Below are 72,089 nucleotides of genomic sequence, written 5' to 3'. Positions count from 1 at the left end.
TCAGAGCCTGGGGTTCTGCCCTTACCATTCAAAGAGAGTCTGGAAGAAAAAGAAACATTAATAGCCTTCCATGGTCTTTCTAGAAACCCCAACAGGGTTGGGAGACTTTCAAAGAACAGCTCCACTACTGACTTGGCATGAACTGCTGTAAACTTCCCTGAGCTCACATGAGAATTCTAAGATCCAGGAGTAAGTTCAGAGTCAGAAATTCAATGCAATTCTACAGATTTGGAACTGAAAATGATTAGAGGTAGGACAGAGTCCATAGGCAACAACATCGTATGTGGTACTGCTAGTGATCCCTAACTCATCTGTTTTTCTTTTAAGGGCAAAGAAGGCTTTAAGCATTCTGAAATACAGGGAGGTTGGTGTAAAGATGAGAGAAACTGCTTACCTTTCCTGCAGGTGTACCTGGTGCACACAGTGCCTTGGTGCCTCACTCATGGCTCTGAACTTTACCACAGCCCTTCTCAAACTGCATACTCAACTGAAATTCCTCCTGCAATTCCTAGGACTTGAACTAAGAAAGGTAGAATATCTGGGCATCCTTCTACAGGGTGTGACTAGGAAAATATGAGAAGATCTCTGGTCCCCAAAATGACCTTGCACCAGCCTGTTTATTTTATTGTATTTTTTTATTGTATTTGTATTATTTTATTGTATATAAAATACTTGCAACAGTTACTTCTACCAAAATCAGTTCACTTGGTGCTCAATTAATGTTTATTTGGGGATCCTATTTTGCCTAGAAAATAGATTTTAGGTGTGATATGGAAATTAACATTGGTTTGACTGGTATTCTTGAGGATCTTTCAGTCCTACAGTAGAGAAGGCCCATGTACAAATATTCTATAATTATAATTATCATTTGTGGACTGTTTATTATGCTCTTAATTCTTAGAAATATTTTTAATGTTTTAAAACTGTCCTGCAAATTAGACCTTTGCATTTCACTTTTATAATTAGAAAACCGAGATTAAGGAAACTTTCCAATTCCCTATACCTAACAGGTGATGGAAGGATTTGAATCTTGTCAGTAGAAAGGCCTTGAACCTCCATCAATGTGACCTTTTCCACTGGTTCCACACTCATTCCTTCAAGTGATTCCTAAAAAAAAGAAATCATAAGTCATCTGAATGCTAAAAAGGGCCAGAGGAGCAGAAGTGAGGAAGGTGGTCCTCTTCATCTGGCATCAGGGAGGTTTCATCATGGAAAGCATTAGAGCTGGGTCCTTAAAGATGGTGATGGGAGGTCGGTACAGGAGGAAAATATTCTGCATTGTGTATTCTAGACAGAAGGAATAGTCTCAGCAAAAAGACAGAAATCAGACTGTTTTCAAGCATGGAGAACAGAATAATTTAGATACAAGGAGGTAAGGACAGAAAAGTAAGTTGAGGAAGATTGTAGAAGTCTGATGACAGGAAAGGTTAAATGATTCTCTCTGTGAAGCAATGGGGCGTCATTAAATCTTATTCACTTATTTGGGACCACATACAGAATAGACTAAGAGAAGGAGGCTATGACACACTTTCATAGTGATAAGCTCTAAAAGCAGCAGAGATTGGGAAGTGGGAATGGAGGGTCCTGAGAAGAGGGGAGACTCCCAGACCAATGGTTCCAGTGACCCATGAGTTGTGGAGCTCAGAGGAAATGGAGGAGTCAAAAAGTCTATTGTGGCAAGATCTTCAGTGATAGAACTATGAGGCCATTCACAGAAATATGAGCAATAGGAAGAGGTGTTGGTCTAGGGAAAAGAACCACCTGGAGTGCCACTCACCAGGCTCAAGTTCTGGTGGCCATTGTGGTGGATGCCCTGAGGCCAACTAAACCCAGGGAAGTGTCATAGAAGGAAGAGCCTCCTGAGCACCTAGGAAACCAGCAAAGATCAGCTCATGAGTAGGGACTGGGAAAAAGAAGGAGGATTAAGAATAGGAAAATTAGTGGAAGGAAGAAGGTAATGAATTTGGGGGCCAAAAGAGTAGGCCATGATCCCGTTCACTTTTGCTAAAGTAAGGATCTGTTTTCACAAGTGAATAAATGACTGCAAAGAATGAAAGAATGCGAAGTTTGTTAGTACTTCTGCCTGACAAAGGGTGAGTGAAATAGCCAATCAGTTGCACTCACTATCCAATAGAGAAGATAACCCACCATACATAAACATTTTTAATTATATAAGTTACTCCACAATGGAGCTTATATAAATATGGCTCCCAACCTTGGGTCCAATCAATTCTTCTTATAAAATAAAATCAAGATAGTGTTATTTCCCTATCAATAATGGGTTCTTAAATAGATTTGAACTTTGTGAGCACTGCCACTATCAACATTAAAGGCACTCACAGCAAAGGAGAATCTGATAAAGTTCAGGAGAGGAGGGAATATGAAAGCAAAAGGGGGTGAAGTAAGAGGAGACAGGCATTCCCACTGAAGCAAGATAGCTAAACTCACCCTCCTAAGTTAAAAGGATTGGGACCAGTGGCCTACAACTCCTAAAGCTAAAGCCAATTAGATGATTGTCTTAAAATTAGTGACACAATTAAAAGAAAATAACATGGTGAGGCATTTTGTGGTTTCCTTCTGCTCTGTGAAAGCATTTTTAAACCCATCATCTTATGAAATCTTCTTCATAAGGTATACAGGAGAGGCACCAACACCCCAACTCACACATCATTTAACCGTGGGAGTGATGAGCCATACGATTTGCCCCATGTAATATAGGGAGTTCATGGCAGAAATCCAAACCAGAAGCCAGGACTCTCTGGACTCCTAGTGGACAGCTCATTTTCCTCTGGGAATTGTGAAGGGGGGAACACAGTTACAAATGCTAAGTAGGTTTATATTCTCATTCTTTCTGTGTCTCAGTTTCCAAATGAATAAAAAGGGAAAAGAGTAATCCTTACTTTATAGGGTGAGGATTATGAGTATATGTAAGTAAATTTCTCAGAAAATGCCTAGTACCTAAGTGCAAAGTAAGCATTAGTCATTGCTATTAGCATGTACAGGAGTCTAGAACATATCTAAATGAGGGGTCACCATCTTTACAACTTAGAGCTAAAGGTGATAATTTCTAAAAGGTGATGATTCTAAGTTCTTTACTTCTCTCTTAGAGGAACAGAGATATCTCTAAGAGAGATCTTCATGCCTGAAGTATCTCCTAAGAATGAATTTATTGTAATATACAAAGTTCTCATGTTCATCTTTACCTTAGACTTAGACAGGAAAGTTGTTAGGAAATGTATGGTTTCTTAAGAAACCCATGAACTCCAGGGAGGTTTGGGGTGATAGCTGCTCACCATTTTCTGGACAGTAGGCTCTGCCTACCAGCTGATATGCTCCATCACCAACTGGGCCCAGTACTGGCCAGGCCTGGGGGCTTCAGACCTGATGATGACCCCTGCCCACAGGCTCACCTGACCTATGCCTTGGCTGGGATGTGGAACTATGAGATCATCACTATCAGAGGGAATGATGTGACTCTCTACCAAGCTTTCAGGGATCTGACACACAAGTAAATAATGAAAGAAGTGAGGTACAAAATATTTTAACCTTCAAGAACAGTTTTACACAAAACACCACTGCCTTCAATGGACCAACAAGCATCACATGGGTATCTGCAGGTTCTTGTTATTCCTGGAACAGGATGAAGATCACAGAGGGGAAGTGCTAGCTCACAGGAGGTGGCTGCCAATTGGAGTCCAGCTTGGTGGTCAAAGGAAAGCTAGAGAAATCTGTCTACTGGTAAACTCAGATAAAGATATTCTTCTACTGGAAACAACCCATAGCTGCTATAGATGAAGTACTCAGCCTCCTGTCAGGAGCTTCACTCCTAGGGGAGTAACTACAACATTAAAACATATCAACTTTAGGTCACCTGCTCCAACCATGCATAGTGCAGGAAATAAGAAGAACAAAGATAAATCAGAATGAGAAGCTGCATGTGTGGGGGGGAAAGAGGTGCAAAGATGTGGGATGGCCACAAATGGCAAGTGCTAATGATAGCAATAGAAGGACTGGAGCTACTAGATGTGTTGCAAGTGAAAGCCCACTTTTGTACTCCAGAAGAATTCAAGAAAACTCTCAGCTGAGATACTCTAACTCACATGAGTAGTGAGGAACACCAGGACGACACAGATCTGGCCAGATAGACACACAAAGTTTTACACAAGAGAGCACACCACCTGAAACAAATCAGATTTAAACATGATGGGCTCTTTTCCAATTTTCCCTTGATTACCACCAAAAGCACATCTCTAATAATCAAGAATAGTGCAACTGGTCTGAATAGCTTCATCTTAGGGTTTTGAAGACAAGAAAAGATGTATTGAAGTCTATGTCAATTTAATCATGTTACTTCCCCCCTCTTCTTGGTAACCTTTCACCATTTTTCTTCATACTCAATGTTCTGAAGTTTCATTATTTTAGTTTATGTTTAGGCTGACTCCTCCTCCTCCTCCTCCTCCTCTTCCTCCTTCTCCTTTCTTTTCCTCCTGCTTCTTCTTTTGCTTCCGCTTAGTACTTGGAACTAACATTTTTTTTCAACTATCAGTCTTTATCTCTTTTTAAATTTAAGTTTTTGATGGAAATAATACATGTACTTGAGTAAACATCAAACAAGACTACATTTTTACAAATAAAAACAGCAGTTCTCTAGAGGGTTCATTCCATCAGCTGTATTTCTTAAGTGTTTCTTTGTTTTGCAGGGCTGGGAATTTAACTGAGGGCCTATGCATGCTAGGCAAGTGCTCTATCACTGAACTATGTCCCCAGTAGTCAGTATTTATTAATATATAGAAACACTAGCTATTATAAGTACAAGTGAAAGAATAGATAGCCAGGCAAACAATTTGGTAAAATCGTAGTAAATATTGTTCTTTTTAACAAAACATATATTTAATTTTTAAATTTTAAAATAAGAATATAAAAATAGAGTGCTGAATTTCATATATTATTCAAAAATCAACAATACATATTAAGCATCTACTATCTTCCAGTCACTATCCTTAATATTTGGACCAGTGGCATGAAGGACATGAGAGGAAAGATCCCTGCCCACATGGAACTCATATTTAGCCACCTTGCTTTTTCCATCCTCAGAAGGAATATGGTATAAACCACCTGTCAGGCTGGATGCTGAAAAGTGCTATAAAAAGTGTAGAGGAGAGTAAGGGAGCCTGGGGAAGCCAGTGAAGGAGTGGCAATTTTTAAGGGGTGGTCACACAGGCTGCTGACACAAGAGGACATGTGAAACAGGGCCAGTTTCCTGGGCATGTGGCCTGAGCACTTGGTTTAATGCCATGTCGTGGTGCCTTAGAATTCTTAATGATTTTTGAACAAGAAGTCCTACTTATGCGCTGGGCCTCACAAGGTACATGAAAAATGTAGGAAGGAAGTAAAGATGTTAGCCCCGTGGCTACCTAGGGATGGGTGTCACTGACAGGGAGAGCTGTGCAAGACCCAAGGGAAGGATTCCTGACACTTGAAAGGAATAATAGTAAGAGACAGGATGGTTAGAGAAAAGAGAGCAGAGGAGAGGAGTGGAGGGGAACGTATGGAAGACGTGCTCAGCAGAAGGCTGGCTGGGGCAGAGCTGGGCAAATGTTTTCTGGAAAGGGCCAGATATTAAACATTTTAGGTTTGTGGACCATATAGTTTCTGTTGAACTAATTAAACTTCGAATAATTTTTGTATGTGACAAATTGGTTTGATTTTTTTTTTTTCACCCATTTAACAACATGAGGCTATCAATTCAGTGTTAGAGTCCCTGCCTAACAGGTATGAATTCCTGGGTTGGATTCCCAGACCAAAAAAAACTACTCAAGTGACTGAGGTTGGAGGATCTCTCTTGAGCTCAGGAATTTGAGCCCAGACTGGGTAACAGAGTGAGACCCTATCTCAAAAATAGAAAAATAAAAATAAAAATGTGTTTTAGTCAGCTTTTTTTGCTGCTGTGATTAAATGATCTGACTAGCACAATTATAGAGGAGGAAAGGTTTATTTGAGGGCTCATGGTTTCAAAGATCTTAGCCCACAGAAGGTTGGCTCCATTCCTCGGGGCTCAAGGTGAGGCAGAACATCATGGCAGAAGAGCGTGGCAAAGGGAAGCAACTGGCATCATCAGGAAGCAGAGAGAGAGTCTCCACTCGACAAATACAAAATATATACCCCAGAGCCATGCCCCAGTTCCCACCTCCTCCAGTCACACCCTACCACTAATTGGGTTAAGACTCTTACATCCCAATGATTTCTTAAATCCCAATGATTTCTCTTCTGAACCTTCCTGCATTGTCTCACATGTGAGCTTTTGGGGGACACCGCACCTCCAAATCATAACAAAATGTTAAAAAAACACTCTAAGTTCACAGCCTATTGTACAAAAACAAACAACAAGTTGACTTTGGCTCAGGGACCATAATTTACTGACTCCCGGTTTCAGGCCATGTAAGGCACTGTAAGAATTTTTTGTTTTTCTTGGATTAATAAGGAACCTTGAAAGTTTTTAAGTGAACAAGTGATTTGATCTGATTTTTTTTTTCTTTTTTTTAATTGTAAACAAATGGGTTACATGTTGTTTCTCTGTTTGTACATGGAGTAAAGGCATACATTTGTGTAATCATAAATTTACATAGGGTAATGTTATTTGATTCATTCTGTTATTTTTTCCCTTCCCCCCCACCCCTCCCACCCCTCTTTTCCCTCTAAATAATCCTTCCTTCCTCCATTCTTGCCACCCTCCCTAACCTTAACCCTAACCCTAACACTAACCCTAACACTAACCCCTCCCACCCCCCATTATGTGTCATCATCCGCTTTTAATTTTCAATCAATCATTGTGGCCAATCTGCTGAGAATGTACAAGCAGGAGGCAGAGATGGAGTTCAGACCAGAGGGGAAGTGACCAGAAGTGATGGATTGCAGGCAACGTTTTTAAGATTAAGTTAGCAAGATTTTCTTTTGGATTATATGTAGAGTGTGGGTAGGGATGGAGGTGGGATAAAGTATAATTCCAAGATTTTGGCTTAAGAAACTGCAAATGTAGAATTGTCATCAATGGAAATGAGAAGAGTGAGTTTTGGGAGAAGACAAGGCGTTCCATTTGGGACATGTTGAGTTTAAGATTGTCATTGGCTTTCTAAGTGGAGATGTTGAATAGAGAGCTGGACACAATGTTTTTGGAGGTGGTTGGTATTCAAAGTCAATGGCTGGGATAAGATCATTAAGGAAGCGAATTTAGATGGGGAGAGGAAAGTGTGCAAAGACTAAGCCCTGGGCATTTGCTATTCAGAAGCTTGGGAAAAGATGAGGAACCAAGAGAGACATGGGAGGAAATGTGTCAGGGAGGAGAAAGTGAGCGGTCCACTGCCTGGAATAGCTAAGTCAAGTCAGAAAAGGTCTGAAAATTAACCAAACCTTAAAAAAAGGGGGAACAGTAAAACACCATGTCCCTGAAGGCCCCCCCTTTCTGCTCCCCAAAACCTAGCCAAGCTAAGGGAACAATGAGAGCCAGAGTAAGCCAGAATATCCAGATCCATGATATACTGGAGGACACCAACCTTTTCTTAGGCTCACCAGGAACTATGGCAAGTCAGTGGTCTCTGCAGAAAGCTCCATTCCCGCATGTACTAAGGAAGCTAATGCTTCTGCAATCTAACACATACAACTCTGAGTGGTAAGTGCAAGGAACTGAGCGCACTGTGGATAGGATTTGTGTCACTCCTCCAGCAGCTGCCCCTGGACAAAGCACCACGTGGGGCAGAGCAGTGTCACAGGGACGGAAGTTCTACTTGGTGAGGCACCGTGAGGGGGAAGTGCTACTGGTTTAGCCTGTTGCCACTGATCATTTCTTGGAGCAGTCACTGATCTCTTGCAAGCTTTCCCCATTAAATCATATGTCTCACATGCCATCTTCAGGTCTTTTCTTTGGCCTTTCCACAACCCACCCCTGACCTGACACAACTGGGAGGTGGACGTGACCATGAGATTTAACATGTAGGTCATCAATGACTTGACAAGAGTAGGTTCAGTACACAGCTTGTGGCAAAAACCAAGTGGAACAGGTTTAAGAAAAAGCAGAAAGAAAAAGATTGAAGACAGTAAAAAATACACATACCTGTCTGATGTGCCTAAGAGGGAAGCAAAGAAAGGAGGATAAAAATAAAGATTATGGTCCACTGCAGTGGTGCACACTGGAGGCTGAGTCAGGAGGATCGCAAGTTCAAGGCCAGCCTGGGCAATTTAGCAAGACTCCTGGTTTTTTACATTATTATTTTCACTTGATAAAAATCTTTAATATTACTTGTAAACATTTTCTTTTATATTCTGGCATTGAACTTTGAACTAGTTCTTATGGCCTTTTTAAAAAACACTTTTGGGGGGTGATGGCTGATTTTGTAATCAGACTTTCAAGTCATTCTGTGGCTGCTTCAGTGCTTGAGTCCCTTCACATTTGAATGTATACCTATTTCTATACTTTATGAAAAGTATACTTCAAATGCATTATACTTGGCAGGGTACAATAGGATGGACTCATACTTCCTTTTCCCCAGAACTCTGTACGTATAGACAAAACTTCCCAGCACCATTTCAAATCCTTTCTGCCTTACTCTTAATTCCAGTTACAGCCACAGAGAAGAGTTCTGACCATGCCTCAGTCACCTTCATGGAGTTCTAGTACCTTCCTCAGACTGGTGCATGCATCTCTTGCTAGACTCCCTGGTTCTTCTCAGACAAGGCTCCACCCAAGCAGGGCCACCCAGTATGCAGAAGAGTTAATATCCCCCTTGGGGATCTGGGAACCCATGTTTTTTCTTGTGCTTTTCCATGCAGGGTCAAAAAAAATCATGAAACTTTGCAGACAGACACAAAGGATTGAGCGTCCAGTTGTTTCTAGCAGTGGCCACTGTGACAATACATTTTTGTATTGATCCCCTCTTTCTTATTTCACTCCCCTGTGTCTTAGTCCTGCTCTCTGGATTCCACTCCCAAACAAATACTCTTACCTGAGCTACTTCCAGATGAACTTAGCCTTAGAGAGTATGCTTTCGTTTGTGTGTGTGTGTGTGTGTGTGTGTGTGTGTGTGTATGTGCATGTGCCCAGGGATAACCCAGGGGCACTCAACCACTGAGCCACATCCCCAGGTCTTTTATATTTTATTTAGAGACGGTGTCTTACTAAATTGAATAGGGTCTTGCTAAATTGCTGAGGCTGGCTCTGAACTTGTCATCCTCCTACCTCAGCTTCCCAAGCATCTGGGATTACAAGCATGCACCACTGCACCCAGTGGTAGTAGACATTTCTTTATGTGTTCTGGCCTTTACCTGTTAAGTTATTTTGATAGTCTTTCCTTTCAGTGGTTGAAGAATTAATCACTTTTTTTTTTTTTTTTTTTTTTGGTTGGTGCTGGGGATTGAACCCAGGGCCTTGTGTATGCTAGGCAAGCACTCTACCAACTGAGCTATATCCCCAGCCCCATTAATCATTTATTCTTGAAGTTGAACAACTTAGCCAGGATGTGCCTTGGTTATGATGCTTCTTTGTTAATCTCTTCTAGAAGACTGTTGAAAGGCAGGTTAACATGACCTACAGACTGGCTTCCTGGAGAGGAAGTTGTCCTGCTGCCTCTGGAAACCAACTATATTCTGTAGCCTCGGACTTAATGCAACCCCTCCTGGCAAAGAGCTGACATGGCGGATCAGGTCCGCAATCAAGATTTTGCCAAGTAGGGAGGAATCACATAACCAGAGCTATAGTAACAAAAATGGCATAGTATTGGCACCAAAACAAACAAAAAGACCAATGGTACAGAATAGAAGACACCAAGACAAACCCACATAAATACAATTATCTCATACTAGACAAAGGTGCCAAAAACTTACATTGGAGAAAAGATAACCTTTTCAACAAATGATGCCAGGAAAACTGGAAAACCATATGTAATGAAATGAAATTAGGTCTGGGATTGTGGTTCAGTGGTAGAGCATTCGCCTAACATGTGCGAGGCAACTGAGTTTGATTCCCAGCACTGCATGTACATAATAAATAAATATAAAGGTCCATCAAAAACTAAAAAAAAAATTCTAAAAAAAAAAATGAAATTATACCTCTGTCTCTCACGCTGCACAAACTCAACTCAAGGTCCTAGGCATTAGACCAGAGACCCTGTGCCTACTAAAAGAAAAAGTAGGCCCAACTCTCCATCATGTTGGCTTAAGAACCAAATTCCTCCACAAGACTACTAAAGCACAAAAAATAAAATCAAGGATCAATAAATGAGATGGTATCAAACTAAAAAGCTTCTTCACAGTAAAGGAAACAATCAATAACATGAAGAGTGAACTTAGAAAATCTTTGCCACCTGCACCTCAGAGCATTAATCTCCAGGCTACATAAGGAACTCAAAACTTAACACCAAAAAATTCACAAATAACCCAATCGATAATTGGGCTAAGGAACTAAAAAGACACATTACAGAAAAAGAAATATGATTGGTCAATGAATATATGAAAAAATGTTCAGTATCACTAGCAATTAGAGAAATGCAAATTAACATTGAGATTTCATCTCACTCCAGTCAGAATGGCAATTATCAAGAATATAAGCAACAATAAATGTTGGTGAGAATGTGAGGAAAAAGGTAGACTCAAACATCACTGATGGGACTGCAAATTGGTGCAACCACCTTGGAAACTTAGAATGGAACCACCACTTGACCCAGTTATCACTCCTCAGCATATACCCAAAGTACTTAAAATCAGCATACAATAATGAGATGGCCACATAAATGATTATAGCAACTCTGTTCACAATAGCTAAGCTATGGAACCAGTCTAGGTGTCCTTCAACAGATGAATGGAGAAAATGTGGTACATATACACAATGGAATATTACTCAGCCATAAAGAAGAATGAAATTATGGCATTTGCCAGTAAATGATTGGAACTGGAGACTATCATGCTAAGTGAAATAAGCCAATACCCAAAATCCAAATGTTATTGCCTCTTTTCCTCTGACTGGCAGGGTCAGTTCAAGATGGCAGAGGTCATCAAGTTATTAGGGTACAGGCCCCAGTTAAAGTGGGGCAAAGGAGAGGAAAGACAAAGTTCCTCTGATAGTCCATGAAGTAGATCACCTAAAATAGGGCCAATTGTACAAATAGAACTTTAGGAAGGACTCCCATGGAAGCTGCATCTTCGAAAGTCTGTGTGAGAATGGATTCTAAATAGTTATGCCACTGTTCTCCTAGAATATTCCATTGAGTTATACCACTTAGTGTCTGTCAATGTTAACTGATTGTCAGTGAAGGATCCTATGTCCCAAAGCCTGGCAGGCCATGCAGGAACATTTTTTCCTTCTAGTTGGCACAGGCTCCCTGGCTATTGCAGCAGACATGGGACCAACGTTGCAGTCATTTGCCCGTTGTTCCCTACGCTTCGTACTGAAGCTTCCAATGATGGCCTTGTTGAAGTCTGTATGATACTTATGATCATTGGTAAGGAGGACAGCTGACTGGTGGACCTCGGATATACATGACACTTTCTGGTCTGTATAATGTTCTGCTCAGGGGTTCTTTTCCTTGTAAACAAGTATCTGCTCAAGCCTCAGGTGAATAAGTCCTGTCCCCTGCAGAAGATTCACAAAACTGTACTTAGCTTTCTGGATCCCTATGGCCATTTTTTGTCTTGAGTTCAAAGAAGTCACCTTTTGGTGTGTCAGGAGTCACAGTATTCTTCAACTTTACTTGCAGTGTCATTTTTGGATGACAGCATAGGAGTTTACTCAATATGATAAATAAAAATAATAATTCCAAAATATGCTATGGATATAGAACAATGGTCCAAGAGAGGAGAAAAAATTAAATACATAATCATCAGTTTCTGTATTTCATTTCAGTAAAGATACAATCATTGCACATTTGTTGATTGATTCCTAACTGCCCCTGGTGATGAGGAGTTGGAAAGAACAGTGCCTGCCTCCAAGGAGCTTACCATTACTAGGAGAGGTACACTGTAAACAAATGGATCACAAAGCACAGAGCTGTGTAACCAGTCTTACAATAAAAGTTTACATGAGCAGTCATAAAAACCATTTCCCAAACACACAATGAGCTTTGACTTGAGCCGTTTCATGTGAGAGACTCCACATGAAGCAACCATATGACAAAGCTGCTGCAAGTGATAATACAGATTTACACTGCATAAGAGAAACAGATTACTAAGCAAAGGGAAAAAAACAAAAACAAAATAAAAACTGGATTAGGAGTCAAACGCTCTGAACCCTACTGCATATCTGACTGTGCAACTTGATCAAATTCTCATTCCCAGTTTCCCCATCTGTATAGAAACAAAAAAGGAAAAGAAAGTCTAACTTACTTTCCCTCTTGCAGAGTAGAAAGAATCAAATAGGTTAACAAATTCTTGAGAAGCAGCAAATCTATTGTCCATGGACCACAGAAGCCTTTCCAGTGTGACTCAGGTTCTTTCAGCCTGTGCTTGAACACCTCCAGAAAGGAGATTCACCACTTTTTGAAGAGTCCGTTCCCTCCTTACCAGATTCTAACTGAAGACCTCTTCAAGTATGAGGAAATTTTTCTAAAACAAAAACTACTAATAATTTATAGTCTCTTCATTGCAAGTACACAGAGAACAGTGTTCATAATTTTCTTTCTCTGTGATTCAGGAAGTATATAGCAAAAAGCAACTGGAATTTTCAAATGAATTGAAATTTTATTTAAACATATGTATTTTTTAAAAATAATGTAATAATTCACAAATGGATCATGTCCTTTATTTAATCCTTACTCAATGTTTGGTGTGCAAACTCCCCCTTCTCCCACAATTACTTTTCAGCTGCCTAAGAATTTGAGGTCCTCAGTTTCAGAATAATAACATTATCTAAAATTTATTAAATAACCACTATGTGCTGTGCACAGTGCTATATGTTTACACAGATTATCTCATTTAATCCTCACAATAACCTCATGAGACAAGAATAATTATTTTTAGGTTAAAAATGAGGCAATTGAGGCAAACGGATAGAAAACTTTGTGTAAGGAGATGAGTCATCATTAAAATCCAAATCTGTGATTCTAGAATCTACTCTATTCATTATATGGAAACCACTATGTCATGTAGGTATGGAGAATGCTCTGTGAGACTGACTAGTATTGGTTATTCTGCCAGGTATGTCCCTATTGGTATGTAAATAAACTGGCATTCATTGATTAGACTGCATTGTTCTTTTTTTCCAATATTTTTTGTTGTGGTAATATTTATGTATATAGGGGCTGGGGTTGAGACTCAGTGGTAGAGTGCTTGCTTGTCTAGCACTTGTGAGGCACTGGGTTCGATCTTCAGCACCACATAAAAATAAATAAACAAAATAAAGGTATTGTGTCCATCTACAACTAGAATTTTTTTAATAAAATAAAATTTTATACACACACACACACATACACACACATAAAACTTACCATAATAACCTGGGTTTGGGGGGGGGGGTTTTGGTACCACAGATTGAACTCAAGGGCACTTAATTACTGAGCCACATCCCTAGTATTTTTTTATTTTTTATTTTAAGACAATGTCTTGCTAAAGTTGCTTAGGGCTTCACTAAGTTGCTGAGGCTGGCTTTGAATTTGCAATCCTCCTGCCTCAGCAAACCCCCGCCCCCAACAACTACTGGGATTAAAGGTGTGCACCACCTGACACGGCACCATCTTAACCATTTTTAAGCATACAGATTAGTTGTATTAAATATGTTCATAATGTTGTCCAACCACCGCCACCATCTATCTCCATTGCTCTTTTCATCTTATAAAACTCACACCCTATAGTTACTAAACATTGTCTCCTTTCCTCCCTTAGGCCCTGGAAACACTCATTCTACTTTCTGAGTCTGACTCTATACCTCAGAAATGTGGAATCTTACAGTATTTGTCTTTTTGTGACTAACTTTTTTCACTTAACATAAAGCCTCAAGGTTCGTCCATGTTGCAGACATGTCAGAATACCCTTTGGGGGCTGAGTACTATTCCATTGTATGTATACAATGCAGTGTGTGCTTGCTCAACACGGGCTGCTTCCGTGTTTTACCTGTGATGCACAATGCTGCTGTGAACATGGATGTACAAGTATCTCATCCAGACTCTGCTTTCAGTTTTTTTGGAACCAGAATTGGAAGTGGAATTGATGGATTATTTTCTAATTTTTTTAGTAGTCATTATAATTAGTATGAGATGATGTCTCATTATAGTTTTGATAGGCATTTCCCTAATGATCATTGATGTTGGGCATATTTGCATTTGCTTATTGGCCATATTATTTTTTCTTTGCAGAAATGTCTATTCAAATCCTTTGCCCATTTTTGAATTGGGTTGTGTGGGAACTTTCTTTGTGGTGCTGGGGATTGAACTCAGGGCCTTGCACATGTGAGGCAAGCACTCACCCAACTGAGCTATATCCCCAGCCCGTGTGGGAACTTTTGTTGTTAAGTTTTAAGGGTTTTCTATGTATTCTGGATATTAAATAGATACATCTTTTGAAAATATTTTCTCCCATTCTGTGAGTTACATTTTCACTTCATTGATATTTTATTTGCTGCATATACTTTTAAAATTGTTCTCAAGTTCTATTTGTCTATTTCTTCCCGGTTTTTTGCCTGTGTCTTTGGAGTCATATCCAGTAAATCATTGCCAACTCTGATATCATTAAACTTTTGCCCTGTGTTTTCTTTTTCTTTTTTATTTTTTTAATTTTTTTAATTATTTTATTGTAAACAAATGGGATACATGTTGTTTCTCTGTTTGTACATGGCGTAAAGGCATACCATTTGTGTAATCATAAATTTACATAGGGTAATGCTGTTTGATTCATTTTGTTATTTTTTCCCTTCCCCCCACCCCTCCCATCCCTCTTTTCCCTCTATACAGTCCTTCCTTCCTCCATTCTTGCCCCCTCCCTAACCCTAACTCTAACCCTAACACTAACCCCTCCCACCCCCCATTATGTGTCATCATCCACTTATTAGCGATATCATTCGACCTTTGTTTTTTTGAGATTGGCTTATCTCACTTAGCATGATATTCTCCAATTTCATCCATTTGCCTGCAAATGCCATAATTTTATCATTCTTTATGGCTGAGTAATATTCCATCGTATATATACACCACAGTTTCTTTATCCATTCATCAATTGAAGGACATCTAGGTTGGTTCCACAATCTGGCTATTGTGAACTGAGCAGCTATGAACATTGATGTGGCTGTATCTCTGTAATATGCTGATTTTAAGTCCTTTGGGTATAGGCCAAGGAGTGGGATAGCCGGGTCAAATGGTGGTTCCATTCCAAGTTTTCTAAGGAGTCTCCACACTGCTTTCCAGAGTGGCTGCACTAATTTGCAGCCCCACCAGAAATGTATGAGTGTACCTTTCTCCCCACATCCTCGCCAACACCTGTTGTTACTTGTATTCTTGATAATCGCCATTCTAATAGGGGTGAGATGGAATCTGAGGGTGGTTTTGATTTGCATTTCTCTTATTACTAGAGATGTTGAACATTTTTCCATATGTTTGTTGATTGCTTGTAGATCTTCTTCTGTGAAGTGTCTATTCATTTCCTTAGCCCATTTGTCGATTGGATTATTTGCATTCTTGGTGTAGAGTTTTTTGAGTTCTTTATAGATTCTGGAGATTAGTGCTCTATCTGAAGTATGATTGGCAAAGATTTTCTCCCACTCTGTAGGCTCTTTCTTTGCATTGCTGATAGTTTCCTTTGCTGAGAGAAAGCTTTTTAGTTTGAATCTATTCCAGTTATTGATTCTTGCTTTTATTTCTTGTGCTTTGGGAGTCCTGTTGAGGAAGTCTGATCCTAAGCCAACAAGTTGAAGGTTTGGACCTACTTCTTCTTCTATAAGATGCAGGGTCTCTGGTCTGATTCTGAGGTCCTTGATCCATTTTGAGTTGAGTTTTGTGCAGGGTGAGAGATAGGGGTTTAATTTCATTGTGTTGCATATGGTTTTCCAGTTTTCCCAGCACCATTTGTTGAAGAGGCTATCTTTTCTCCATTGCATATTTTTGGCCCCTTTGTCTAGTATGAGAAAATTGTATTTATTTGGATTTGTGTCCGTGTCCTCTATTCTGTACCATTGATTCACCTTTCTATTTTGGTACCAATACCATGCCATTTTTGTTACTATTGCTTTGTAGTAGAGTTGAAGTTCTGGTATTGCGATACCCCTTGCTTCACTCTTTCTGCCAAGGATTGCTTTAGCTATTCTGGGTTTTTTATTCTTCCAGATGAATTTCATAATTTCTTGCTCTATTTCTGTAAGGTACATCATTGGGATTTTAATTGGAATTGCATTGAATCTGTATAGCACTTTTGGTAGTATGGCCATTTTGACAATATTAATTCTTCCTATCCAAGAACATGGGAGATCTTTCTGTCTTCTAAGGTTTTCTTTAACTTCTTTCTTTAGTGTTCTGTAGTTCTCACTGTAGAGGTCTTTCACCTCTTTTGTGAGATTGATTCCCAAGTATTTTATTTTTTTCGATGCTATTGTGAATGGGGTAGTTTTCCTAATTTCTCTTTCTGAAGAATCATCACTTATGTATAAAAATGCCTTAGATTTATGTGCATTGATCTTATATTCTGCTACTTTACTGAATTCACTTATGAGATCTAAAAGTTTTCTGGTGGAATTTCCAGGTTCCTCTAAGTATATAATCATATCATCAGCAAACAGGGATAGTTTGAGTTCTTCTTTTCCAATTCGTATCCCTTTAATTTCTTTGGTCTGTCTAATTGCTCTGGCTAGAGTTTCAAGGACGATATTGAAAAGAAGTGGTGAAAGAGGGCATCCCTGCCTTGTTCCAGTTTTAAGGGGGAATGCTTTCAGTTTTTCACCATTTAGAATGATATTAGTCATGGGCTTAGCACAGATGGCCTTTACAATGTTAAGGAATGTTCCCACTATCCCTATTTTTTCTAGTGTTTTGAGCATGAAGGGGTGCTGTATTTTATCAAATGCTTTTTCTGCATCTATCGAAATAATCATGTGATTCTTGACTTTAAGTCTATTGATATGGTGAATGACATTTATTGATTTCCTGATGTTGAACCAACCTTGCATCCCTGGGATGAAACCCACTTGATCATGGTGCACTATCTTTTTAATATGTTTTTGTATGCGATTTGCTAAAATTTTATTGAGAATTTTTGCGTCGATGTTCATTAAGGATATTGGTCTGAAATTTTCTTTCCTCGATGTGTCTCTGTCTGGTTTAGGTATCAGGGTGATATTGGCTTCATAGAACGAGTTTGGGAGGGTTCCCTCCTCTTCTATTTTCTGGAATACTTTGAGAAGTATTGGAATGAGCTCTTCTTTAAAGGTTTTGTAGAACTCGGCTGAAAATCCATCTGGTCCTGGACTTTTCTTTGTTGGTAGGCTTTTGATGACTTCATCTATTTCATTACTTGAAATTGGTCTATTTAAATTGTGTATGTCCTCCTCGTTCAGTTTAGGCAATTCAAATGTCTCTAGAAACCTGTTGATGTCTTCGAAATTTTCTATTTTGTTGGAGTATAGATTTTCAAAATAGCTTCTAATTATGTTTTGTATTTCAGTCGTGTCTGTTGTGATATTTCCTTGTTCATTCCGAATTTTAGTAATTTGGGTTTTCTCTCGTCTTCTCTTTGTTAGTGTGGCTAAAAGTTTATCAATTTTGTTTATTTTTTTGAAGAACCAACTATTTATTTTGTCAATTTTTTGTATTGTTTCTTTTGTTTCAGTTTCGTTGATTTCAGCTCTCAGTTTAACTATTTCCTGTCTTCTACTACTTTTGGTGTTGGTCTGTTCTTTTTCTAGGGCTTTGAGCTGTAGTGTTAGGTCGTTTATTTGTTGAGTTTTACTTCTTTTATTAAATGCTCTCCATGAAATAAATTTTCCTCTAAGTACTGCTTTCATAGTGTCCCAGAGATTTTGATATGATGTTTCTTTGTTCTCATTTACCTCTAAGAATTTTTTAATTTCCTTCCTAATATCTTCTGTTATCCATTCATCATATAATAGCATATTGTTTAATCTCCAGATGTTGGAGTAGTTTCTGTTTTTTACTCTTTCATTTATTTCTAACTTCAATCCTTTATGATCTGATAGAATACAAGGTAGTGTCTCTATCTTCTTGTATTTGCTAACATTAGCTTTGTGGCATAAAATATGGTCTATTTTAGAGAAGGATCCATGTGCTGCTGAGAAGAAAGTGTATTCGCTCTTCATTGGATGGTATATTCTATAAATGTCTGTTAAGTCTAAATTATTGATTGTGTTATTGAGATCTATGGTTTCTTTGTTCAATTTTTGTTTGGAAGATCTGTCCAGTGGTGAGAGAGGCGTGTTAAAATCACCTAGTATTATTGTGTTACGGTCTATTTGGTTTCTAAAATTGAGAAGGATTTGTTTGACATACATGGATGAGCCACTGTTTGGGGCATAGATGTTTATGATTGTTATATCTTGCTGATTTATGCTTCCCTTAAGCAGTATGAAATGTCCTTCTTTATCCCTTCTGACTAACTTTGGCTTGAAGTCCACATTATCTGAAATGAGGATGGATACTCCAGCTTTTTTGTTGAGTCCATGTGCATGGTATGTTTTTCCCCATCCTTTCACCTTTAGGCTATGAGTATCTCTTTCTATGAGGTGAATCTCTTGCAGGCAACATATTGTTGGATCTTTCTTTTTAATCCAATCTGCCAATCTATGTCTTTTGATTGATGAATTCAGGCCATTAACATTCAGGGTTATTATTGAGATATGATTTGTATTCCCAGTCATTTGGTTCATTTTTTAAATTTTATTTATTTATTTATTTTTGACAAAACTTGGTTCCTCCTTTATTTGACAGTTCCTTTACGATAATTCCTCCCTTTGCTGATTTGCTTCTTTGTGTTTTATCTCTTCCTCATGGAATATTTTGCTGAGAATGTTCTGTAATGCTGGCTTTCTTTTTGTAAATTCTTTTAGCTTTTGTTTATCATGGAATGATTTTATTTCATCATCAAATTTGAAGGTAAGTTTTGCTGGGTATAAGATTCTTGGTTGGCATCCATTTTCTTTCAGAGTTTGAAAAATGTTGTTCCAGGCCCTTCTAGCTTTTAGGGTCTGGATTGAAAAATCTGCTGATATCCGTATTGGTTTCCCCCTGAATGTAATTTGGTTCTTTTCTCTCACAGCCTTTAAAATTCTGTCTTTATTTTGTATGTTAGGTATTTTCATTATAATGTTCCTTGGTGTGGGTCTGTTGTAATTTTGTGTATTTGGAGTCCTATAAGCCTCTTGAACTTGATTTTCCATTTCATTCTTCAGATTTGGGAAATTTTCTGAAATTATTTCATTGAATAGATTGTTCATTCCTTTGGTTTGTTTCTCTAAGCCTTCCTCAATCTCAATAATTCTCAGATTTGGCCTTTTCATGATATCCCATAGTTCTTGGAGATTCTGTTCATGATTTCTCACCATCTTCTCTGTTTGTTCAACTTTGTTTTCAAGGTTAAATATTTTGTCTTCAATATCTGAGGTTCTGTCTTCCAGGTGTTCTATCCTATTGGTTGTGCTTTCTATGGAGTTCTTAATTTGGTTTATTGTTTCCTTCATTTCAAGGATTTCTGTTTGGTTTTTTTTCAATATCTCTAACTCTTTATTGAAATGATCTTTTGCTTCCTGTATTTGCTCTTTTAACTGTCGATTGGTGCTATCATTCAATGCCTGCATTTGCTCTTTCATCTCATCATTCAATGCCTGCATTTGCTCTTTCATCTCATCATTCAATGCCTGCATTTGCTCTTTCATCTCATCGTTTGCTTCTCTGATCATTTTAATTATGTACATTCTGAACTCCCTTTCTGTCATTTCTTCTGCCATGCTGTCGTTGGATTTTATTGATGTAACATCTAGATTTGTTTGGGGCATTTTCTTCCCTTGTTTTCTCATATTGTTCAGGAATCATTGGGTCCTTAAGATATTGCAGATTTCCTCTATTGACTTATAATGTTCCTGAAGATTGCTAGTATATTCCCTCTTATCCTTCAGTAGCCTGCAGTCTTGGAGGAAGTTGATAATGCGGTGCTCCACAAGGAAGCTGCCTCTCTAGGGATGGTGACCCTCAGGTGGGGTATATTCCCTGATAGTGGGCAGAGGTGCCTCCACTTGTTGACCAATGGTCATCCAAAGGGGAACTAGGCTGCGGGCTGAGGCAAGGCCTGTTTGTGCCTGTGTCTCTGGTTTTACCGTCCTTGTGGGAAAACCTCACCCGGTAGGGAAGACTCACCCAGTGGGGAGGTCTCGCTGGTCAGTTCCCCTCCTAGAGGTTCCCCTCAATCTACAACTACCGCCTGGGCTGGGCTCTCTTCCTCTGCAATGTTCCCAGGGGCCCGGACCTACCTCCTGGGCCTGGGAGCCTCACCCTTCACAGACGAGTCTCCTTAGACTGCCTCTCCTCAGAGAAGCTGCCCACAGTCCTGGAAACTTCACTCCGCCCCTAGGCGTGTCTCTGTGCGGCTCTTCCAGCAAGAAGCCGGTCCTGGGACCCTGCTCTGCACCTAATTGCCTGGCTATGCGTCCCTTCTCTGATCCGCCACCTGGAGCCCCGTACAATAGCTCCGAGACCCAGAGACCCACCACACACCTCCTCCTCTGGACAGCCGCCCCGTGTTCCGACACAGTCATTAGGAGTTCAAGCAACTCACTTCGAGTCTCCTCCTCCCGCCAACCGCCGGTAGCCCTAGGCAGTCACTCCGAGTCCAAGTGACCCACCCTGTTCCTCCTCCTCCTCGGGGTAGCCCCCCGGGTGTTCAGGAGCGGTCGCTTTGAGTCCAAACAACTCACCACTCGCCTCCTCCTCTGGCAACCGCCTGTGGCTCTGATGCAGTCACTCCTAGACCAAGCGACCCGCCGCGCTTCTCCTCTTCCTCCGGGCAATCCCCGGTGTTCAGAAACGGTCATTGTGAGTCCAAACAACTCGCCACACAGCTCCTCCTCTGGCAACCGCCTGTAGCTCTGATGCAATCACTCCTAGACTCCTAGACCAAGCGACCCGCCACGTTCCTCCTCTTCCTCCGGGCAGCCCCCCCCGGTGTTCAGAAGCGGTCGTTCTGAGTCCAAACAGCTCGCCACGCAGCTCCTCCTCTGGCAGCCGCCCGGAGCCCCAGTGGTTGCTCCGAGTCCAAGCGCTGTGCTGAGCCGCCTCCTCTACGATGATCCCAGTGGTCCCTGTTTACCGCTCCAGTGGGGGGAGGGGCGTCTCACCGAGCAACTCTACTTCACAAAGTTCCCTGCGTTCCGGGGCTACCGCCCCATCCGGGACGCCTCCCCAATGGGAGAGACTCACCCGGCGGCTTTGAGTTGGTCCCAAGTCTCTCACTATCTCCTCTTTTGAATCCTGCGTCCTGGAGCAACATGAAATGCAGCCGCCCTCTAGTCCGCCATCTTGAAACCCCTTTGACCTGTGTTTTCTTCTGAAAGTTTTATAGGCCTTACATTTAAGTCTTCAATCCTTTTGGGGTTAATTTTTGCATATGTTGCTAGATAAGAGTTCAACTTCATTCTTTTGCACGTGGATATCCTGTTTTCCTAGAATCATTTATTGAAAAGACTTCCTTTTCCACATATCTATGTGGTGTCTATCATTTTTCTTGCTGTTGACTTCTAGTTTCATTCCATTATAATATGATAGGATACATGGGGTTATATCAATATAATTGCATTTTCCAAGACTTACCTTATGACCTAGTACGTGGTCTATTTTGAAAAAGCTTCCATTAGCTGCTGAGAGGGTAAATTCAGCTGTTTGTGGGTGAAATATTCTGTTGTCTATTAGGTTCATTCGATTTGTAGTATTATTTAGGTTGGAAGTATCTTTATTGACTTTATTGCTTGACGACCTGTCTACTGGTGACAGGGTGTGTTGAATTCATCCAATATTATTGTATCAGGGTCTCTCTGAGATTTAATATCTAGGAATATTGTGTGTGTGTGTGTGTGTGTGTGTGTGTGTGTGTTTGTGTGTGTATTTGGATGCATTGAAATTTGGGGCATATATATTTACTATTGTTTTATCTTGTTGGATTGTTCCCTTTACCAGGATGCAGTGTCCTTCTTTGTCTCCCCTGATTAATTTTTGCTTGAAATCTGCTTTGTCAGATGAGAAAAATTATTCCAACTAGTTTTCAGACTCCATTTGCATAGTTTTTTTCATCCTTTTGCCTTCAGTCTCTGAGTATCTTCACCAATGAGATGACACTCTCGCAAATAGTATACAAGTTAATAATGTTTTTGGATCCATTATATTAATCTGTTTCTTTTAGTTGAGGAGCTGAGAACATTTATACTCAGTGTTAGTATGGGTACGCGTCTGTAGTTTCCTGCCATTTTGATTTTTTGCTATTTTTAATGGTCTTGGTTCTTATTTAGTTGTCTACTCTTGTATTGACCTTCATCTATTTGGGAGTTTTGGATTTTTGGGGGGTTTTTCTGTGTGCAGTTTATCTATCAGTATTATTTGTATTGCTGGCATGGTAGTCATGATTTCTTTTAGTTCATCCTTGTCATGGAAAGTTTTTATTTCCCCATCAAATTTGAAAGGGATCTTTGCTGGGTATAGCAATCTTGTTTGGCAATTGTTTTCTGTTAGTGGGGAAATAGAGTGAAGAAGGGGATATAAGAGAATCTAGAACCATGGTATGAACAAACTAGCAAATATAAGATTAAAACCACTTACACTCTGGTATAATTATACCCAACCTGTCCAGTCAAGGCGAAATAATAAACTAGTGCAAAAGAAAACAATGATATGAATATATTTTTTTTCAAACCTATCTGCACAGTGAGAATACACACACCCACACACACACATCCACATGCACTCACACAAAATCATGCATGATGGAAAAAATAAAAAATAATACAATATGGTGAATTGATGTTTCAAAAAATGCTTTAAAAGTTAATATTTTAAAAGCAAATAAGAAAAAGTAAATTAAAATGGGAATGTGGGGGAAATGCAATAAAAAAGAAAAAAGAGAAAAAATCATAATAAAAAACAAAAGACCTGTTTCTGATGTAGTGGTTGAATCAGTTGGCAAGAATGAATTTTCATCCTTTATATTCATTTTTAGCTCTAAAACCTTTGGGTAAAGAGCTGGGGATTATTAAGTTCAATGTCTTTTTGCTCCTTTCCTAGTTACCAGCTGAGTGCAGTACCTCTCAGCTTCCAGTCTCTCCATATAGGGTAGAATAGACTCGGCAGTGCTGATGAATTGTGTAATCTTATAGTGGGGTTATGCAGAGTTCTGAATTGGATGTTCCAGTAGTTGGAGTTTAGTCTCAGGTGAACTTTGGAACTGTTTTGGTGGGTATTTGAGATTTGATCCATGTCCCCTTTTGTTAGGAAGATGCCAGTGGTCTCTGTTAGATGTCTGGATCTCTGGATCCTCTATTAAAATTCATTTTTACCACATACAGACAAACCCTGCACAGATGTCACCTTCAATGCTATAAACGTGAATAATCGAATATTCACCCTGGAGGTCAGACGCTCCTGTATGGTCGCTGCATGCCTTTTCAATGACTCTCATGGGGCACCAGCAACAAAGGGAGCTTTCTCCCCTTGGGATCCAGAGCCTGTATGAGCCAGGTATAATTCTTTTAGTGCCTATTTCAGTCACGCTGGTTCAGGCACACTTTGCCGGTCATATATGAGACTGCTGGCTACTTCCTTTACATGTTCCTGATCTGTCTCTGCTCACTTCCAAACAGCATTTATACAGAGTTCCCAGGCCATACTCATGGTCATTTTCTGGGCCAGTGACCTCAGTTCCCTCCAAACTATCTGGCCAGGGGCCCAAGTAATTTTTGGCTGGTTTTTCTGAACTGCTTTCCCCATCAACTCCATGTTTGTTAAGATCAAATTCCCTCTCAAATCCACAAGTTCCCTGAAGTCAAATTAAAAAAAAAAAATTGTTATACACTGTTTGCTGTTGTGCTGTGTAGTCTCCCCCATCCCCTCAGCGGCTGCCACCAGTCAAGGTGGTGCATTGCTAATATGTTATTTCTTACATTCTATTCAAAGTTTCTGACTCTCTGTCTCTATAGTTACAGACTAGTATTAAGTTCCAGTGAGTTCACTTAGTAACCCACCTCACTGAGGAGCAGTCTTCCTGCTTTGTAAGTCTGATGCTGAGAAACCCCTGGAAGTGCATTCTTCCTCTAATCTGCCATCTTCTCTCCCTAAACATTTTAAAAATATTAAATGTTTCAATCCATGAAAATGAATTTGTGTCTTTTTAAATTTCTTTGAACAGTATTTTATAGCTTTCACTGCAAAAGTCTTTCAACTCATTGACTAATTCCTTAGTATTTTATTCTCTTTAATATTATAAATGGACTTGTTTTCATAATTTCTTTTTTAGTTTGGCCATTGTTAGTGTATAGAAATCTAATTGATTTTATGTTTTGGCTTTATAAACTGCTATTTTCTTAAATCCACTACCTATCTCTTACACTTTTTTTGTATGTAAAATCCATAGGGTTTTCTACATACTAAGGTCACATCTGCAAACAGATAATTTTAATATTTCACTTCCAATTCAAGTGCCTTGTATGTCTCTTTATTGCCTAATTGTTCTGGTTAGAACTTCCAGTACTATGTTGAATAGAAATGGCAAAAGCAGGCATCCTTTCCTTAGTCCTGATCTTGGGGGAAAAGTTTTCAGCTTTGCACCATTGTGTATGGGGTTACCTGTGGGTTTGTCATACCTTGACTTTAATATGCTAAGGCACTTTGCTTCTATTCCTAGTTCATTGAGTGTTTTTATCATAAAAGAATGTTTATTTTTGTCAAATACTTTGTCTACATCAATTGAAATGATCATTTCTTTCTTTAATATTTAAAGAAATGTTAAATGGTTTATTATGTTGATCAGCTTTTATATAGTGAACCATCCTTGCACTCCAGGAATAAATTCCATTTGATCATGGTGTATGATTCTTTTAACATGCAGCTGAGTTCAGTTTACCAGTATTTTGTCAAAGATTTTTGAATCGATGTTCAGAAAATAAATTAGTCTATAGTTTTCTTTTCTTGTAATAGGCTATGATATCACAGTAACACTGGTCTTACAGAAGAGTTAAGAAGGGTGCCCTTCTCTTCAACTGTTTTAGAAAAATTTGAGAAAGATTGGTTTTGGTTATTCTACAATGTTTGTTAGAATTCACCCATGAAGCCTTAGGTCTAGGGCCTCTCGTTACTGGGAGATTTTTGATTACTGATTCAGTCTATTAGGTTTATTTCAATCTCATATCTTCATGATTTTGCCTCATAGGTTATATGTCGTTAGGAATGTTTTCATTTCACTTAGATTATCTAATTTGTTGGTGTACAATTGTTACAATTGTTCTTATACCCTTTCATAACCCTTTTTATTTCTGGTAGTAATATTTTACTAATGGTAGCAATATCCCCATTATTATTTTTATTATTTTTTATTTTAGTAATTTGAATCTCATTTCTCTCCCCCACTCTCTCCCCACCCCATCGAGGTGAATGTTTAGTCATTGTTTTTAATCTTTGGAAAGAACAAAATTTGTTTTCATTGATTTTTCTCTAGTTTTTAAATTTTTATTTCATTTATCCCTGCTTCAATTTTTATTATTTCCTTCCCTCTGCTAGTTTCAGGTTTAGTTTCTTTCCTAGTTCCTTATGTTGTAAATGTAGGTTGTTGACTTGAGATCTTGCTATTTTTCATTGTGTTTTTAGTTACAAAATTTTCTCTTTGATTCTGCTTCATGTTGTCTTATGTTCTTTATTTTCATTCACCTTTAATATATAATTTAGAATAATCTAGTTCCTCTTCTGAATTCTTCTTTGATTCATTGGGTTTTTTTTTAAGTTTGTTATTAATTTCCATGAATTAGTGAAAGTTTAGAGGTGAAATGATTGGGTTACTGGAATTTTAACTTAATCAGTGAATTAATCCACTTGAATGGATTAACTGAGGGGTAACTGTAGGCAGGTTGGGTGTGACTGAAGGAGGTGGTCTCTGGGGGTTGCCATTGGGGTATATATTTTGTCCTTGTTGAGCAGAAGTCTCTCTCTACTTCCTGGTGGCCATGTCCTGAGTCATTTTCTTCCACCACCTTTTTCCATCATGATGTTCTGCCACACTTTGGGCAAGGAGCAATGGAGTGGCCATCTATGGACTGAGACTGCTAAAACTGTGAGACCTAAAAAAACCTTTCCTCCCCTAAAATTGTTCTTGTCAGGTCTTTTGTTCATAACAGGAAAAAAAAATTGACTCAAACACTTACTACTAGAGATATTGAATATTTTTTCATATATCTATTGACCATTTGTATTTCTTCTTTTGAGAAGTTTCTTTAGTTCTTTTGCTCATTTATTAATTGGGGTTTCTTTTGGGTTTTTTGAGTTCTTTATATATTCTGGTTATTAATCTCCTCTCTGAGGAGCAGGTGACAAAGATCTCCCATTCTGTCGGCTTTCTCTTCATACTCTTCATTGTTTTGTCAGAAGTTTTTTAGTTTGAGCAACTTTAAGTTTTGGATATTCATCCAACTTTTTATCAATAATAATTGTTAATTTATGTCCATAGCTCCTGTTATGGTTTGAATGTGAGGTGCCTCCAAAAGCTTATGTGTGAGACAATACAAAAAGGTTTAGAGAAGAAATGTTTGGGTTGTGAAAGTCTTAACCCAATCAGTGAATTAATCCCCTGATGGGGATTAACTGAGTGTTAATTGAAGATAGGTAGGGTGTGGATGGAGGAGGTGGGCATTGGAGGCATGGTTTTGGGGTATATATTTTGTATGTGGTGAGTGGAGTCTCTTTCTGCTTTCTGATCATCATGTGAACTGATTCCCTCCACCACACTCTTCCACCATGATGTTTTGCCTCACCTGGAGCCCCAAGGAATGGAGCCAGCCCTTCTATGGACTAAGATCTCTGAAACTGCTAGATATATTTTTCCTCCTCTACAATTGTTCTTGTCAGGTCTTTTAGTCCCAGCAGTGACAAAACTGACTAAAACAGCTCCAGTAGACAAATCCACTTATCCTTTGTACATAAATAGCATGTGGTTAGTTTCCAACTTTTCCCCTAGATTTCATTAGAAAGCATTCCTATACATGCCTCCAGGCACACATTTGCAAGAGTTTCTCCGATGTTTATTCATATGTATAAAACAACATATGAATATTAAAATATATTATTTAGATAGTTTTTTCCAAAGTAGCTTTATCAGTTTATACTACAAGCAACAATGTCTAAGAATTCCTACTATTTTATATCCTGCCAAAGCTTAGTATTGTCAGACTTCAAAATCAATCTCATCATGGCTGGTAGTTTTAATTTATATTTCTCAGATTACTAATGGGTAGAGCATTATGTTAATTGACCTTCCATTGCTGTGACAAAACACCTGAGAAAGTCAACTTAAGGAGGAGATATTTCTTTTGGCTTATAGGAAAATTTTTTAACATCTGTTGGTCATTTTTGTTTCCTTTTGTGTGAAATGACGCTCATGTCTTTTGCTCATTTTTCTATTAGATGGTCTATACATTTATTTTTTTCTGTAGAAGATCTTTATTCAGAATTATAATTGTCAGTTATGTGCATTGAAGATATTTTTTCCACTCAATGTTTCATCTTCACTATATTTATAGTATCCTATGATAAAATTTTTTTTTTTAGATTTTAATGTAGTTCAATATATACTACTTTTTCTATATGGCTTGTCTCTTGGGGTACTTTATTTAACAAGTTTCCTTTTACCTTGAAGATGAAATTTTAGAATATTTTCTTCAAAATTTTGGAATGTTACTTTTTTAAAAAAATTTTCAGGATGACTTTATTTTATTTATTTATTTCTATGTGGTGCTGAGGATCGAACCCAGTGCCTCACATGTGCTAGGCAAGTGCTCTACCACTAAGCCACAACACCAGTCCCAAGATAATATTATCTTTTCTATACTAGATGATGAAACAGCATTTTCATTTAAGTATTTTTCATTAAATGTACATCTAAACTCATGGGTATACATTTTTTCAAAAAGTTTGAAGAGACTAGTAGCTTCTAAAACAAAGTTTAAGGAGATTAAAATTTACTAGCTTATTGAAAAAATATTATGGGGCTGGGGATATAGCTCAGTTAGTAAAGTGCTTGCCTTGCATGCACAAGGCCCTGGGTTCAATCCCCAGCTCCACACACACACAAAAATAAATAAAGAAAGAAAGAAATAAAATAAAATAATAATAATATGAAAGGATACACAGTGCTGACAAGTTTAAACCTTTATTAGCTTTATAAATCGGGTGGAAATTCTTTCCCAACTCCAAGTGCTCAAATGGAAAGCAAGTGTGATAGGGACTCTCCTGTCTCAAGTTTGAAGGGAACTCCTCAGGAGCTACTAAGAAGGAATGTTATTTATCAGTCAGGTCATTTACTTTGAAGGATCTGAGGTGCCAAATTCAATAGAAAATGCTTCACTAAACAGAAGCCGTAGCTAGAACTAATAGTGCTGATTAGGATAAATCCAGGGCTACTGACCTTTTTCACTTTTGCACATGCTTGACTTTGATTTGTCATAATTCTGGCTCTTTGATCCACCATACTCTTCTAGCTACCTCAAGAAAATGCCTCACCCAGGTGGACCTGGACCACATACTGACCTTCTCCACACCAGGAGACAATGCAGTACAAATATTAGGTTTCCACACTAAGGCAGTTAGTCTTGGCACTGAATCCTTGCTCTGATGATTAATAGTTGTTTGATCAATTCTCTTATCTGTAAAATTGGTGTGATAGAAATATTTCTCTTTATAGGCTAGATGAAATAATGGAGTAGAACTTTCTGATGAAAACTTTGTTTATTCATTTACTATTAATTCTTTTAAACATTCATTTTGTGATCAGTCCTGTTGGAAATGTGAATCTAAGTGTCCAATCTTTTCCTCATTGAGGGTCCGGTGCTGCACAACCAGACTATTTCTGACAGGGCCTTGAATCCTGTGTGCAGGTGTTCATGGATGGAAAATACAAGTCTGATTCATTTAACCTAGGCCCTATGCCACTTCCTCGCCTGGGAAAGACTTGATTTCTGTCAAATCCAAGGGAGGTTCTATATTCTCATCTTTGGTTCAATGAGCTTCCTCATATCTTTCTATTATTTTAATATTGTTAGAGCTGGTTTGCACTTGCAAAGTGCTAGAAGCACCAGGTACAACCTCTGTCACATAATAGGTATTTATAGAGTTAGTTGATATTATTTGTAAAATAGAAATCTTTTCCAGCAACAATTTTACTAGACTTTCTCTGTTCCTGGAAATGGGAACTGTTATGGTTTGGATATGAGGTATCCCTGAAAAGCTTCTGTATTGATGAGGGAGGTGAAATGATTAGATTATGAGAACTGAAGTCTAAGAGTCCATCCTCGTTTAATTGGGCTAACTTGTGGTAACTGTAGGTAGGTGGGACGTGGCTGGAGGAGTTGAGACACTAGGGATGTTCCCTGAAAAGGGTCAACTTCCTGAAGCCCCTCTCCTTTCTCTCTTTGCTTCTGGGCTACCATGAGGGGAGCAGCTTTCCCCCACTGTACCTTCCAACATGATGCTCTGTCTCACCCTAGGACCACAGCAGTGAAACTGGTGGACATGGAATTAACCTCTGAAACCAGACCCTCACCCCCAAATCTTTTCCTCCTCTAAGTTGTTCTTGTCAGGCATTTTGGTCACATCAATGAAAAGCTAACTGGCACAGAAATGAAACACTCCAGACCTAATGATCATAGAAGGAATGGAAATAATTTAGTTTTCATATATAATAATGGACAAACCAGTCCAGACTTAAAAGAAAAAAAACACCACTCTGCTAAGGTGCCAACATCCTATGAAGGACATCCATATGTCCACCAACTGAATTCCAGGAGTTGTCACAAGATAGTACCACCTAAGATGAACAGGAAACATGTGCCGGAGCACATAGAGAAATTAAAAAGAAGTGGAGATCATTCAAATACAGAGAGGATCTGATCTGGATTTGAAAGAATTGCTAAGATTGGGATAGGCAGGGAGAAGAAGGAGACTCTTCAGGCAAGAGGTGGAGAGACAGCTTGAGCAGAGGCGTGCAAGTTTTGAGGCCAATGAACAGACCACTGCAGCTGAAATGGAAATTCATTGTAGGATAATGATAATGGATGATGTTAGGAAAGGGCACATTGGCACTAATTTTAATGAGAGAATACTAAAAATGGTCAATTTCCAAATACTTCTGCAAAAAGAAACTCATTTCAGTATCATCACCATCTCTATCCATCAGCAACATAAAATGGAATTCTTTTAGCATGTCCTGAATGCAATTTGAAAGTATGGAACACTAGAGGGTTCTTGGTGGCCTGAGAGGAAACATTTCAGGAACCAAATATTCTTAGATAAAATTATCATATAATCATAACTTGAAGTCATTCCAAAATAAAATGTTCAAAAAATAGCACCTGCAAAGGGCAAGCATCTTAGGCACTAATTATACAAATTCCCTATGACTAATTCCATGAGGAAGAAAGGTTGAAAATAAACTAATAACTTCTAAGGGTTTTATTATTTACTTTCCAATAAGAACGTGCTTTGATATCAGTCACAAAATGTACTCAAAATAAAACCTAACCACAGAATAAAAACAGATGTCTATCAGTTATTTTGAGAACTGCCAGAAAAGCTATTAGGCTAGTGATTTCTACAGTGATGGTCTCCACCTCCCTGATAGGAGATGTGGCATTGTTTCCTCCTTCTTGGACAGGGAAGGTGGTGCAGCTGCGGGGAGGTCCAGGGGGTGGTGTGCTAGGGGAGGAGACTTGTTGACATACAGATTAGCTAAGTGACACATCCTGGTTTAAAGCTCTCAATTTACTATTCAGAGACCCAGATGGTATAAAAAGCAAATCCAGGCTCTCCTGGTCCAGTACCAACAGCATGGCAAAACTTATTCTCCTCACAGGTGAGTTGCAATGAGAAATGGAGCCTTACTCTTACCTGATTTCTTTTTCTCTTAGGATCTGACAACCATGAGACAGTCTTTATGTGACACATCTATGCTTTTCCATATTTGATCACTTCATATTTTCAAGAGAATCCTGATGTATAGAAATGTCTGCCTCTTGTTCTCCTACCTCATTGCCATAGGTAATGAAACAGGCATGGTCCTAAAAGAAAGGCTCACTTTCTTCCAGTGCTTGTCTATATTTTTCATCTTTCACTGAATTCCATTTCTCCTCTCATCTTCATGCACCACCTAATTTTAATTGGCATTAGTTAATTGACATGCTCATGTCTGGAAACTAGCTTTCTCAAGGGGAGAAAATTAGTAGGAAATGAAATAATATAACTATGTAAGTTGTCTTTGTTCTATTGTTTTCAGTATTATTTCTCTTTTGTACTCTACAGTCCTACTGAGTTGATGATGTACATTTAAAATGTTGCTCTTAGAATTTCAATCATTACAAGAAGTTGATTGATAGTTGTTCAAAGTCAAGTCATATCCAGAATTTTTTTTTGGGGGGGGAGGTTACCAGGGATTGAACCCAGGGGCACTTAACTGCTGAGCCACATCCCCAGTTCTTTTTTAAAATATATTTTTCATTTAGATACAAGGTCTCACTAAGTTGTTTAGGGTTTCACTAGGTTGCTGAGGTTGTCTTTGCCTCACCCTCCCCAGCAGCTGGGACGACAGGCATGCACCACTGCACCTGGCCTGGCAGAATTTATTAGTTTCTCTAAAGCTATGACTTACAAACTTTACAAAGGTTCAGAGCCTTTTCTAAATGAAACTTCAAGTTCTTCTCTCCTCTTGCTGAGTGGTTCAAAAAAAAAAAAAAAACCCTCCTAAGGCCCAATGGATCCTGAATTCCCCACTTTAAAGGATGCTTATGCCTTCACTGGGCAGGGCTATACAGATCCCATCTCAGGGAGATGAGGCATGTATGAATGTGCAGTCATTGAGTAGAGTGAGTCTGGGGTCACTGTCAAACAGTACACCTTTCATAGACAGTAGCCATACTTGGCTATTGTGAATGATGCCACAATGAATATGGTAGTAACAATATCTCTTTAATAATACTCATTCCTGACACAGAAGGTGGAAAAAGGAACCATGGCCATTTTGATTAAGTTATGAAAAAATAGGTCTGTTGGTGTGTTTGTTGCACTAAGTGTAACATTCTATGGCAAATAAGATAGCACCCAAGGCCTCAGAATTAGATTCCACAAGATACAGATAACAGGTTCAGAATAATTTTTGTTTTCTTTTTCTCCAGGACTGGCTCTTCTGCTCAATGTTCAGCTGGGTAAGTCATTGACTGTGTTAGACTATTGACAAAATCTTTTCCTACCCAAAATCTCAAATCCCCATGAATCATTCATAATGCAATTGTCTGTTTAAATATTACTTTTTTGAAAAAAAAATATGTCAAGAGATAAATCATACTAAGGAAAGAGATGGGTTTGCTTCATGGAAAATATACTGTTCTGGGTTGGCTGTCACTACAGTCCTGGTCAGCACAACCACCTGAGAGCTTTAAACTGGCATTCACTGGGCTTCATATGACTACTGTGCTTTTTTTTTTTTAGAAGTTTTCTAAGCTAATCCAAAATCTCAAAATGAATCTCTCATAGGTAAAAATAGTCAACTGCAGGTCACTAACTAGTTCCTGAGTTGGTATCTTTGGACTCATCTGCAAGTGTTGTTCATCCCAGTCACTGCCATGCAGAGATCAGGCAGCCAAGGCACAGGGAGGGAAACAGAGGGGCCAAAACTCACACCACAGTTCAGCAACACCTAAACCAGGCCCTTGCCCTTCCTCTCTGCAACCCACAGGTTCCAGCTACCAGCTGACATGCTACTTCTCCAACTGGGCCCAGTACCGCCCAGGCCTGGGGAGCTTCAAGCCTGATAACATCGACCCCTGCCTGTGTACTCACCTCATCTACGCCTTTGCTGGGATACAGAACAACAAGATCACCACCATCGAATGGAATGATGTCACTCTCTACCAAGCTTTCAATGGCCTGAAAAATAAGTAAGAGAAGGGGGGATATCAATAGTGAGTCAATAGTTAACAAACATCAATGTTTCTTAAATGTAATTCAGAATCAATGAGCTTGAGGTAGATCAAGACAGATTGTTTTCCTTTTTAATTGACAAAATTGTGTTCATTTATTGTGTACAACACAATGCTTTGAAATATGTGTATATTGCAGAAAGGCTCAACTGAGCTTCATCTCACATACTTACCTTTTTTGTATTAAGAACATTTAAAACTTATTCTCTTGGTGATTTTCCAAAACACTGCATGTTGTTATTAACCATAATCCCCATGTTGTACAATGGTGTTTTCTTGAACAACTCCTCTTGTCTCACTGAAATTTTCTATCCTTTAACCCACATCTCCACAAATTCCCAACCCCATCTGGCCCCTGGTAATCACCATTCTACTTTCTACTTTTTCAAGTTGAAGGTTTTTTTCTTTTCTTTTCTACTTTTAAGTAAAATCTTGTGCTATTTGTCTGTCTATGCCTGGCTCATATCACTTAATTTAACATCCTCTGTTTTCATCCATGTTGTTGCAAATGACAGATTCATTCATTTTTATGGGAGAATAGCATTTCATTGTGTATTTATTAAAATTTTTTGTTTATCCACTCATCCACTGATGGACACTTGGGTTGATCCCATATCTTGGCTATTGTGAATAATGCCACAATGAATATGATAGTGCCAATATCTCTTCAAGACATTGATTTCATGTCCTTTGGCTATAAACCCAGCAATGGGATTGCTGGATCATATGGTAGTTCTTTATGTAACTTTTTAAAGGACCTCCATACTGTTTTCCATAATGACTATAATAATTTACATTCCCACTAATGGTGTACAAAAATTATCTTTATTCCACATCTTTGACCACACTAGTTATCTTTCATATTTTTGATAATGGTCATTATAAGAGGAGTGAGGTGATGGCTTCTTGTGGTTTTCATTTCTATTTCTCTGATGAGTAGTGATATCCAATGTTTTTCCACATACCCATTAGCCATTTTCTTCTATTGAGAAATGTCTATTCAGGTTTTTTTAAATCAGGTTATTTGTTTTCTTCTTACTGAATTGTTTGAGTTCCTCATACATTTGAAATATTAACCCCTTATCAGAGTTTGGTTTACAAATATTTCCTCCCATTCCATAGGTTGCCTCTTTACTCTATTACTCTTCACTCTATTGGTTGTTTCCTTTGTTATGCAGAAGCTTTAGCTTAATTCAAACTGATTGGTTAATATTTGCATTTGCTACCTGTGCTTTTGAGTATACATTGAAAAGAATCATTGTCCAGATCATTGTCATGAAGCTTTCCCCCACGATTTCTTCTAGTGGTTTTGTAGTTTCAAGTCTTAAATCTTTAAACAACTTTGTGCAGATGTTTATGTATGGTGTGAGATGGGATCCAATTTCATTATTCTGCTTGTGAATAGGATTCTGCACTTCCAACAAACCCCTCCTAGATAATGCTGATGCTTCTGGTTCATGAGACACATATTAAGTAGCAAGAACTTAGATAAAAATAGTACTTTGCCTGTTCTAGTACCTATTCAATAAATATTAGTTCTATTTCTTACCCCAACCGTACAGCTGTATGTGTGTGTGTGTGTGTGTGTGTGTGTGTGTGTGTGTGTCCGGAAACTGAAAACCATCTAGGCTGCTTGCATCAGGGAGTAAGGTATGGAGAATTATTGAAATTTAAACATCATTAAGCCCAAGAATGAGAAGGACTTTCAGTATTTTAAGAATTTGTGTAAATAAGTCCTGCTATCTTGTAATTAACACTTTCACTCAGTTTAGTCATATTTGAGATAAGGAAGACTTTAGAAGATTGCTACCATCAGCAATAGCACTACCACAAATGCAAATATCAGAATTTAGTTATGATTCACAATAGAAATAAACTCCTTTAGAATGTTGTTTCTGCAGTGTGATCCATTGATTACTTCTATCAATATTACATACAACACTTGATAAAAATGCCAGACCCTGCCTGCCCCGTTGCAACTGAAGCAGAATCCCTGGGAAAGGGACTATAAATCTGGAATTTTAATGTTGTCCTCCTCAACTCTTGCTCTTGTTTTCCATGTAAAGTTATATTTGAGAACCACTATTCCAGAAAATGTGTGTCATTACAGTCCATGAATTTGTATTAATTGTCATAGATGTTGAGGAAATAATTATGCTCAAGCAACATTTATCGTTCTATCTGATGGATTAGAATATGAGCTTTGAGGTACATACATGACACATGTTTGTTTTTAAGACAAAACAAAAAAGTTCAATTGTGCACAGTGGCACATACCTATAATCTCAGTTACTCAAGAGGATGATACAAGGAGTATCACTAATTCAAAGCTAGCCTGGGCAACTCAGCAAGACAGACCATGTCAAAATAAAATTAAAAATGGGTTGGCATTGGCAACCCATTGGCAGAACACTTGCCTAGCACATACAAGGCCTGGGTTCATGTCTCAGTACCAATACACACACACATACACACACATACACACACACACACGCACACACACACCCCTTTCATAATTTAAAGCTCCTTTAGGGACCCTAAGCACAGGGTTATGATGATAACAACATGAAGAATTTTTCTAAAGAAAGTGTTCACTACTGGAGGAAAATTGCTATCATATCATATTAAGGCAAAACTAAAGAAGATGAGTGGGACCAATACTAAAAACAACAATATTATATTTAAAGGGAGACACTTGTGGATTTTGAATTTTCTCTTTCTTTTGATTTGTTATCTTTTGCTTTAAAGGAACAGCCAGCTGAAAACTCTCCTAGCCGTTGGAGGCTGGAACTTTGGAACTGCCCTGTAAGTCCTCTATGGAGGGCCTTTTGTTCATCTGTTATTGAAACAAGTTAGCCCAATGTGATCTTTGTCCCTTTAGACTTCAGAATCTAAGGCAGGGTATAAAGGATGTACATTGAACAAAGAGCATGCTAACTTGATAGCTTGCTCTCCCAAAACTTCAATATTAAGTAGACACATATTTAATTTCATACATTTAAATTTGGCTGCATATTCTAGGATGCCGTCCATAGGTTTAGTTACCTGCATCCATAACAATCACTCCTTAAAGTATTTCAAGAGTACAAGACCTGAGGAAAATCTTGTACACCTTCTATTTATCTTTTGGGAGAAGAAAAGAGAAAGTCGTGAACATAAGAAAGAAGACTCCTTTAAGGACACAAGAATTTGGGGAACTATTTAGAGACAGAACACAGTGACCTGAGTTACCTGGGTATTCAAAGCAACAAGGGCAATTTGGGAGAAGGATTAAAGTGGGATTATGACAGAATAAAAGGGGACACTGAGGCACCACAGCTTGGAGAGTAGTGGTGATACAAGATGGCCGGGAGAAAACAAGGAGTGTGTTTTCATCTGGGATAGGGGTCCTGGTGAAGGGCTGAGGCAGAAATTGAGGAATCCACTGTTGATATTCCAACGTGTTGAGACCATGAGGCCATGTCCTGCTTTTGGGGGTCTCCCTCAGTTTCACCACCATGGTTTCCACTCCTGAGAACCGCCAGACTTTCATTGCCTCGGTCATCACGTTCTTGCGGCAGTACGGGTTTGATGGGCTGGACTTGGACTGGGAGTACCCTGGGTCTCGTGGAAGCCCCCCTCAAGACAAGCATCTCTTCACCGTCCTGGTGCAGGTGAGGAAGGACGAAACAGGCTTTAGCCCTAGATCATTTAAATCTCTTCTTTCCAAGGAGAATTGGATAGCTGCATAAAGAAGCTAAACCTTAATTTAGAATTATAGGACCTTAGCATTGCAAAGATTCCTAGATACCACACATTCGTATGTCAACAAGCATTTAATAACACCACGGGAAGAAGGCTGTATGCAGGGGGTATAAAGATGAGGAAATCAACAAGAATTAGGGATCAAGGACAAGTAGAATAGAGAGAACTCCCAGTTTTCTGACTTTGGGGACTGTTTTGATTGTGGTGCTGTTATCTAAGATGGTAAATACAGGGAGAAGCTTAGATCTGGAGTAAGGACAAGGACTGATTAATTTAGCTTTGAAGAGGAGAGCAAGGTATCTGGAATGCCGAGAAGGCGTTGGATGAATACCCATCTGGAGTGCAGGGCAAAGACGTGATACACTGTGCCAAAGCCATTTGCAAGGGTAGATGATCACCATAGAAATGAGTGGAATGATAAAAAGTCAGGGACTAAGGATACTTTGGAGATTTACTCTCACAAGACAGACTTTTTACTCCATACACGTGGTTGTCAGCCATCCTGTGAAGAGTTTCAATGTTAAGTAGTTCACTACATAAAAGTTAATTTACTTACTTATTGGAACAGGTCTGGTGAGCAGAGCTAGCATCTCCCTTCTTAGCTGAAACATGCCTCCAGTCATACAATATAACTTTTCCAGTATTGGGTCTTTAGTTCAGTGGTCTGCCCACTGAAGCAACAGAGAATAAAACCTCACATTTTGCCATACCTGGGTTCAGTATTTCAAGACAGCAATAAAACCCTGCCTACAATTCCTCTTCATCCAGTTAAATGTCCTGTTTCCTTCAATCAATACCAATGTGGCAATTTTCAGAGAAACTCCTCTGGAACACACTCTGGCACACTGCAATTACTAGTACTCCAAATGAGACTAGAGTCACACAAAATACAGGCAAGTAAGCCTCTAGTACTGAACGGGGGCCTCTTAGCTGGCAGTTACCACCTTCCCCAGTGACCAGTTCAGCACTTCATTTGATAGGGTATCAGTCTTATTAGTTCACCTACAGAACAAATGGAAGCAAACCTCTACACTACTAGAAGCAGGATGCAGGTTACTTCAGCAGCTGTAGCTTCATAGTGTCATGGTACAACTGAAGCTCCAACTGGTCACCTAAAACCCAGATTCTGGTCATGAACTAGCTACTAACTTGCTGTGGGACTTGAAGAATTTGTCTAATGCTATGCATCGTAGATAGCTATGAAACTAATTAATACCACCTAATCTATCAACCTTGATCAGGGACACTGACAGAATAAAGTAAGAAAAAATATGTGAAAGCATTTAGAAAAAGAAAAAAAAGTATGCAAATATACATTGATTGATATTCAAAGAGTAGAAATCAGCTCATATGTGACCTACTATACCTTTTTATTCTGTAGGAAATTCGTGAAGCTTTTGAGAAAGAGGCCAAGGAGACCAATAAGCCCAGGCTGTTGATCACTGCCGCAGTAGCAGGTGGCATCTCCACCATCCAATCTGGCTACGAGATCCCCCAACTGTCCCAGTAAGTGATGCACCTCAGCTCAAACTCCTGTAGGTGTCCCTGAGGCAGAGTACACTTGTCCTTGGTCTGTTGTCTTGTTGAGGGACTTTGTTTAGGAGACCTCAAAGAGGTGTCTGCTGCTTGTACAGGTGTGGGAAATGGCCATTGGACAGTATTTTAAGTCATTTACCCACCTCAGGTACCTGGACTACATCCATGTCATGACCTATGACCTCCATGGCTCCTGGGAGGGCTACACTGGAGAGAACAGCCCCCTCTACAAATACCCAACTGACACTGGCAGCAATGCCTACCTCAATGTGGTAAGTCCCTGCACAGATGCAAATGCAGATCAGAGGTGAATGGAAATCACATGAAGATTCAGGCACAAAATAAGCATGAATTCTGTAAATGTCTCACTTAGACAAAGTCCTCATGATACTGATCATATCTCAACTACATTTCATCAAAATGTTTTGGAAAAAAAAAAACATTAATCCATTAGTCATTAACATCATGCAATTTTATAGAACTGGGTACTAACAAAACAGCCTTGGATCATCAGCTGGTTGGACCCTGTAGCTAACCCAGTACCATTGCAGGACTACATCATGAAGTACTGGAAGGACAATGGGGCCTCAGCTGAAAAGCTCATCGTTGGATTCCCAACTTATGGGCACAACTTTCTTCTGAGCAATCCTTCCAACAATGGAATCGGTGCCTCTACCTCCGGTGCTGGCCCTGCTGGGCCCTACACCAGGGAGGCTGGGTTCTGGGCCTACTATGAGGTGGGTAGTTTGGCCTACATAGTTCTCTGTGAATTCCATGCACTGTGCTGAACAGTAGTAGCCTTAGTGCTTTAATCTGCTGAAATTGTGAATGTTCTTTCTGCCTACTACTTACCTGCTCTGAGCAGTGTTACTCCAAAATTCTTTAAGTATTTTAATAGCATACTTATTAACTTAATCCATTTAATAATAAATATCTCATCAAGCAATAGATTTAATGTCATTTACATTAGCACACAAAGGAATAAAATAAATGCACCTCTCATTTTACTTTCTATTCCTCAAATCAAGCACATTGAATTTGTGCTTGACAGGAACAACACATGAATATTTGAAAAACAACTTGATCTTCCTTACCATAAATAGGTAATTGAGGAAAACCCAATTAGAGACAAAAAAGGAAACAAAAATCAAAGACATAAGTGTACATTTTCCCTCCATGGAATAATACTTAAAATATTTGAATCTCTTTAATTATTTAAGATCTGCACCTTCCTGAAAAATGGAGCCACTCAGGCATGGGATGCCCCTCAGGAGGTACCCTATGCCTATCAGGGCAATGACTGGGTTGGCTATGACAACATCAAGAGCTTTGATATCAAGGTAAGGACAGCCCTCTGATGTGCTAAGATCCATCATGGAGTCCCAGGAAATTGAAGGATTCCTGTTGTCCTCTATCCTTACACAGGCTCAGTGGCTTAAGCAGAACAACTTTGGAGGTGCCATGGTCTGGGCCATTGACCTAGATGACTTCACTGGCACTTTCTGCAATGAGGGCAAGTTCCCCCTGATCTCCACCCTGAAGAAAGTCCTGGGCCTGCAGAGTGACAGTAAGTGACAGTCTCTGGGGTATATGAATTGTCCTCCCTAACTCAAAGGGCAGCCTTGACATCTGTTCACCCTGAGTGCCCAGGGAGACTTCCCATTTCATTATACTGTTCTTGCCAAAGTAAGAGACAGGTGCAGTCCTTCCCCTAGCCCTGAACCTTCACATCAGGAATTTTATTCTCATACGGAAAACCAGGCCTACCTGGGTTGTTTTTTGCATTACTAACTCTTAAAGGTGCGTGAGAGCCCACAGAAATTATACTGATCTTCAGTGTAAAAACCTACTTATCTAGAATGCTTTATTCAAAGTCTGTTAGTCCACCTGGAGAGATCCAGCAAGAAATCCTCACTGCTGTTCTCATGTCTCTAATCTGCCATTCAGGGGACATACCAGCTCTCTAAATTGTTACCAGGTTTTCTCTTTTTATTCACCACTTGTACCCACATCCTTAAAAAGTGTTTTATACAGACTAAGTGCACAGTAGGTACTTTTTTAATGACTGATGTGATAAGAGATGAAAGACTCGTTTTTATGGGAATTCAGGCCGACTTGACATGACAGCTATTCTTAATTCCTAAGTATGGGTTTCCTTCTGATCTTCAAGTGGGGGACTCCAAAGTTAACTGCAACCCATCTCCAGAACACATGCCCACGGTTTTCACCTCTGGACAAGGCCCAGAGCCTCTCCCGGCTTACTGGTCTGATCCGTACGCTGTATGTTTCAGGTTGCACAGCCACTGCGCCCAGTGAACCAGTCACTACTCCTAATGGTGGCAGTGCAGGCGGGAGCTCTGGTGGCAGCTCTGGCGGCAGCTCTGGTGGCAGCTCTGGGGGCAGTGGATTCTGTGCAGGCAAAGCCGATGGCCTTTACCCAGTGGCAGATAACCGAAATGCCTTCTGGCACTGCGTGAATGGAATCACCTACCAGAATAACTGCCCAGCAGGGCTTGTCTTCAACACCGGCTGTACCTGCTGTAATTGGGCATGAACCTGATCTACGTCTCCATTCCCCAAGGTTCTGACCATCTTCTTTGCTTCTCAAAGGACATCTTGCTTCTCCCTAAAGTTCTATAATAAAACTAGCAGTCAAATTGAGTGTCCTTGGCTTAAAATTATTTGGGTGGAAACCATATCTAGATGTGAAAATGTCAGTTGTGCATGGGATGGAGTGGCCGAGGAGTGTGTGAGCAAGAGGTGGAGAAAACAGCACCGCAGTCTTCTGTCTGCCTGTGTCCACCTGTGAGAGGCCACAAGAAGGTAATTTGAATGTTTGGTGCAGGAGTGGGCAAGGGTTTGAAGAAGCTAGGCCCGTAGCCTGGTGACCCTGCCCAGGAAGGAGCCAGGGTGATTCCTGGGCATAGACAGAGGAACGTGGCATAGGCAGGGCCTAGGCAGAGCTGCTTGGTTCACCAGGACCAGGAGGCCAGAGCATTCTCTCCACTTCTGCAGAAGACCCAGAGCTAATCTGAGCAAGAAGACTAAAGTAAAAAGCCAGGATGCAAGATGGAGCAAAAATGCCTCCTGATGGCTTTTAACTCTTGATTCTAGTTCCTTCCTGAGGTCCAGATGTCTTTCTGTCTTTGGATTCTGTAAAACCTCCCTGAGTATATAATTAATTCTTATTTGCTGCTTCAGATGGCTCTAGTTTGCTTCTTTTATTTGCAAATGAAAGAATCCTAACTAATGTAATGAGATATATGGTTCAGTGGTACATGTCTGTAATCCCAGTAACTGAACTCAGAGACTGAGGCAGGAGGGGGCGTTCAAGGGAGTTCGAGGCCAGCATCAGCAACTTAGTGAAACCCTGTCTCAAAATAAAAAATAGAAAGAGTTGGGCTGTAGCTCAGTGATAGAGTGCCCTGGGGTCAATCCCCAGTACAAAAAGAAAAAAAAAAAAAAAAAAAAAAAAAAAAAGGTTATGGTTCTTTTTTTTTTGTTTTTTTTGACACTGGATCTCACTAATGTTCCCCAGATTGGCCTCAAACTCCTGGGCTCATGAGATCCTTCTCTCTCAACTTCTAGAGTAGTTGGGACCATAACTACACCCAGTTCAATCTCTTTTCTAAGTGTTTTAGATGTATTTTCTTATTTAGCTCTCTCAGCAGCCTTATGAGGTAGATAACATAAATTCTGAGAAACCAAGGCACAGGGCATTAAATAAGCTGCCCAACATCACAAAACTTAGTTGCAAAGCAAGATCCAAAACCAGACAGGCTGCTCCTAAGCTCAGTCCTCTCTGCTGAGTGTTATGCCTCCTTTGACAACAGACCATAATGCTCTCATGGGAGATGACAGCACTATTGAGGCACACCAGCTATCCGGGAATGTCCACTCCTTCAGGAATTCACAGCACTTTTTATTATGTGCCAGGTGCCCTTCTAGGCACTGAAGCCATGGTGATAAAAAAGGACAAAAATTCCTCTTTCATGGGAAGTATATTTTGCTAGTGTCAGTACTAGACAAAAAAATAGACAGGGAAATGAGTTAGATAAAACTGATGCAAAATGCCCAGGTGAAGACACTACTTAGGTTTGGGCAGTGGTAGATGGACCCTCTGGGGAGGACCTGTATGAGATGACCTTGACCTGCAAGGTGAGTCCGCCATTTTGAGATCTGGGAAAAGTGCTTTTTAGGCAGAGGTACAGCAAGTGCAAAGTCCTTGGGGTGGAAACAAACATGACATTTCAGATAAAATAAGACTGCGTTGTCATGAGATAGTGTACCCAGTAAAGAAATACACAGGATCAAATCATGCAAGTTCTTGGAACACGGCTAGGAGTTTGGTTTTATTGTAAGTGAGCTGGGAAGTCACCAGAAGGTAACAGTAGGAATGGTAGACATGATCTTCATTCATCATTGATAAGCTGGGACTGGAATAGAGATTAAGAATGTGGAAAATAGCACTCATGGTGACTAGCAGATGGATTAAACCTGAGGCTTACACGACATGCCTTGGAAATCAAAGACACAGAGCAGGTAAAGAGGAAATGGATAAAATAGGGTATTGTTATTAAAATGACATTTCTATTCAAAAAGTAAATTTGTCAGAAAATAGAACACAGGAATTTGTGCCAACCATTTTAGAAAGAATTTCCTGTTTGGGTCACTGGTAAGCCAAATAGCACTGAGAGGGTTCATAGGATGTGGGGGCTCTGGCCTTGATGAAGAAAGGACGTGAAAGCAGCTGTTGGCTTGGAGGAGCAGCATCTTTGAACAACACAGTAGCCATGTGTTTCCAAATGAACACCTTTTCTAGTGTCACCATTTCCCCACAATTTATAGAATGAGGACTAAAAACTAAGCCCCTTTATTTTTCCTCCCGTTTTACATATCAATTCATATTTAAACAAATGATTGCTGTGTATCCTTCTGTGCAAGAAGAGGATGAATATGATCTAGCCACCGTGACCAATCTGACATCATCTCCAACAATTCTTTCTCATTCTATTTCAACTGAGTCATTCCCTTGCTATTTCTCAAGTATTCCAGGTATCCTATCACCTCTGGCTTTGCACAAGCTAGAAAACTCTTTCCCCACGTTTTTATTTGACTCTCTCTCAAACTTCTTTCAAAACGTCCCTCGAAGTCACCTTCTCAGTGAGGACTCTACTGGCTCCTCAACCTAATAATGAAATCAACTTTATCCTTTTCTTCCTGCTGCATTTACTTTGTTTCTCCCGAATACATCACTACCTGACATACCACGTTTTATGTATTCTTCGTGTGTGTGTGTGTGTGTGTGTGTGTGTGTGTGTGTGTCCATATCTATCACCAGAATTAAGCTCTACAAGAACAAGAATTGCCATTCACTGGAGGATTCCCACAGCCTAGAGTAGTGCCTGGCACATTATTATAAGTTTAACAAGCACTTATTATATGAATACAGGAATGAGGGTTTGAAGGAAGTTAGGAATTAGCCAGCTGAGTATTCCAAGCAGTGGACAAGTTTTGTAATATAGGCTATCTCCTACATGGTGAGTATTTTCCCTATACTGCAGAGTGAGGAAACAAGATTTTGCAAGGATAAATAACCTACCTTTCCAGTTCCCTTTATACCTCAACGCTGCCATGTAGAAACCAATGTCACAATAACTTGAAGGGGAACTTCCAGGGTGGGGCAGTTGCTTAGCAGCCAGTCTTATAAGCACTTATTTCCTTGGTTAAAGTCCACATAAGAGAGTGTTAACTCATGGAGATAGTGTATGAGAGAGCCACGCTTCTTGAAAATCTCCCAGATGAACTATTCTTGTCCAGACCTCGGAAATCGACAAATTCTAAGTTAGATGAGCTACCTGGGATTTGGAAATTCAAAACCTTGCTACAGCTACAGCCATTCACTTGGAATTTTGGTCAAGGTAATCTCTTTTTTGTCTAGTACATGCATGAAAATTCATTCCTTCAGTATTGGAGTCTAATTGGAAAGAGGTGGCATGGGCACAGGATTACCTGAGGAGCCTGGTCCAGGGCACAGATAAGAGGAAGCATTTTTTTAAATAATTATTTGCATGAAGATACCCTTAGAGCCAGTCGCAGTCCTGGCATGGAGGTGGAAGATGGGAAGTGCATTAACATTGGTTAAAGGTCAATTATAGGGTAATCACTTGTGCAAGATTTGGTCGTGTTAACTCCTGAATTCTCAAGGAAGCCATAAGAAGAAATGATTAGTGCCCCTTTATAAACAAACCAAGGCTTAGGTAGCTTAAGTGTCTTTCAAAATATCATACATTAGTAAACACAGATCAATTTGTTAAAATTCATGTTCAAGAGGCTTCAAAGTTTACTCTATGCTCTCAGATGGGAGCATTGAATGTAAGAAGGTTGAGAAGGTGGAATTTAGCAAGTCTTTTTCTGCCCTGCCTCCCTTGTCCAGACACACCTTCCCAGGGTTTTTATTCCCTGGATCAGGTAGTCTCAGCCTTATTCAGATCCAAGACCTGTTTTGAGTAAAAAATTATTGTATTATACCCCCTTTATTATCCTAAAATTAAATTCATAGATAATGTAACCTATCACACATGATTTCACAAACAACTCTTTGTGGTGCCATAACTGTAATGTAAAGGAGAAAACTAATCTCTAATAAAATACTATGTATCTCAGCACACAAATGCTCAGACATACCAATGTTGAATGACCATTTAGTAGTCAGGCTGCTGCCCCATATATTGCACAATGACTTAAGTCTAGAATTAAGAGAAATTCAAAAGTCATTTCATACAAGCTCAAGAAAATAGAAGAGCATAGTTTTAAGTGATCAGCAAAACAAAAGCTAGTGTTAGTGAACAATAACACTTCCGACTTGTTTTTGATAATAGAAAAAAGTCAATAGCTTTAGCTGAAACAGGGACATACCTAGACAAATTATAAACCACTGAAGTGAAAAAAGGAAAGGAGGGATGTGAATTTGTTATTATTGAGGAAATGGTTAATTTGCTCGGGTTGCCAAATTTTTAAAAATAAATTATTTTATTTTTCTATGACATATACCAAAAGGGTTTTAATCATAACTGAACACATTGTGAATATGTCAGGAGAAAAACGCCATTCATATTCCTTATCAGTCTGTTCCACTGAATGTCTCCCTACATTGATTTCTAACTCATAGATTATTTTTAATATATTTTTAAATTTTATATAAATTGATTTATGCAGTGTGTAAATGTTCATGTCTGAATTACTTCATTCAACATTGTGAGATCATATTATTGCCTATGCAGGATTTTGTTCATATTCATTGCTAATATAGTAGTCATTTATATAAATATTCCACAATTTGCTTTTCCATTCTATTGTTTATGGACATTTTTGTCTCAAATTTAGGAATATTATGATTAATGTTGCTTTTAATATTCGTGTACATGTCTTTTGGAACACAAGTGCATACATTCCTGCTGAGGAAATACCAAGGGGTAGAAATTAGTAGGTCACAGAGATGTTTATGTTCAGCTCTAATAAAGACCATCAGACAGTTTTCCAAAGTGAGCACATTGACAAATTTACAATTCCACTACAATTGGAATGTTCCCCAAAGGCTCATGTGTTGAAGGTTTTGTCCCCAGTGCAGCAATGTTCAAAGGTGGGACTTTTTTCAAAATTACCATTTTGAAATAGTTTCAAACCCAAGGACAAGTTATAAAAAGAGTAAAACGAAATCCTTATCTTCTTCACCCAAATTCCTCAACTGTAAAATTTTACTTTGTATTCTATTTCTTGCTTCCTTTATACACACTTTTTCTGACTTGTTGCCCCATTCTTCCTAACAACTCCAACATAACCATCCAAAGATTCTCTCCTGCATTGCACCAATAAAACTCTACCAACTGAAATTCAGCATCAATATAATAGTGCTGTTCAAACTCTGCTAGCTGAGCCAAGAGTGATTCTTCCTGTCTCATGCAGGATCCCACCCAGGAATCATGCCACTTTCTACTGTCATGTTCATCCATATCCTTTAATACTGTTTTAGTCAGTTTTTTCTCTGCTGTTACTAAAAGAACTGACTAGAGCAATTGTAGAGGAGGAAAAGGTTATTTGGAGGCTTATGGTTTCAGAGGTCTCAGTCCATAGATAGCCAGGTCCATTCTTCAGGGCTAAAGGTAAGGCTGAATATCATGCAGAAGAGCATGGCAGAGGAAAATAGCTCACATGATGATCAGAAAGCAGAGAGAGAGAGTCTCCACTTGCCAAATACAAATATATAACCCAAAGCCATACCCCAATTCCCACCTCTCCAGTCATAGTGGACTACTTCAGTTACCACCCAGTTAATCCCTATCAGGGGATTAAATCACTGATGGGGTTAAGACTCTTACAACCCCATCATTTCTCCTCTGAACCTTCTTGCACTGTCTCACACATGAGCTTTTGGGGGACCCCTCACATCCAAACCCTAACAAATACAGAGTAATTTCTCAGCCTTTCTTTGTCTTTCATCTCTTTGGTACTCTTAAAAAACTTTCAGTAAAAGAATTCTTAACCTGGATTTGTTTCAGATTGTGGGGGGTTGGCTAAATCAATCCAAAATTGAGGCAGGCACCCAGAAAGGGAAAACCAAGGGCAAGCTTTGGGGACTGAGGTTGTTGTCAAGGGTGGAAACTATTCTTCCCTGCTTCTGCTCTCTCTTCAGTCCTATCTTTAAAAACCTTCCTACTGTTTAAGTCATGCCATCCGGATTACACTAAGTAATCTCCTTAAAGTCAAGTGACTTAGGATTTCGATTACATATACAAAATCTTTTCACAGTAAAACCTAGAGCCATGTTTGAATAATTAGCCTAGCTAGGTCAACACATCAAAATATCTATCACAGATAATGTCCCTATACAACACCAAGAAACGGTAATGTCCCTCATAACATCCATACTCAGCTACCTTGGCATCTGTGCATAACTTCTTTTTGATCCAACAACCAATATGTCAGCTACCAAATGATTATTTCTTCACTCTGTGAGTACTTTTCCTTCTTATTTTTTTAATGGATATTAATATGGACTTGTGTAGTCACGTTTTATTCAATGGATTATCATATAGTGATAGTGGACACGCTTATCTTGATTTCAATCTCAGGAGAAAATTTTTTAGATTTTCATCTTAAGTGTATTCTATACAAGTTTTTATAGATAATATTTATCGGATGCATAAAGTTATTCCTAGTTCACTAAGAGATGTATTTTTTTAAATTATGATGGATATTGAATGTTATTTTTTAATTCATTAATAATCCCTTTTTTATTTTGTTGAAATAGCAAATTATATTCATTTTATTTCAAATGTTATATCAAGCTTGCATTCTTTTTTTTTCTTTTTTATTATTGTAAACAAATGGGATACATGTTGTTTCTCTATTTGTACATGGAGTCAAGGCATACCATTTGTGTAATCATAAATTTACATAGGGCAATGTTGTTTGATTCATTCTGTTATTTTTTTCCCCTTCCCCACCACCCCTCCCACCCCTCTTTTCCCTCTATACGGTCCTTCCTTACTCCATTCTTACCACCCTCCTTATCCCTAACCCTAAACCTAACCCTAACCCTAATGCTAACCCCTCCCACCCCCCATTATATTTTCTCATCCACTTATCAGCAAGATCATTCGTCCTTTAGTTTTTTGAGATTGGCTTATCTGACTTAGCATGATATTCTCCAATTTCATCCATTTGCCTGCAAATGCCATAGTTTTATCATTCTTCATGGCAGAGTAATATTCCATTGTATATATATGCCACAGTTTCTTTATCCATTCATCAACTGAAGGGCATCTAGGTTGGTTCCACAATCTGGATATGGTGAATTGAGCAGCAATGAACATTGATGTGGCTGTATCTTTGTAGTATGCTGATTTTAAGTCCTTTGGGTATAGGCCAAGGAGTGGGATAACTGGGTCAAATGGTGGTTCCATTCCAAGCATTCTGAGGAATCGCCATACTGCTTTCCAGAGTGGCTGCACTAATTTGCAACCCCACCAGCAATGTATGAGTGTACCTTTTTCCCCACATCCTTGCCAACACCTATTGTTGCTTGTGCTCTTGATAATCACCATTCTAATTGGGGTGAGATGGAATCTTAGGGTAGTTTTGATTTGCATTTCTCTTATTACTAGAGATGTTGAACATATTTTCATATATCAGTTGATTGCTTTTATATCTTCTTCTTTGAAGTGTCTGTTCATTTCCTTAGCCCATTTGTTGATTGGATTATTTGCATTCTTGGTGTAGAGTTTTTTGAGTTCTTTATAGATTCTGGAGATTAGTGCTCTATCTGAAGTATGAGTAGCAAAGATATTCTCCCACTCTGTAGGCTCTCTCTTCACATTACTGATAGTTTCCTTTGTGAGTGAAAGCTTTTTAGTTTGAATCTATCCCAGTTGTTGATTCTTGCTTTTATTTCTTGTGCTATTGGAGTCCTGTTGAGGAAGTCTGATCCTAAGCCAACAAGTTGAAGGTTTGGACCTACTTCTTCTTCTATAAGATGCAGGGTCTCTGGTCTGATTCTGAGGTCCTTGATCCATTTTGAGTTGAGTTTTGTGCAGGGTGAGAGATAGGGGTTTAGTTTCATTCTGTTGCATATGGATTTCCAGTTTTCCCAGCACCATTTGTTGAAGAGGCTATCTTTTCTCCATTGCATATTTTTGGAACCTTTGTCTAGTATGAGAAAATTGTATTTATTTGGGTTCGTGTCCATGTCCTCTATTCTGTACCATTGATCTACCTGTCTATTTTGGTACCAATACCATGCCACTTTTGTTACTATTGCTTTGTAGTATAGTTGAAGATCTGGTATTGCGATACCCCCTGCTTCACTCTTTCTACTGAGGATTGCTTTAGATATTCTGGGTTTTTTATTCTTCCAGATGAATTTTATAATTGCTTGCTCTATTTCTGTAAGGTACATCATTGGGATTTTAATTGGAATTGCATTGAATCTGTATAGCACTTTAGGTAGTATGGCCATTTTGACAATGTTAATTCTGCCTATCCAAGAACATGGGAGATCTTTCCATCTTCTAAGGTTTTCTTTAATTTCTTTCTTTAGTGTTCTGTAGTTCTCATTGTAGAGGTCTTTCACCTCTTTTGTGAGATTGATTCCCAAGTATTTTATTTTTTTCGATGCTACTGTGAATAGGGTAGTTTTCCTAATTTCTCTTTCTGAAGATTCATCACTTATGTATAAAAATGCATTGGATTTATGAGCATTGATCTTGTAACCTGCTACTTTACTGAATTCACTTATGAGTTCTAAAAGTTTTCTGGTGGAATTTCCTGGTTCCTCTATATATAATCATGTCATCAGCGAACAGGGATAGTTTGAGTTCTTCTTTTCCAATTCGTATCCCTTTAATTTCTTTGGTTTGTCTAATTGCTCTGGCTAGAGTCTCAAGGACGATATTGAATAGAAGTGGTGAAAGAGGGCATCCCTGCCTTGTTCCAGTGTTTAGGGGAATGCTTTCAGTTTTTCACCATTTAGAATGATATTGGCCATGGGCTTAGCGAAGATGGCCTTCACAATGTTAAGGAATGTTCCCACTACCCCAATTTTTTCTAGTGTTTTGAGCATGAAGGGATGCTGTATTTTATCAAATGCTTTTTCTGCATCTATTGAAATAATCTTGTGATTCTTAACTTTAAGTCTGTTGATATGGTGAATGACATTTATTGATTTCCGGATGTTGAACCAACCTTGCATCCCTGGGATAAAACCCACTTGATCGTGTGGTGCACTATCTTTTTAATATATTTTTGTATGCGATTTGCTAAAATTTTGTTGAGAATTTTTGCATCGATGTTCACTAAGGATATTGGTCTGAAATTTTCTTTCCTTTATGTGTCTCTGTCTGGTTTAGGTATCAGGGTGATATTGGCTTCATAGAATGAGTTTGGGAGGGTTCCCTCCTCTTCTATTTCATGGAATACTTTGAGGAGTATTGGAATGAGCTCTTCTTTAAAGGTTTTGTAGAACTCAGCTGAGAAACCATCTGGTCCTGGACTTTTCTTGGATGGTAGGTTTTTGATGACCTCTTCTATTTCATTGCTTGAAATTGATTTATTTCAGTTGTGTATGTCCTCCTCGTTCAGTTTAGGTAATTCATATGTCTCTAGAAACTTGTTGATGTCTTCGAGGTTTTCTGTTTTGTTGGAGTATAGATTTTCAAAATAGCTTCTAATTATGTTTTGTATTTCACTCGTGTCTGTTGTGATATTTCCTTGTTCATTCCGAATTTTAGTAATTTGAGTTTCTCCCTCTTTCTCTTTGTTAGTGTGGCTAAGGGTTTATCAATTTTGTTTATTTTTTTGAAGAACCAACTATTTATTTTGTTAATTTTTCCGATTGTTTCTTTTGTTTCAATTTCATTGATTTCGGCTCTGATTTTAACTATTTCCTGTCTTCTACTACTTTTGGTGTTGGTCTGCTCTTCTTTTTCTAGGGCTTTGAGCTGTAGTGTTAAGTCATTTATTTGTTGATTTCTACTTCTTTTGTTGAATGCGCCCCATGAAATAAATCTTCCTCTAAGTACTGCTTTCATAGTGTCCCAGAGATTTTGATATGATGTGTCTTTGTTATCCTTTACTTCTAAGAATTTTTTTATTTCCCTCCTGATGTCTTCTGTTATCCATTCATCATATAATAGTGTATTATTTAATCTCCAGGTATTGGAGAAGTTTCTGTTTTTTATTCTGTCATTTATTTCTAATTTCAATCCATTATGATCTGATAGAGTACAAGGTAGTATCTCTATCTTCTTGTATTTGCTAACAGTAGCTTTGTGGCATAAAATATGGTCTATTTTAGAGAAGGATCCATGTGCTGCTGAGAAGAAAGTGTATTCGTTCTTTGTTGGGTGGTATATTCTCTATATGTCCATTAAGTCTAAATTGTTGATTGTGTTATTGAGATCTATAGTTTCTTTATTCAATTTTTGTTTGGACGATCTATCCAGTGGTGAGAGGTGTGTTAAAATCACCTAGTATTATTGTGTTGTGGTCTATTTGATTTCTGGAATTGAGAAGGATTTGTTTGACGTACATGGATGAGCCAATGTTTGGGGCATAGATATTTATGATTGTTATGTCTTGCTGATTTATGCTTCCCTTAAGCAATATGTAATGTCCTTCTTTATCCCTTCTGACTAGTTTTGGCTTAAAGTCCACATTATCTGAAATGAGGATGGATACTCCAGCTTTTTTGCTGTGTCCGTGTGCATGGTATGTTTTTTCCCATCCTTTAGCCTTTAATCTATGGGTATCTCTTTCTATGAGATGAGTCTCTTGCAGGCAGCATATTGTTGGATTTTTCTTTTTAATTCAATCTGCCAGTCTATGTCTTTTGATTGATGAGTTCTGGCCATTAACATTCAGGGTTATTATTGAGATATGATTTGTATTACCAGTCATTTGACTCATTTTTGTTTTTTGACATGATTTGGTTTCTCCTTTATTTGGCTATTCCTTTAGGCTAGTTCCTCCTGTTGCTGATTTGCATCGTTGTTTTTCATCTGTTCCTCATGGAATATATTTTGCTGAGAATGTTCTGTAATGCTGGCTTTCTTTTTGTAAATTCCTTTAGCTTTTGTTTATCATGGAAGGATCTTATTTTGTCGTCAAATCTGAAAGTAAGTTTTGCTGGGTATAAGATTCTTGGTTGGCATCCATTTTCTTTCAGGGCTTGGTAAATGTTGTTCCAGGCCCTTCTAGCTTTTAGGGTCTGGATTGAAAAATCTGCTGATATTCTTATTGGTTTCCCCCTGAATGTAATTTGATTTTTTTCTCTCACAGCCTTTAAAATTCTGTCTTTATTTTGTATGTTAGGTATTTTCATAATAATGTGCCTTGGTGTGGGTCTGTTGTAATTTTGTATATTTGGAGTCCTATGAGCCTGTTGTACTTGGTTTTCCATTTCATTCTTCAGATCTGGGAAATTTTCTGATATTATTTCATTGAATAGATTGTTCATTCCTTTGGTTTGTTTCTCTAAGCCTTCCTCAATCCCATTAATTCTTAAATTTGGCCTTTTCATGATATCCCATAATTCTTGTAGATTCTGTTCATGATTTCTTACCATGTTCTCTATTTGGTCAACTTTGTTTTCAAGATTAAATATTTTGTCTTCAATGTCTGAGGTTCTGTCTTCTAGGTGTTCTATCCTATTGGTTATGCTTTCTATGGAGTTTTTAACTTGGTTTATTGTTTCCTTCATTTCAAGGATTTCTGTTTGTTTGTTTTTCAGTATCTCTAACTCTTTATTGAAATGATCTCTTTCTTCCCATATTTGCTCTGTTAACTGTTGCTTGGTGCGCTCATTTAATGCCTGCATTTGCTCTTTCATCTCCTCCTTCAATGCCTGCCTTTTCTCTTTCATCTCCTCGTTTGCTTCTCTGATTGTTTTAATTATGTACATTCTGAACTCCCTTTCTGACATTTCTCCTGCTGTGCTGTCATTGGATTTTATTGATATAGTATCTAGGTTTGTTTGGGACATTTTCTTCCCTTGTTTTCTCATACTGGTCAGATGTCAGTGGGACTCTGAGATATTGCAGATTTCCTCTATTGGCTTATAGTGTCCCTGTAGAGTTCCAGTGTATCACCTCCCAGCCTTCAGTGCCTGAAGTCTTGGAGGAACTTGATAATGCAGTGCTTCCAAAGAAAGCTGCCCCTAGCCCGCTACTGGTTCCAGGGCTTGGAGCTGGCTCTGTGCGGAAAGGTTCTCACTGGGGGGCCTGCTCCGAGAAGCTGGCCTTGTGGGAGGAGCCCACCGCTGGAGTGAGCAGGGCTACCTGGGGAAGACTCTAGCTGCCCTGCCCTGCTCTGATAAGGCGCCCCTATCCGTGCCTGCCACCCAGGCCGAGCTTCACCCGGTGGGGGAGACTCACCCCATGGCTCTATTTCAGTCCAAGTCTCTCAGTGCCTCCCCTTCTTGAATCCTGTGTTCTGGAGCGACTGGAGATGCAGTCATCCTCTAGTCCGCCATCTTGGATCACCAAGCTTGCATTCTTGAGATAAATACAACTTCCTCTTGAAATTACCATCTGTATTTAGTTTGCTAAATTTTGTTTAGGATTTTTTTCATTTATATCATAAGACAAATTTTTGTTTCTTATAACATCACTAATTTTGCTAGTCTTACGTAATAAATTTGGTAATGGCATCTCTATTTATTTACTGGTTTATACAGAGTTGGTGTTATTTCTTTTTTAAATAATTGGTAGAATTCTCTGGTGAAGCCCTTTAATTTTATGATTTTCTTCATGAGAAATCTTAAATCATAAATTCTATTTCTTAGTTTGGACATGATAATTTTCTAAAAATATATTCATTTTATCTGATTTCAAAATTGCTAAGTAATTTATAATTTCCAGTGATTTAAAAATATAAATTTTTAATGTTTATAAAATCAGTAAAAGTATCTCCCTTTTCCTTTCTCATACTGGCATTTTGTACCTTCTCTTATTTTCCCCCAAACATTATTATCAGTGATTTATCAATCCTATTTGTGTTATTTTGGGGGGGGGGGTTACAGGGGATTGAACTCGATCACTGAGCCACATCCCCAACCCTATTTTGTATTTTATTTAGAGACAGGGTCTCACTGAGTTGCTCAGTACCTTACTTTTGTTGAGGCTGGCTTTGAACTCACAATCCTCCTGCCTCAGCCTCCTAAGCTGCTGGTGTGTTATTTTTTAAATGCTTTTATTAGTGTATCAGAGTTATACATAACAGTGGGGCTTATTATGACATATCCATAACTACCTATAACATTGTTGGCTCCATTTTCAGTCCCCATCTATTTGTGTTCTTAAAGAACCAACTTTGGGATTTGTTTGTTTTTTCACCTTCTTTGAAATGGGGATCTCACTGTGTTGCCCAGGTTGGGTCAAACTCCTGAACTCAAGTAATCCTCCTGCCTCAGTCTCTTGAGTAGCTGGGACTACAGGTGTGTGCTACCACACGACTTTTGATTCTAATGATTTTTTTCATGTATCTATTTTCATCTTCATAAAGGTCTATTCCTCCTGAAATTTGTTAAATATTTATAACCAAGCACATGGACAGTTTTGGTAAATGTTTCCAAGGACTTAAAAATAATATGAATTCCTTAGGTATCAAAGCAATACTCTTTGTGTGTCAATTCAGTAAGTTTGATAGTAGTGTTGATCAAATCTTCCACGTACTTACTGATAGTTTCTGTCTTCTTACATTATCAATTACTGGGAGTAGTGTATTAAAATCCCCCATTATGAGTGTAGAATGATCTCATTTTCATTTTATTCCATCAATTTTTTGCTTTATAGATTCTGATGCTATTTTGTGAGATGGATGCATATACATTTTTAAATGTTACAGGTTCTAGGGGTGTTGACTTTTCACTACTTAAAATCTCTTTATCACTGTCTCTTGTTTCATTTTGTCTGATACTAGTAGACATACATTCATTTTTTATTAATTTTCTTATGGAATTTGTATTTCATTCTTTTTTTATTTGTTCTTTTTAGTTATACATGACAGTACAATGTATTTTTACTTATTATATATTTATGGAGTATAACTTCCCATTGTGGTATGGAGTTACACTAGTGTATTTCATTCTTTTACTGTTTTTTATCTCAGAACTTAAAGACACTATTGGATTGTCTCCTGGATTCTACTGACCTGTCAAACATCAGTTATTAGGCTTACTTTTGCTTCTTTGAAAATAGCGTGTCTTTTGTATCTGTTTTCAAGATTTTCTCTTTGTGGTTTTCATCGGCTTTACTATGATAGGACCAAGTGGTTTGCTTTGAGTTTGTCTTACTTGAGGTTGTAACACTTTTAAAATTTTTTATTTTATTTGTTCTAATTAGTTGTACATGACAGTAGAATGCATTATACATTTTGACAGATTGTACATAAATAGAGTGTAATCTCTCATTTTTCTAATTATACGTATTGCAGGATCACATTGGCATGCAGTCATACATGTACATGAGATAATAATGTTTGTTTCACTCTACTATCAGTCCTTCCCCCATACCTCTTCCCTCCCCTCACTTCCCTCTACCTAATATAAAGTAATTCTGTTCTTCCCAGTCCCCCCACACACTGTGAATTAGCTTTCGCATATCAGAGAAAACATTCCACCTTTGGTTTGGGGAGTTTGGAGATTATAACATTTGGTTCAATTTTTTCATCAGTTTCTGAAGTATTCTCTGCCATTATCTCTTCAACTCTTGCATCTACCACATTCTCCATCTCCATCCCTTGTGGAACTTCAAATACAAATGTATCAGAACTTTTCATTATTACTCATTGTACTTTGATTGTACTATCTCTTACACTATTTTATGTATTTTCTACCCTTTTGCTTCTCCGACCTTAAGTCTGCATACTTCTGATCCATTTTTCATTTCATTAATTCTTTTGTTCAGTTTTTCTAATCTGCTATTTCATGCATTGAGTTCCTACTTTCAGTGGTGGTAATTTTTTTATTTCTACGGTTTTTTTCTCTTTTATTGCTTCTTATATTCTCCACCTTGTTACTTTCTTGAATATAATCATATAATCATTTTTCATACTCTAGGCTGGACTGATTGTTGTTTAACTCAATACATTCTTAATGAGTCAAATCTATTTAAAACATTATACCAAAAATTACATCTACTTATTCCCATTCTTATTCTTAGACTTCTGCAACAGAAGTTGCAGAACTTAAAGTTAAGAGATGATTTACTTTTGTCTCTTGAATGCAACAAGGGAAGAAGCAATTACTTTAGCACAATTGGGGAGTGATGCAAAGCTGGATTTTAGGGGCTTTGGAGAGCTCATCTATTTCTTGTTTACCTTTATTTCCAGGGCTTATCTCTTTAGAATCCTAACTAGAATCCTAGGGTGTTTTCCAGTCTCCCTCTCTCCACAGCCTGCCTAATTTTTTTCCCCAGTTCTCAAACCATCTGTGCAAAGCTCTGCTCAAATTTCTGCTTCTCCGTCAGCTTTTTAATTAGCAAATGTCCAAAGAGAACAGCAGCACCAACTGTTGGACTCACCACTACGGGTTCTCTTCTCTCTGGGATTTAGGACCTGCATTTTTTTTTCTTCCTTAATATCTCTGATAACTTGAAACATATATATTTTTGTTTTGTCCAGCTTTTCTACCCAGTTTTTCTTAGCTACAAGATTAGTCTGAAGTAAATCAGTCTATCAGTGTAGGAATTGGTTGCCATATTTTCAGCATCCTTTATGAAATGCTTCATGACATTAATAATGTAAATAAGATTTTCAAAAAACCACTGAGAACCTGCAAACATTAATTAATATTACCTAAAATAATAGTAAAAGTGAAAATTATAAATTCAATACCAAATCTCTTTACATCCTATATACCATTGGCATTATCATAGTCATATTTTGAGTAACAGAATGCTTGGAGTAAATTGTACAATGACTTTGAGATTCTACCTTTATTCCATTTAAGCTTGGCTCCTCCTAACAACTTTCTTTGTTACTGGGCTTTCTACATTATCTCTTGAAAAACAATTTTAGTACTAATAATATAAGTACTTCCAAAGATTTTTATAGAGACCAGCAGGACATTTGAATGTTATATGGGACATGAAACAATTCATTATATAACTAGACAGTGCACTGCAGGATGTTTAACCTCCCTGACCCATTGACCAGAAGCATCATCTTGATAATTTTTAAACAAAAATGCTTTCCCCGACTGGAAGAAAGATTTTTTTTTTTTTTTTTTTTTTTGGTACCAGGAACTGAACCCAGGAGCACTTAACCACTGAGCCACATTCCCCATGGATATAGGGTCTTGTTAAGTTGCTTAGGGTCTCACTAAGTTGCTGAGGCTGGCTTTAAACTCTCCATCCTCCTGCCTCAGCTTCCTGATCTGCTGGGATGACAGGTGTGTGCCATGGCACCCAGCTGGAAGAAAGAATTTTGACTGTTCTAATTACAAAGAGTCCATAAGTGTTTGAGGAGAAAGATATGCTTACCCTGATTAGCATATTACACAATGTAAACACGTACTGAAACATCACATGGTAATCCATAAAAATGCAGAATTATATGCCAATTTAAAACATAAAAAATATTTTAAATGCAAAATAAAAATAAATAAATGCTTCCACAATTTTACAAAATATCCTCCAGCCTTCAGTATCACTCTTTTGGGGAACCCTTCATTAGATCTATAAAATTACCAATGAAGATAATGCCAACCCAGAGTATGTGTGGATCCCTGGTCATCCTTAAGGGGACAAAGGGTAGTCTGGACCAGTTACATTATGTCTTCTGTTACCTCCCACACCTGGACAACTCCTAAGGCCAACTTAAAATCTAATGAAACAAGTTAGTGTTAACATCCAGGACAACTTAAGAAGTCAACAACAAACACCCTGACGTTCTTTCTTGGTTAAGGTGGATGGATACTCATAAGCTAGATGGACATTATCTTCAGTAATAATAACCTCTTGTTTAATCAACTACAAAGTTGATCAATGCATTGTTTTGATTCTATTACCTTAATCCTTTCAGTATCCCGACAGAAGGTTAGTATTAGTCCAATTTTAGAGGTGAGGGAAAGGGGGCTTTAGAAATTAAAGGACTGCCCAAGAATTTTTAAAACTATTAAGCGCTTCTATGATTCCACTGCACTCTTACTGTTCCACTCAAAGCCACCAGTCTTTTTAAAGATTCATGCTGGTCTCCACCTTCTCACCATCCCACCGCCCCGCCAACTTTCTCCTCCCCTCCCCCGCCCCAGTAAGGTAGAAGGGGGCAACCTGATTTGAAGGGCTTTAGAAAATAGGAAAATGGGCCTAAGTCCTCGTAGGGAACTAGCTCTCAGCTCCACGGCTTCTCCCACTCCCCTGCCCACCCTCCTACGCCATCCACACAGCTGCAGCGGTTTTCCACTTTCTTCCATCCTTGAAGTTCGATTTTCGGGTATGGGGAACCCCCTCTCTGCCTCTTCAGCAGTTCATTCCTTGTGGCGGTTTCCAAAGCCCTTTGCCACCCGCCTCGTCCACGCACCCCTCCAGTCAGGCGTCTAAAGACCTCCTACCCTAGCCCAGCTGCTGAACTCACGGCCCCCTGGTTCTCCGCCCGAGGTGCGGGCTCCCAACGCGCAATACTGGCTCTGGGCGCCGCCACTAGCTGGCAACCGGGCTCGGTGCTCGGCGCCCGAAGTTCCCCAGCTGGGGCCGGGCAAGCGCCTCCGTTCCCTTGGCAACGGAGTACACAGTGCTAGTGGAAGCTGGGCGCGATGTACTTCAGAGATGATGGTGAGCGGGATGCGGAGGAGTCCAGAACAGAGGGAAGGAAAAGGGTGGCGAGGATGGGAAGGCTGAAGGGGAAGGAAGTGCAGTTCCCCCTGGGTGGAGTTTGGTGCGGTTTTTCTAAGAATTTGATGGAGCCCAGCCCCCTCTGTTCTACCTGTCTGGTCACTCCTCTCCTCCAAGGAGCTCGCATAGACCCCTGTGTCTTCCCTAACCTGGAGTTTGTTTTTTCTTGATTTTCAGGGAGGGTGGATAACTACTCCTTTGGATCATGTCAACACAGAAGGCTCTTTCCTCACTTCTATCCCCCAAACCGGTTGGGGAACAAGTTTCTTCCTCTTAGGGGATTTCCCCACACAGGGCCTGGATGTTACATAACAGATGTGAGTATTCGCTTTCCCTTACAAGGATCTGTTTCCTGAATATGGAAGTGAGACCCGGGTTTCCTGGAAAACAAACTCTAGGATGCAATGCCAGTTTCCCTCCCGTTAGTCCTACCCTCAGGCTGCCTATTGCAACTGGAGCAAATTCAGATCTCCTGAGATTCAAAAAATTGGATTTATTAGAATGCACAAAAATGTCATTTATTCTACCTATACAACCACATCCCTGTTTTAGTCAGCTTTTTCATTGCGGCTATCAAAAGACCTGACAAGAATAATTTTAAGGACGAAAAGTTAATTTTGGAGCTCATGGTTTCTGAGGTCTCAGTCCATAGATGGTGGACTCCATTCCTTGGGCCAGAACATGATGGTGGAAGAAAGAGACTCAGGACATAATGATCAGGAAACTGAGAGAGCTCTGCTCATAAGGACATAATATAAGCCCCAAAGGCACACCCCAGGAACCCACCTCCTCTAGCCACACCATACCTGCCTAGAGTTATCACCAAGTAATTTCTAGAAGGGGATTAAAGCACTTAATAGGTTAAGGCTTTCAGAACCCAATTATTTCATCTCTCAACTTTCTTGCATTGTCTCACACATGAGCTTTTGGAGGACACCTCATATCTAAATCATAACACAACCCTTTGCAAAATTACATGTATTATTTATGCAATTATTTATGTAATTATTTGTGTGGTTTTTAACCTTGAAGGAGTCAAGACAAGAATATCTCTTACAGAGTAGTTCAGATGAGGGCAGTTCACTGTGTTATTGATGTTTTTCTTTACTCTTTCTCTCTTTTTATACATATATAACTGCTCGAAGTGGTATGGCTTGGCATACAACCTAACTAAGATTCCGACCAGTATAAAAGGATATGCTATTGGAGCCAGAACAGCTGTGAGGTTTAAGCCAGTCCACAAGGTAAAATTCTGGGATTTTAGGGTGATCCATGTGACTGTATGTAAAGCTTGGTCATTAGTTTTGCAGAAATGTGGAGGGGGGATAGCAAAAAACAGTTCACTGGGGAAATAATCCCAATGAAGGATTTTAGTGCTGAGATGTGCAAGGTCAAAATACTGGAAACTGTGTTTATACACATCATATTATCTTGTCAGTTAAAAAACAACTTTTCTATCCTTTTGTGAGATTGGATTTTAAGTCTAATCTTAAAATAAGATCCTAATGTCCTCTCTCTCTCCCTCTCTCTCTCTCTCTCTCTCCCTCTCTCTCCCTCTCTCTCCCTCCCTCTCTCTCTCCCTCTCTCTCTCTGTGGGTGGGGATGGAACCCAGGGCCTTGCCCATACTAGGCAAGTACCCTACCACTGAGTTACATTCTCAGCTCAAGGATCCTAATCTTTTTTGGATGTTTTCTTCCATGGAAACTCAAGGGATACTGAGTCTCAAAATTTCTCAGTGGGGCTGTGGACATAGTGACTGCAAAACTTGTCTTGGTTCTCTACTCAGCCTAGGTTTATTACAACCTGTGCACTACGCATCCTGGATGACTGACTCACTCATATAGCTTGGTTTTCTACCTACATAAGTCTATTTGTATATCTCGAAGTGACTGAACCATAGCTGACTTATAAATAGGAAGAGGACGATTCTGGTTTTTTACCTGGAAGGCTTTTTGTGTATGTATATCTCCCTTTAACACATTGACTTTTTTTTCTTGGTAATAGGAATTGACACTTCACCCAGGCCTGTACCAGAAAGTAAAGAATTGGAAGGAAAAACCAAAGCAAAATTTTGCTCCATTTAATACCTTGGTGCCTCGATTTCAGAGCTATTTAAAGGACCCTTCTTACCCTGGGTATGTCACCTCTTTTCTAGTACAGTTCAATGAAAAGCAATAGGAAAAGAAGTACACAAACCAGTGATTGTAACCAAACTAAATAAGCAATCGCCCATCTTTAAATATTTAACCTCTTATCTCCCAGGTCTCTTGTGTAATTGCAAAATCACAATTATTCATTTGGTAAATATTTATTAATATACCAAAGAGTTTGGGTTGGCCCATTTGTTTTTGTTTGTTTTGTTTTCCCAGTACTGGGGATTGAATCTCTGAGCCACATCCTCAGCCCCATTTACTTTTTTATTTTGAGATAGAATTTCACTAAGTCACCTAGGCTGGCCTCACACTTGCAGTCCTCCTGCCTCAGCTCCCAAGTCCCTGGTATTACAGATCTGGGCCACCACACCCAGCTACTTTGTAGGTAGGTTGTACTTTGTGGGTTGCAGAGTTCTTGCAGTAAACCCACCACACAAGCCTCTAAGCTTGGACTCTAGAGTCCAAATGGATGAGAAGTAGGTATACAAGAAAATACCAATAGTAGTAATGATGGTGACCATGTATTTTATCAAACTGTGATACTAATGAGAGTGAAAGGGAAGTAGCCATAAGCTAGGGCTGTTGTGGACAAACCAGGAAGTACAGTGACCTGGAAATGTGCTGTGAGGAAAATAAAACAGGACAATGATATGAAAGCAATGGGCTGAGGCAGCCTTAGATAGGGTTGTTAAGGAAGGATGCTCTGAGCAAATGACACTTGATCAGATTTTGAATGACAAGATTGGAGCAGCCCTGGGAAGATCTGGAGACAGGGAATCCCAGGCAGAAGAGATAGGAAAAGCAAAGACTGTAAATTGGGAAGGAAATTGGTGTGAAGAAAAGAAGGCTCCTATGGCTAGAGGGCAGTGAGCAAAGAGGAAGAGTGGAGACAGGGGCAGGCTGGAGTAGAGGCCTTAGGGATCACGGGGCTTATGCTAAATGTGTTAGGAAACCATTCAGAATATATGAAATTGTAAGTGACATGGTCAGGGTCTTTCTTTTACTGACGAGAAGTCCAAGACACATAGAGTGAAAGTAACTTCTTCGAGTTTGCTTTAAGGAAGTTGAAGTGTTAAGTCTTGACCCCCATGTCCACTCTAAGCATATTTCCCCCATGGTAGAATCAACACCAAAAGACAGAGTTTTTTTTTTGTTTGTTTGTTAATTTTATATTTGTTCTTTTTGGTTATACTTAATAGTAGAATGTATTTTGATATATCATACATACACAGAGTATAACTTTTCATTTTTGTGGTTGTACATGGTGTGGAGTTACACTGGTCGTGTATTCATATATGAATATAGGAAAGTTATGTCCCATTCATTCTACTGTCTTTCCCATTCCCATTTCCCCTCACTTCCCCTTATTCCCCGCTGTACCAATTCAGTGAACCTCGCTCCTGCATCTCCCCACCCCACCTATTGTGAGTCAGTATCCGCATATCAGAGAGAACTTTTGGCCTTTGGTTTTGGGGATTGGCTTATTTCACTTAGCATGACAGTCTTCAGTTGCATCCATTTACCAGCAATTGGCATCATTTCATTCTTCTTTATGACTGAGTAATATTTCATTGTGCAAATATACCACATTTTCTTTGTCCATTCATCTGTTGAAGGGCATCTATGTTGGCTCCATAGCTTAGCTACTATGAATTGAGCTGCTATAAACATTGATGTGGCCATGTCACCATGTTCTGCTGATTTTAAGTCTTTGGGGTATATGCCAAGGAGTGGAATAACTGGGTCAAATGATGGTTCCATTCCTAGTTTTTTTGCGGAATCTCCATACTGCTTTCCAGAGTGATTGCACCAACTTGCAGCCCCACCAGCAATGTATGAGAGTACATTTTCCCCCAAATCCTCACCAACATTTATTGTTACTTGTTTTTTTGATAATTGCCATTCTGACTGGAATGAGATGAAATCTCAGTGTAGTTTTCAAAAGATAAAATTTTAGGAACAGAGGCAATTCTAAAGTAATCCATGGCCAAGAAATTTAATTGGTTCTGCTTTCATGTCCCTAGATTACAAATAGATTATCTGGGCATTTTAATCAACAACTTTCATCATAGAACTAGTTTATCACTGTCATGAATCTCTTCTATCACCCACCTCTTCTGTGATCTTCTGGTCTTTCAGCTCAGGACACAGAATTGTAGAAATAGTTTTTAGAGTCAGTCTTTACCTTAGCTCATAAGAAATACTTTAACAAGTAAATGAACCCCATGCTTGCCCAGCATTAAAAAGTTAGTCAGTCCATTGCTTTTCCCAAGGGGTTAAGTCAAGTTCAGGGATAGCCATGGAGTTTGTCTTATGTCACTGACTCATTAGATATAATTTTTGTATTTTTTTATTTCTAGTCCTGGTACATACAACCCGGAGAAGAAACCACTCCCAAAAGTTACTTGGCCAATGAAATTTGGATCTCCAGACTGGGCTCAGGTTCCAACTCTAGAGAAAAGAACCCTAAAAGCTGAGGTAATACAATTGGATTTCTGTAGATCACTGTCTAACATGTTCATATGTATCAAGGGTTCATAACCAAAAGCCTGTAAATGAAGTTCTTGGTCCCCTAAAATTATATGTAGTTTTGTGTGCATACAAATATGGGGATCCTATTTGGAGACTTACACAATTTCTTAGATTTTTAACAGTGTATAGGACTGACTAAAAGTCATGTTTTCTTATCTGTTCCTCAAGTAATCTTTTGGAATAGATTCAGAAGAAATATCCCTCTAAGACAATGGATGACACTAGAACCCAGAAACATTAATTCATTCAGCTGGAATCCAGACCTTTTAACTCCTAATACAGTTCTTTCTGAAAACACTTGAGTGTTAAATGATTGGAGAGCTATAGAGTACTCTGATTAGGAGCATGAACTCAGGATTATACTGCGTGGGTTCAAATACTAGCTCCAGTGTAGACTTGCTGTATGATCTTAAGCAAGTACTTTAACTTTTCTAAGCATATGTTTTCTTATCTTTAAAATGAAATAATAATAGAATTGATCTGATATGGTTGTAGAGATTCCACACTGAGAGAATGCAGAAAAACATTTAACACAGTAATGTAATGTATGCTCAGTCCATGTTAGCTATCATAATTCTTGAGGTGCATTTCTTTCCTAGTAGAGCTTAGGATTAATACCACAAATATTTTCAAATGCCTAACATATTAATATAATTGTGCTAAGGCATTTAGATAACATTCAGGAATTAAACATATAATCCTTGTCTTCAAGAAGGCAACCAACTACTAGAACATCTACCGAGTAGCAAATATTTCAGACTATGCTATTCATCATAGAAAGATAATAAAGGATAGATGTACACAGATGTTGAGAAAATGACTAAGGCTACATTACTTTGAAACTGGGGCTTACCTGGGTCCACACAGCTGGAATGCATGCTTCTATTTTGCATGCAAGGCCCTGAGTTCAATCTTCAGCGCCCCCCCCCACACACACACACACGAAGACTAGAACCAGAGGATTCTCATCAGAACATTGTCTTTCATTGCAGCTATCCACAGACAAAGAATTTAGAAAGCATCGGAACCGTGTGGCTTACTTAAGCCTATATTACGATTGAGAAGTGGTCACTTCCTTCACATACTTCTCCTGATCACAGAATCTTCAGAATAGAGGACAGAGCTGCTCTTCTTCTGCATTACTGTGGCCCACTTGTCTTTCAAGCTGGGGCCCAGGGCGTGTTAAGGGGCTCACAACTGCAATTTGCGAGTATAAAGACTGGTTAAGTGTCCTGTCTCCTGCTGCTGGTTTATGATCTGGGGGTTCATGGTAGATGGTTTCATTTGAGTGAAATACTCTTGAGTCCTTGCCCTTTATTCGTAATTTCCAGATACCAGGCTTATATGTTCTACAACTAGCTCTGGTAATAGGTAGCTGGTGTCCTACACATATCAAGAGCTTGGATAGGATGTGGGCTTGCTAGATATAAAGGATGCTTAAAAGCAGGTGAAAACATTCCTAATTTATGAGCTCTTCCAAGCTTTAATGTAGCGTGGGAAGGCCCTAATTTGGTTGCCTTTCCCAGACTGACATAAAACACACAGAACCAAAAATTCCCCCCCTTCCCATTACATCATCTATTTAATCTGTCAGTCAACATACATATTGAATTTATTACTCTCTGTCTGTCAGTGGTAGGCACTGGGAACATACTAGAATTCAACATACACTAATCTACTAGTTCCTTGAGGCCGGCCAGAAGTCTGAGACTTCCTCAGGGTGACTAATGCATTGGACCTGCCCTCAGTCTGAATGACCTCTGGAGCCTTATACCTAGCCTGGGGATATAAAGGTCAGAACCCACAACAGCCATGTGTAAAATACTTATCCAGAAACTCTGGCCTAGTAAGTAGGCTTTTTTAATTTCCAACATTAACTGACATAACTCACAAATATAGTTTGTTCAGGTTTGGCATTAAGAGTGGCCTAACTTAACTTTTTTTTTTCCCAGTGGAAATTGCTGGGGATTGAACCCAGGGGCACTTTACCAATGAGCTACAGCCCCAGTCCTTTTTGTTTTCATTTTGAGACAGGGTCTCATGAAGTTGCTGAAGATAGCCTCAAACTTGCAATCTTCCTGCCTCAGCCCTCCCCAGTCACTGGGATTACAGAGGTGTATACCCAGGGGTCTGGCTTATCTTTTAATGGATATGTCCTTTTGTACCCACTTAGACCTCTTAGTAATTATCCAAAAGGTGGAAAATCTGAAAGGTCTGGGTTTCAAAGAGTGAGAAGCTGACAGTGGCCACAGAAAGGCTCCAGCCCACCACAACCCTGAGAGCCACCCCACAACAAGTGTTAGCTAGAGAAAATGATAGTAAGAGACAAAAATCTCCTGGGTGAATGACTTGGAGGAGCCTAATTCCATAAGAGTCAAGATCTTCTGAAATAATTATGGTGAAGGTCAGAAAAGTCTCTATTGAAAACCAAACTGGAATATTAAAATAAAGATACCTGAGGTTAAAAACTTGCCCCGTACATAGACGTCTTTTAATCTGATGATTGAATGATTCTGTTAACTTGTCAAGAAGCATTTATGACTTGAGAATCATGATGAACTGTTACCACCCCTCCTACATGCATCCCTCCCTTTTCTGCTGTGGATCCACACACATGCAGGTGTATTCAGAGACAATAAGTTAGCATTATTTTTTCTGATTCAGTATCTTTTGCCCCTTCTTTGGAGTTTATTGACAGCAAATTGGAACATCTTTCACACTATTTGGTCCATATGCTCAAAGTTTTTCCCAGGGAAGGAAACTCTCTTTCCTAAAATAGTAATCTGAGGCTGGGGGTGTAGTTCAGTGGTGGAGAGCTTGCCTAGTATGGGCAAGGCCCTGGGTTCAATCCACAGTGATACACACACATACACACACATGCACACACAGAAAGAAAGAGTCAAAAACACATCCTATTCAATAATAAAATAATAATGATGTGACCAAAAATAATTTGTAATAAAACTTCAGTTAATCCTCAGCGTTCCTTAAAATGCTAAGCTGCTAAGAAATGGCACAAATACTTAAGAAAAAATACCATAAGAGCTGGACATATTATAGCTCAGTAGGAGAGTCCTTACCTAGCATGTGCTAGGGCGGGGATCTCCAGTACTGCAAAAGGAATAAATAAATAAATAAATACAGTACCAAAGAGAAAACATTGTGGGTCATATTTATTTTATGTCTGGATTTGTTCAAGGGGCTTACAAGATTGGGTTAATGGAGTAAAATCATAGTACTTAGTGAAGTAGAGCTTACAATATAACAAAGACTGATTTAGAAACTGCATGAAATACGAGAGGATGTAGCTTGACATGCAGCACCACAGAATCTGTGACAAAGTGGAATTTAATGGCCAATTGCTGCAAATTGCAGCAAACCATGCACATGTACTAATAGAGATCCATACTCAAAATTTGGAAATCAATTTAAATAATATTAAAGTCTTCCAGTGTATGTCAGTGTGCTCTATCATATATTAAACATTGTATTATTAAATACTAAATTGTATTTAATCACATTTTTTCTGCCTTGAGGAAAAAGTAATAATGAGGTTAGTCTACCCTTCCTCGTTGCATATTAAAAGTTTGATACCACAGATCTTAGGAAAACAGGTCCCTGATGAATGCAGGAGTCAGAGCCAGAACTGTAATTTATTCAGTGTCCACACCTTATACTGGTGATTCTCAGTGTTGTCCTAGCCAATCCACTCAGTGCCTTTCTCAGCAGGTGGGACTTTTGGTCTTCAATCCAGGCATTTGTGGTTCTGCTTGAGAATGTGTAGATCTATAGGTGTGGGGTGAAGAAGGTAAAGAGCACTTCACAGACCAATGTCATAATGGAGGAGAAATGACTTAAATGGGAGGAAAACTAGGAAGAAATGGGAAGCAGATGGAAAAGAGGACATCATGGAAACCACATTAATCTCATATATTTCATAAAGTGGAGAGACAAATTTATGTGACGCCGACCTACGGACACGAGCTATTCTAACTAATCTGTACCCAGAGGTTATTTGGGCAATGGCGAGCATGGCCAGATGTGATTAGGTGCTTCTTCCCTCTGGGGTCTTTGGCAAACACTGCTTGCTAGTCATTCACCTTTCAGCACAGTATTCAAGTAAACACAATCAATTCAAGTTGGAAGGGAGATCAAATTATTTGAAATCCTTCTCTAGTTATTTACAAGAGTATAATTGAATTTAGTATTACTTTGGGGTTATGGGAAAAAATGATGTTTTAAAACCTGAAAGGGAAATTCAGATCATTTTGTTTCTAAGTAAATGTTCTGCAGTCATCAAGCTGCTTATGCTCCCAGTAATGAGAAACCAGGGCTTAGGAACACCAGAGAAGAGTAACACAGTGACTTAGCGAAAGAATTTCCCCTGATGCATTTTAAGCCTGGTTAATTTATATATAGTTAGTTAATTTATAGTAAGCCCAGGGGTAGACTCACAGGTGAAAGGACCAGATGACTCTGCTTTAGAGACGGGGGCACCAACTGAGGGATTAGAAGTGCTGAGCTGGAAGGTCCTCCATAGATGGGGAAACCTGTGACCAACCTTTCTGCAGGGACCCCCTTGTCTTTCCAGTAGTCCATGGCATATTTCTGGGAATGGCAACACACCTTAGTTCATCAACAGTGCCTGTGCATTTGATGACCAGTCTAGCAATTGCCCCCAAAAAGAAATCCCTAAGCAAGACTCTCCCCAAAACCTGCCCATCTCCTCTCTGCATAAGACTCATGACTTTCCTTTCTTACATGATTGAAACAATGCCTGTCACCTCAATCCTTGAATCCTATGTTCTGTCATTCACCTATCAGGACAGGATTCAAGTAAACACAATCAATTCAGGTTGGAAGGGAGATCGAATTATTTGAAATCTTATAGTATTGAAATCCTTCTCTAGCTATTTATGAGATTATAATGGAATTCAGTATTGCTTTGGGGTTATGTGCAGAGGATTGTTGTACCCTGTGGAATGTGTCCCAGCTACTAAGACAGTTACAGGTCATCATGCTGGTGAAGTCAAGGAGCCTGGAACAAGCACCAAAGGAAGCCTCAGAGCATTTTTTCATGGATAACTAAAGAGTAAGATATGGTAGCAATGGGAAACCCACAATGCCAAGTAGAGTCACGTGGTCCTGCCAATGTGGCTTCCTGGAGCAAAAGACTGAATGTGGGTTGTTAGAGCATGTGATCTCAATCAGGGATCTGTAGGACCACAGGAATCAGGTGAGTAGTTCTCCTATTGTTTTGTCAGTAATAGTTTTCATGATCATACAGCTTTGTTCAAAAGAAATCACTAATGAGGATTGCCATTATAAGGATTTTCTGGGGTCTTGAGTCTCTTTCCCCCGCACAGTGACTACCACCTCACTATAGTGACAATTTAAAGAGATCATAACTTTATCCCAGGGCCACCAAGTTCCCAAACTTCTTTGTCTTTGAAGGTTAAGTTACATTCACTTAACTATTTGGGATGCTCTCCACCAAATAGTTTAGGAATCTCTGCTGTAGGATTTGGAGAATCCAAGAGACCCAGTGCACTCCCCAGTTTCTAAGCCTTAGTGGTTGCCTTGCCAGCAGATGCTGTGATAAGCACACTGGCATGTACTATTTTTTAGCCACTTCTTCAAACCCCTCCAGCATCTCCTGGAAGGAGAGAGGGTAGATTCAAGTGACAGTCTTCATTGTCTGATTCCTTCCCTATAGTAAGGAGCTCTTGGGCTGCTTTTCAGCTCACAGCAATCTCCCTTTTGTAGAAATAACCCTCAGTATACAAGTATGACAAGTTTTGGTAAAGCATAACTTGAAACAAAGAGATACTAAAAGTCAAGTCAGAATTAATAGTAATACCAAAAGGAGGGGGGACCAGGAACTCCAGGCAGAATTTCTTTTTCTTCTACAGCTCTAACTTTTGTGTTTAGCAGGACTAAGCTCTTTTCTGTCTCCAGGCCTTTGCTGATACCATTTCCACTTTCTTAGAACACCTTTCTCCTTGCACTCTATGTGGTTGGTTCCTTTTCATTCATATCACAGTTTAAATATTACTTCCCCTGAGAAGACTTTCCTGACCATCTTACTTGCCTCCATCCTACCTTTTACCTGGAATGGAAAATATTTGATACATTTTTAGTTTTTTCAGTCTGTATCCTCAACTATAAGGCCCATAAGGGTAAGGATCAGGTTTGTCTAATTCACTGCACTGTCTATAGTGTGTGCACAGTGCTTGAACTGGATCACAATAGGTGCTCAGTAAGGACTTTCAAAGGAGTGATTAAAATAATGAATGGTTTCTTCTTTTCAACCCAAGAATTTTTTCCTTGGTGTTATGGTTATTTCTTCCTTGGTGAGGTGTCCCCCAAAAGCTTCTGTGTGAGAAAATGCAAGAAGACTTACAGGTGAAATGATTAGGTTATGAGAGCCTTAATCCAGTCAGTACATTAATCCTCTGATAGAATTAACTGTAATACAAAACCGATACTCCGCACTTCCAGGTGCAGCCATTTCTCCCCGCCTCCCAACCACTTGTCAATCTGTGCTCCGCCCGCCTCTTACAGGAATTTCCGGCCTACACTACAACCATTTTCCTGCTTCCCACATTATATCCTAACATGCTAGCTAGCTATTGGTTCATCAGTCAGCTTGCAAGTATTCTCCTCTGCTATTGGTTCCTTCCAGCCCGGGAGATTCCAATATCTGGGAGAAGCGTCCAAGCCATCTTTCCCTTTTCCTTTTTTTTCACCCTGGAGCAGACGCACTATTTGTCCGCATAATAAAGTCTCTTGCATGAGGCCTTGTGTCCGCTGTGGATTTTTCTGGGAGCTATTGTCGAGCTGCAACTGAAACGGGGCGTGCCCAGCGGCAGTTCCGTGGGAGGGGCTGGAACGGAGCTGAGCTGCATTTTTCCTTACATTAACTATAGGCAGGTAGGGTGTGGCTGGAGGAAGTGGATTCCTGGGGGTGTGCCTTTGGGGTTAATATTTTGTCCTTGTTGAGTAGAGCTCTCTCTCTCTTTCTCTCTCTCTCTCTTTCTCTTTCTCTCTCTCTCTCTTTCTCTCTCTCTCTGCTTCCTGGTACCATGTCCCCAAATGCTTTCCTCTATCACACTCTTCCACCATGATATTCTACCTCACCTGTAGCCCCAAAGGTTGGAATCAACCAGCTATGAGCTAAGACCTCTGAAACTGTGAGCCCCCAAATAAACTTTTCCTCCTCTAATTGTTCTTGTCAGGTCTTTTAGTCACAGCAGTGACATAGTGGATTAAAACACTTAGGTTTGTGCAGATATCTATATCCTTCCAATAAATTCTCTTTGAACGTAGAGCTAGACAGTATGTTTCTGTTGCTTGCAATCTCCATATACCTTAACCAGTGTACTATCTGAAGGCAGAACCTTCGTCATTCCCAGGAAATGCAGCTCTCACAGAAAATCCACTAAGCCTCCTGCTTCTCAACAAAAACAGAGGTAGGGCTCCATCTTCACCTTAATCACTATGGCAAATTGCTGCTTTCTTCAGTTGGATTTCCCCAGAACTCTGAATGTTCAATGTCCAGGCCATGCCATCAAATCCATCTTGACAAAGGAAGTCAATGGCAGAGCTGATAACAGTCTTACAGTCGGCAGCTGTGGAGACCATGGCAGCAAATCCAGGGAAAGGTGGTCTCTGTTAGCATCAGCAGACCCCAGAATCATCCCACACTAGCTCTGATATCAATTTTTATTATGTATTTTATAGCCCCTCCTGGATTTTTTTCAGTTAAGATAAATTCAAAAATATTAATGTAAATCAATGGATAAGTGATTTTAGTTTAAAATTTAATTTAGCAGTATTTTTGACTTTTATTTATAACACCAAAGGACCATATACAAAAGTCAATGTATCCCTAAAGGTGATATGTGTCAGGGGTCAGTGGTTCAGATATGGTATTTCTTTGATTCTTGGTGTTCATTTTTTTATACAACTGTTTCCAAAATCAAGACACAACTTGCAATCTGTACATACATTTGATGAAGTATTCTTGCCCCCAAGAATGTGCTATTTAACTTTGAATCCTATATCCAAAGGTGTCTTTAATCTAGAAATTTAGTTCCTCTGCCACAGTCAACAGTTTTATAGCCTGTGAACACGTATTTAAACATAGTAAATCTGTGGTTTTGTAAACTTGGTCACAACCTCCCTGATTATCTTGTTTTTTTTTTTTTCAGCTAAGGTATTTAATAGCTAGTAATCTTTTTCTTTTTAAATAGAAACTAGTACAAATGGGATAAAATTAAAATGAATGGAAAAGATGCTGTTTGGAGCTTGGGGCAATTAACTGGCATAGATTGTCTTACTTATGTGATTAAGTTGCTTTTTTTGTTGAAGAATTTTGTGCTGATTTAGAATAATGATGGGAACGCATTACCTTAATAATTTTTAAAGTAATTTCCCACTGACTCGGACAATGTTTTAGGTACAAGTCAAGTCTGATTCACCATTTGCTTTTCCATCTCTTATCCCAATGTCTGTGAGGCTGTCTGCCCTTTCTCACTGCTTCCCAGCAGCAAAGCCTAGAA

General features: G+C 39.1%; 2 protein-coding genes across 2 annotated transcripts; both read left to right on the top strand.

Moving 5' to 3' along the window:
- Positions 1-30,978: 30,978 nt before the first annotated feature.
- On the top strand, positions 30,979-41,090 carry Chia (chitinase acidic). The gene is made up of 11 exons (XM_047515873.1): positions 30,979-31,053; positions 32,369-32,398; positions 32,929-33,130; positions 35,921-35,977; positions 36,660-36,825; positions 38,298-38,422; positions 38,601-38,724; positions 39,004-39,189; positions 39,673-39,792; positions 39,878-40,019; positions 40,744-41,090. Exons 1-11 carry the CDS (start codon positions 31,029-31,031, stop codon positions 41,004-41,006), a joined length of 1,440 nt encoding a protein of 479 aa, XP_047371829.1. The 5' UTR covers positions 30,979-31,028; the 3' UTR covers positions 41,007-41,090.
- Positions 41,091-44,207: 3,117 nt separating this feature from the next.
- Positions 44,208-66,895, top strand: Pifo (primary cilia formation). Its single transcript, XM_047561190.1, has 6 exons — positions 44,208-44,373; positions 59,017-59,156; positions 59,985-60,083; positions 60,845-60,975; positions 63,354-63,471; positions 64,518-66,895. Exons 1-6 carry the CDS (start codon positions 44,208-44,210, stop codon positions 64,584-64,586), a joined length of 723 nt encoding a protein of 240 aa, XP_047417146.1. The 3' UTR covers positions 64,587-66,895.
- Positions 66,896-72,089: the final 5,194 nt, after the last annotated feature.

This window comes from Sciurus carolinensis, chromosome 1 (assembly GCF_902686445.1).
Source record: "Sciurus carolinensis chromosome 1, mSciCar1.2, whole genome shotgun sequence".
NCBI classification, from domain to species: domain Eukaryota; kingdom Metazoa; phylum Chordata; class Mammalia; order Rodentia; family Sciuridae; genus Sciurus; species Sciurus carolinensis.
This window is presented reverse-complemented; position numbering and strand designations above follow the sequence as displayed.

Coding starts and splice junctions, on each gene's coding strand:
- Chia (XM_047515873.1), top strand. CDS start 31,029: ATGGCAAAACTTATTCTCCTCACAG. Junction 36,826..38,297: donor TCTTCACCGTCCTGGTGCAG/GTGAGGAAGGAC, acceptor TTTATTCTGTAG/GAAATTCGTGAAGCTTTTGA. Junction 38,423..38,600: donor GAGATCCCCCAACTGTCCCA/GTAAGTGATGCA, acceptor TACCCACCTCAG/GTACCTGGACTACATCCATG.
- Pifo (XM_047561190.1), top strand. CDS start 44,208: ATGGAGATAGTGTATGAGAGAGCCACGCTTCTTGAAAATCTCCCAGAT. Junction 60,084..60,844: donor GGTTTAAGCCAGTCCACAAG/GTAAAATTCTGG, acceptor TCTTGGTAATAG/GAATTGACACTTCACCCAGG. Junction 60,976..63,353: donor AAGGACCCTTCTTACCCTGG/GTATGTCACCTC, acceptor TTTTATTTCTAG/TCCTGGTACATACAACCCGG.